At 32.8% G+C, this 72089-nt stretch overlaps 2 protein-coding genes, 1 long non-coding RNA gene, 1 other non-coding gene and 1 pseudogene across 6 annotated transcripts; 2 read left to right on the top strand and 3 right to left on the bottom strand.

Moving 5' to 3' along the window:
- Positions 1 to 2391: 2391 nt before the first annotated feature.
- On the bottom strand, positions 2392 to 2498 carry LOC146921951 (small nucleolar RNA R71). The gene has a single exon (XR_015013009.1). It is a non-coding gene; the product is annotated as a small nucleolar RNA R71 (small nucleolar RNA).
- Positions 2499 to 32150: 29652 nt separating this feature from the next.
- On the top strand, positions 32151 to 34667 carry LOC146921950 (uncharacterized). The gene is made up of 2 exons (XR_015010812.1): positions 32151 to 32509; positions 34364 to 34667. It is a non-coding gene; the product is annotated as an uncharacterized LOC146921950 (long non-coding RNA).
- Positions 34668 to 41499: 6832 nt separating this feature from the next.
- LOC146921948 (uncharacterized) lies at positions 41500 to 53056 on the bottom strand (annotated as a pseudogene). The gene is made up of 3 exons (XR_015011136.1): positions 52934 to 53056; positions 43384 to 46731; positions 41500 to 43257 (listed from the first exon to the last, which is right to left on the bottom strand). The product of XR_015011136.1 is annotated as an uncharacterized LOC146921948 (transcript).
- Positions 45092 to 45433, bottom strand: LOC146921949 (uncharacterized). Its single transcript, XM_085711416.1, has one exon. It carries the CDS (start codon positions 45431 to 45433, stop codon positions 45092 to 45094), a length of 342 nt encoding a protein of 113 aa, XP_085567542.1.
- A 10903-nt stretch (positions 53057 to 63959) lies between the features above and the next one.
- On the top strand, positions 63960 to 68209 carry ACR4 (ACT domain repeat 4). Of its 2 annotated transcripts, none has more exons than XM_085715152.1 (9): positions 63960 to 64212; positions 64510 to 64600; positions 65339 to 65429; positions 65525 to 65570; positions 65696 to 65810; positions 65913 to 65980; positions 66081 to 66671; positions 66814 to 66918; positions 67531 to 68209. In XM_085715152.1, exons 2-9 carry the CDS (start codon positions 64597 to 64599, stop codon positions 67864 to 67866), a joined length of 1356 nt encoding a protein of 451 aa, XP_085571278.1. In that variant the 5' UTR covers positions 63960 to 64212; positions 64510 to 64596; the 3' UTR covers positions 67867 to 68209. The 2 variants fall into 2 exon arrangements, with proteins under 2 accessions (XP_085571278.1, XP_085571279.1); XM_085715153.1 differs by having other exon boundaries at positions 64211 to 64253.
- Positions 68210 to 72089: the final 3880 nt, after the last annotated feature.

Genomic DNA, 72089 nt, shown 5'->3' with positions numbered 1-72089 from the left:
TATTCTGCTTTGGGTATGGCAGTGACAAGGGCTCCTCTGATAATATGATGCTTCTTGTAGAGTTTCCTCAGATCTGGAGTATGTTTCTTTCTATCCACAGCAGCTCCTTCTTCATCAAGGACTAAATCACCAACACCATCTTCCAGAATATCCCATAATTCTTCATCTAGGCTCATGATGTAACTGTAAAAGTTGGTCTTCCACCAAGAGAATTCTTCAGCATCTCCATTGAATTTTGGAATCTTCCCAACACTGGATTTCTTACTATCACTATAATCATGTGAGACATTTTTATAGATAGTATCACTAGAACCAGTAGGAGGAGGAGTAGACATGTTTTTCTCAGATCTTTGACTGTTACACGGTTAAGTGTTACACAACAGACCCAGGCTCTAGATACCAATTGAAGGTGAGAAAAACACAAGAAGGGGGGTTGAATTGTGTTTTGAAAAAATTCTTCGTTTCTCCAAAAAAAAAAAAAAACTGAACACACTGATCAGAAGCTAATTGAGACAGCTTCTGAAGTGATGGTCAGAATCTAAATGCAGCGGAATAAAACAGAGAGAGGGAAGAAGAACGACACAAAGCAATTATACTGGTTCCTTCCACAATCCGGAAGTAGTCCAGTCCCCCTTGCACTTCCAAGGAGATTTCACTAAGAGTAATATCTGATTACAATTGCTCAAGCACACAAGCAAGAGACTTCCTTTGCTCAAGCACACAAGCTAGAGACTTCCTTTGCTCAAGAACACAATCAAGAGACTTCCTTCTCAAGCACAACTGCAAGAGACTTCCTAACTAAACAAAATTACACAGAAAATTGTTTAAGGTTGAACACTTGATATACAATCAGAGGTGCTCACAATATAAATCAGATACAGACTCAAAGGACTTAAGAATTTCTAAGATATGACTTTGAGACACAGAAATTCTAAGTGAATGCAGAACAATTTCAGCAGAGGTTTGGCACTTGTAAAAATGTTGTGAGTCTTTCGTTCAGCGTTCTTGCATTGCCAAAACTCTAAGTCTTCACTCCTTTATATAGAGGTGTGAAAGAGACGTTGTGAAATTGCCAGCACACCAAAGAGTCGTTGTTGAAGCTTGATCTTTCACCAATGATATTTTGCCTGATTTGGTTGTTGTCCTATGAAGAACAAATTTGAAATCCGTTCCTTATCCAAAGGAACATCTATGCAGGAGAAGCCGTATTCTGAAGCTGTTTTCTTGTCTTGTAGCGTGGACACAAAACAGAGTAGTGGAGAAGGTGGTTGTACAGTTCGTACAATAGTACAATGTCAACGCTTTCATCCAAATTGCAAGCACATGCCTTCAAACACCTTTGAAATGACCGTTGCAAAGTTCCACTAATTTTCTGCTGTGTTTTCGAGTCCAATAGACAGCTTTTGCAGTGTAGATTCTTCAATCTTTGAATCTTCTGCAAATCCAGTTGATCTTCAGCTTCTGGTGAAATGACTTCTGATGAGGTAGCTTCTGATGATGCAGCTTCTGCAGCTTCTGATGTTGCAGCTTCTGATAATGTGGCTTCTGGACCTCTTGTCTTCAGGAGCACTATTTCTTCAGGAGCGCGTTTTACTCTCTTCAGGAGCAGCTTGACTTCAGGAGCGCTTTCCACTTTTCAGGAGCGTATTGCCTTCAGAATCGTCTAAGCTTCATTTCCATTTGCTCTTTATTTGCTCATTCAGAACCAATTAATGATGTAACTTTAACTATGGTCCTGTACACTTGAACAAATATTAGCTAGTCCAATTTACAATTTTTTAATACCTTGTTATCATCAAAACTCTTTGAGGTTCAATGTTAAACACATTTTGTTCCAACAAACCGTGCACTTGCGGTTTATCCCATCAAGTTTTTGGCGCCGTTGCCGGGGAGTTATTGCAATTTGATTAATTTTTTTTAACGATTAGACTGAAAAAAAAAATTTCTTTATTTTATTTTTTTTCTTTCTTTCTTTTTCTATTTCTTCTTCTGCCTTTAACTTCTTGGGAAGCATGAAATAATAATGATATGGTTGAGGAACGCACTCTCAAAAAGTATGTAATCCCATCTTCGAATGAGTCATACGATGCTATTGTGTACCCAACGGTTGAGGACAATTTTGAAATAGAACCTGCACTTATTCACTTAGTGCAGCAACATCAATTTTTCAGATCACCCGCTGAGGATCCGAATTTTCATATTTCAACTTTTTTAAGACTCAGTGGAACCTTGAATGCAAACCAAGAGGCCGTAAGGCTGCACCTCTTTCCTTTTTCCTTAGGGGATAGAGCTAGTGCTTGGTTTCATTCATTGGAAATTGGTTCTATCACTTCATGGCACCAATTGAAGCAAGCTTTTCTTGTCCGATTCTTTCCCTATTCTAAAACTGTTCAATTAAGGAATCGAATCACACAATTCACTCAAAAAGATGGAGAATCTATTTACGATGCTTGGGAGCGTTTCAAAAAAATGCTTAGACTTTGTCCCCGTCATGGTTTAGATAAGTGGCTTATTATTCACACTTTTTATAATGGTCTTTTGTATACCACAAAAATTTATGTTGATGCAGCTGCATGTGGAGCTTTGATGAATAAAACATACACAGGAGCATATGCTTTGATCGAGGACATGGCACAAAATCACTATCAGTGGACCTACGGAAGGGACATCACTAATGTTGCTCCTTCACCCTCTAAAAAAGAGGTAGGTATGTATGAAATTTCTTCCCTTGATCATCTAGGTAGTGTCGCTAGAAGTCTTGAGCAAATAAACTATAATCAAGGGTGTAGAAACAACCAAATTTTTTTCAAACCCCTCAAAATATTTTTGGACAATAAACAACACCACCCAGTTATGCAAACAACCAAAGAGTCCCTCAAAAATCCAGCTTGGAATTTTTTTTAGAAAATTATTTTATAAATCAATCCGAGCAGCTCCAAGAGCTTAAAAATCAAACTGAATTTTTGAAAGACTCTGGTGTCAAGCTTACATCTAAAGTGAACTCCATTTATACTCACCAAAAATTGCTAGAGACTCAAATCTCCCAAATAGCCCAACAAGCGGCTACTTCCTCTCAAACCTCCGAAGTCCTTCTAGGCCAAACCGAAACCAACCCCAATGACCATATAAGTACTATTACTCTTAGGGATGGTAAACAATTAGAGGACCTCATTGTGAAAGTTAAGAACAATGAAGGAGAGGTAGGGAGTGATGAGCCTCAAGGCGAGAAAGCCATAGGAGAGAATGAAAAGTCATTTGTTTCACCATCTCATGAGACTAAAATTCCCTTAACACAAGGTTGTGTTAAATCAAAGTTAGATGACCAGTTTAGGAATTCTATTGAAATACTTCCAACCAAATTGCCACCTAAACTTAAGAATCTAGAAAGTTTTTCCATACCTTGTGTCATAGGATCTTATACTATAGAAAAAGCCATGTGTGATTTGGGAGAGAATGTCAGTTTGATGTCATTGTCCCTTTCTGAAAGATTGGGTATAGGATACATAAACCACTTCCTAACCGTCAAGCTAATGACTCTAAACGAGCGCTTCGTGGGAGGCAACCCATGACTTTTATTGCTTTTATTTTGTTTGTTTTGTGTTATTTAAATTTGTTTTGTAGGTACTTGTCCAAGATGATGCAAATAAAAAAAAATTTAGAAAAAATAAAAAATTTGTGCCTAAAGACCGGAGAGTAGGCACGGTCGTGCCTAAGAAAAAAATTTAAAAAAAAAACTTTTAAAAAAAATAAATAAATTAGGGAAGGAGATTGTTGGCTCAGATGATGATGCAGGGAGGAAGAAATCAACACTCCGCAACCATGGCATCCATTTTAAAGATGACAAGCAAAGGAGTAGGTATCAATCTCTTATCTTTAAACTTATTTGTGCTGGTAGATACCCTGATGCTAATGCTATGGATAGACTAGGAAAGAGATAGGAATGATGAGGACTGATGAGTTGTTCATATTGAGGGTTATGCTTTATAACCACCCTGTTAACATTTGCTATATTTGCTTGATTATCTTGTTTCACTTGCTAAAAAGAAATCGGATGATAAAGATGACATAAGTGGTAGGTTGAATCATCACCTTCATTGCTAAGAAGTTTGGAGTGGGTGAGGAGAGTGGAGTAAGTAAAATTGAAGGAACTATTTATCTAAGCTTAGATACACTCACCTCTATGTTCTTTCTAAAACTTCATGGTTATACCCACAATTTTCAATTTGAGTGGAAGGTCAATAATGCTAATGGTTTGATTATTCTACCTAATCCGGACATAACTAATCCTAAAGTGGTCGAGAATTTGTTTTATGTTGGCACTAACCCACAGGTACATAATGATGGTGATGATAAAGAGGAGGTACGTGCACAACACCATAAACAAGAAGCCAGTGGAAGCTATAATGATGAACGGTGGGCATTGATGCAAACCAAGGTTCAAAGAATAAACACCGAGAAACAAAGACAAGGTGTTGAAAGGAACGATGTCCAACGGAGCAATCGAATAAATGAAGAAATTAATTAAATGCTCTGAAATATGATGCAACACCTTCACATCCAAAGTCCACCTTATGGACCTCAATAAAATTGTGAGCTTTCTTCTTCTTCTTCTTCTTCTTCTTCTTCTTCTTCTTCTTCTTCTTCTTCTTCTTCTTCTTCTTCTTCTTCTTCTTCTTCTTCTTCTTCTTCTTCTTCTTCTTCTTCTTCTTCTTCTTCTTCTTCTTCTTCTCCTTCTTCTTCTTCTTCTTCTCCTCCTCCTCCTCATCCTCCTCCTCCTCCTCTCCTCCTCCTCCTCCTGAATCATTGAGGACAATGCTTCTCCTAAGTGTGGGAGGAACCTAATAAAGTGTCTAGAGTCGTAGTGTTCCATACTCCCTTGAACTTTATTCTTTTGTCTTGTTTTTATTGCGAAAGTATGAGTAGGTATTTTAAGGAACACGTTCTAACTTTAATGGTAACTTGGACCCTTAAAAGTCTTCAGAGTAAAAGTAGTATAAGTTTGTGTGGGAAATAATGTGCTATATTGTTATAATGTGTTAAACTAAAATGGGGCGGGAGAATGGCACCAACATGTGGAGGATAGGACACCCTCTCTCTGACTTCCTAAATGTGGTGGTGACTCCCTAAATCGAACTTAAGTTCTAAATCCCTAAAAAGAGGAAATATATTCATCAAAGCATGGAGGAAAGGACACCCTCTCCATAAAGACTTCCTACGCGGAGATGATAAAAATTGCAGCACTACTTAGGGTGATCATGGAATCTAGGAGGAAAGGACACCCTCTCCATAAAGACTTCCTATGAGAAAATGGTAGCCCCTAAGCAATCTGCAGCCCCAAGTGCTTAAATTGTTAATTTAATTCTAACTAAATTCTCATTTCTCTTATATGAAATGAAGAAAGGACTTTTCTTGGTTACTTTAGTATTAAGGATAGAACCTGTTCCTCATAGTATCTGTCTTATACAGGAGCAAGAAAAGGGTTTGACTACACACACTCACTTGAGACTTGTTGTTGGGTTGAATAGGTTCACAAGGAATACTTGAAGTTGTAATTAGTGTACATTGAAATAAAGCCTTAGGGGAGACATAAGTTTTCGTTTGAATTGCCATATGTTAATCTTTTTGTTGCTGCCATGTCTATGCCTTTTGCTTGAGGACAAACAAAGATTCAAGTGTGGGGAGGGTTTGATGAGTCAATAATTAGTTAGTTTTAATATAATATTTAAGTCCTCTTTAATTATATTTGAGTTTATTTTATTTAAGTTTATTTCCTTTTTAGAACTCTTTTACTACAATTGCATATATTTATATTTCAGGAATGAATATTGGATGGATTGAGTCTTGGAGAAAAAGAAAGGAGTCTGGAGCTAATTTGGAGCAAAAATACGAAGATTCGGGAATAAAAATATAAATCCCCCAAGTCAGAAGCTTGGCACGGCCCGTGCCAACATGTGGCATGGTCGTGCCACCTCACAGAAAGTCCTTTTGATGCTTTTGCTCAGGACTTAAGCTACTCTGTTTTAGTTTTACCAAAAATCCCATGTAGTTGCTTAGATTTTAAGTTGAATGTAAACTATAAATAGAGTAGCTTTGCTTAGATTTTAAGTTGAATGTAAACTATAAATAGAGTAGCTTCCCATCACAAACATTCATCTTTTGTTCTTGGAATAAAAGTTCACATTTACTTTATTGTTATTTTATTTTATGTTCTTCTTCTTCTTCTTCTTCTTCTTCTTCTCTATGTCTACAATGAACGTTAGTGAGTAGACTTCTTTGTCTTGGGATTGTTGGATAAGTCTAATGACGTAATCCGAATCAAACCAAGCCTTAAACCTTAATTCTATGTAACCCTAATTTCTAATCTAAATTCACTGTTTTAACATGAATTAACCATTATCAAACTGTGGAAGCGAACGCGGAAGGTTTGATAATTGTTAATTCATCATCTCAAATATCAATTCATAAAGCGAACGCGGAGCTTTGATATTGGAACAAGTGAATTTAGACAAGGATTGCGAAACATGAGAATAGTCTAGCAAACCTTGAGACATATAAAGTTTCGAGCTTCAAGGATTCCAAAGGCAATCATCCATGAGAATAGGTGTGGTTGTTGGAGGAACACACTCACTGACTTCGAGAGAAGTTTTGATACACTAAAGAGAAACTTGTCTTTAGAAATTAGGACTAACGTAAAGTTATAAGTTTAAGGGTTTGTTTGTGAAGGGTTCGTTGTTATGATGAACCAATAATCTCAAGGCTCTTTTATTTTATTATTGTTATTTTCTTTTAATTAAACAAATATACCAACTTTCTACCTTTTAAACTTTTAATCTAATCATTGTTAAAAGTTAATTGGATTCATAACTCCCTGTCGGAACGATATCTTTTTATTACTACATCGGTAAACCGTGCATTTGCGGTTTATCCCATCAATGAGGTTTATCTAAGTTTTCAAAACCAGGAGGTTGACGAACTTACACCTCCTCATTTAGATAACCATTTAAAAAAACACTTTTACATCCATTTGAAAAATGTTTAAAACATTTATGAGATGCATATGCAAGTAAAATTCTTATGGCCTCCAATCTAGCAACTGGGGCATAAGTTTCATCATAATCAATCCTTTCTTGTTGATTATAACCTTGTGCAACTAATCTAGCTTTGTTTTGAATAACTTTTCCTTTTTCATCCAGTTTATTTCTGAAAACCCATCTAGTTCCAATGACTAATTGATCTTGAGGAGCTGGGACAAGTGTCCATACTTCATTTTTGTCGAATTGTGATAATTATTCTTCCATAGCTTCTATCCATGAGTTATCAACAATTGCTTCTTTTATGGATTTTTGTTCTATTTGAGAGATCATTGCCATATCACTATTTTCAAAAGATCTTCTTGTTCTTACTCCATCTGTAGTTTGTCCAATTATTTGATCTTATGTATGATAATCAACTGTTCTCCAAGATCTTGGAGGGCTTTGAGGAGGTTCTTCATTTGAAGATCTTTGATTTGAGCTTTCAAGATTTGGATTATTCTGAGCTTCATCTTCTTCTTCTTCAATGATTTTTCTTTGATTTTCAATTTATTCAAATTCATCAAATTTGATATGCATGCTTTCCTCAAGAATTATTGTTCTTAAGTTGTAGACTCTATAGACTTTTGATGTGAAAGAGTATCCCAAAAATATTTCCTTGTCTGATTTTGAGTCAAACTTTCCCATAATATCTTTATTGTTCAAGATGTAACAGTAACATCCAAAGATATGAAAATATGAAATGTTTGGCTTTCTTCCTTTCCAGAGTTCATACGGGGTTTTGTTTTAAAACGTTTCTTATTGAAACTCTGTTCAAGATATAGCAAGAGGTATTATGGCTTCTGCCCAAAAATATTTTTCAACATTTGATTCATTTAAAATAGTTCTTGCCATTTCTTGTAACATCCTATTTTTCTTTTCTACAACATCATTTTGTTGAGATGTTCTAGGACAAGAAAAACTATGAGAAATTCCATTTTCATTAAAGAAGTGTTCAAAAGAAAAGTTTTCGAATTCTCCCCCATGGTCACTTCTTACATAAATGATATTGGTTTCTTTCTCATTTTGGACTTGTTTGCAAAAGTTTTTAAAAGCTTCAAAATAATCATATTTATGTTTTAAAAATAAAACCCCAAGTGAATCTGGAGAAATCATCAACGATTACAAAGCCATATCTTTTTCCACCAAAACTTTCTATTGAGATAGGTCCAAATAAGTCTATGTGTAACAGTTCAAGGGGTTATTTTGTTGAAATAAAATCTTTTGGAGGAAAACTACTTTTGACTTGTTTTCCCTTGACACAAGCTTCACATATCTTATCCTTCTCCAAGTTGATCTTAGGAAGTCCTCTGACTAGATCAAGTTTTGATATTTTTGAAATAGTTTCCATACATATACGTCCAGCCCTTTTGTGGCAAATTCATTTGTCTTTTTCAAGAGATATAAAATAGGATTGAACAGGGAGTTCATCTAAGTATCAAACATAAACATTTTTATTTTTTGATCTGGTAAACAAGATTTTTCCTGAAGATTCTTGTCTTACTTCGCATGTGTGAGGTTTGAATGTTACTTCAAAACCACTATCGCACAATTGACTGATGCTAATCAAGTTGTGTTTCAAACCTTCTACATATTGAACATTTTCAATTTTTGCAGAATTTATCTTACCAATAACATCTTATCCTTTAATATGGGCTTGTTCATAGTTACCAAAAGTTACCAAGCCTCATTCTTTTTCAATGAAGGATAGAAAGCATTGTTTATCTCCAGTCATATTTCTTGAGCATCCACTGTCTAAGTACCAAGGCCTTTTCTTGGTTGTCATGAGACATTCTGATGTAGTAAATCCGCAAGTGCACGATTTACCAATGTAGTAATAAAAAGATATCGTTCCGACAGGGAGTTATGAATTCAATTAACTTTTTAGAAGAGAATTCAAAGTTAAAGTTGGGATTTTGTTTTAAGAAAATAAAAATAATAATAAAAGCGCCTTGAGATTATTGGTTCATCACGGTGACAAATCCTTCACAAACCAAACCCTAAACCTAGAACCTTATGTTGGACCTATTTTCTAAAGACAAACTCTCTAGCCTATCACATCTCCTTTCGGTCTCAGTGAGTGTGTTTCGTTAGCAACCGTGCCTATTTGCATGGTTGATTGCTATTGAAATCCTTGAAGCTCGAAACTTTATTGTCTCAAGGTTTGCTAGACTATTTTCATGTTTCGCAATCCTTGTCTAATTTCACTAGTAAAATAGCATAAGATCTTCATATTTTTGGCCTCAATAAGCTCTGAAGTTTTGATATTGGAACAAGTGAAATTAGACAAGGATTGCGAAACATGAGAATAGTCTAGCAAACCTTGAGACAAATAAAGTTTCGTTCTTCAAGGATTCCAAAGGCAATCAACCATGAGAATAGGAGTGGTTGCTAGAGGAACACACTCACTGAAACCTAAAAGAGATGTGATAGGCTTAAGAGAAACTTGTCTTTAGAAAGTAAATCCAATATAAAATTCTGGTTTAGGGTTTGTTTGTGAAGGGCTTGTTATTTAGATGAACCAATAATCCCAAAGCGCTCTTATTTTTATTATTTTCTTTTAATTAAAAATCCAAAATTTATAACTCAAAACTCTTTTCTAATCATTGTTGAAAGTTAATTGAATTCATAACTCTCTGTCGGAACGATACTCTTTTATTACTACTTCGGTAAACCGTGCACTTGCGGATTTATCTCATTAGTAATCATACACTCGTAAACATTCTCAACATTATAGTGGAAGTCTATAGAAGATGATTTTTCTTCTACACGGAGAGGGCATACTCGTAGACTTTGTTTGAGAGTTTGGAGGGGAGGGGGAAGAAGGGATTTGTAGGGTGAGAAATATATGAGGAAATGGAGAAATGTTTCACATTTTTAAAAAAAGTATTTTTTTAGTGACAAATTAATGCTTATGATTAATATTTTTTATTTTAAGAATATTCTTACGACATAGATAAAATTTAAAGAATTCATATTAACTCTCCAAAACCTCCCAAAACCCTTCTCCAACACAATTTTTTAATTCCCTCAAATGAGGAGAACTTTGTATTATGAATAAAAATGAACCCCCCAAAGCTCTCCCCTCTCAATGTCCTTTATTATTTCCACTTGCTCCTTCATTTTTTTCCCAAAGCTCTCCCCTCTCCTCCTCTCCAAACAAAGTCTTAGCAAAAACAAAAAGGAGGAACCTCTATAAATCTGGCATTCTTATTTCCCTTATTCTTTTAATTTCAGCAATTTACTTTGATATTTCATGTTTATTGATTTGATTTAGTAGCCATATCATTTAAAAGTAATTTAATTTTCCTTATGCATTGTAAAGTGTATTAACGTTTGAATGATTACCCCACAATTCATAGTTGATTATCTCAATCAAAATTGAATTGTTGTTTCCATATTGTATAACACTTATCATTAGTACTTTGTGCAAGAATTCGAATAATCATACATTTTTCAAAAGAGAATTTTAAAATCGTGCTTTCGTAAACCTTTAATTGGAAATGCTTCTATGTCTAGTAGGAATTCGTATGTTGAAAATCTAACTCCAAATTATTTTATTAGGAAATCAAAGCATCTTAAGAGGATTTTGGAAAACCATGAATGAAGATTCAAAAGGCCTCTAATGACATCAGGAAGCGGAGAAATTTTATTCCAAGTCCCAAGACAAGTTTCACGGAAGAAAACACTCAAAAAGATGAAGAAAAAGGATTATAAAGTTCATATGTTGTTGAATAATCCTACCATGGCTCAGTTAAATATCACAAGGAGATAGAAACTTGGAAGGCAAAGACAAAATCAATTATCTTTTTAAATGTTTCCCAAACAATTTTCACCATAATTATGACTCTCGAAACAAGAAAAGCAATATGGGACTATTTGAAGCAAGAACACATAGGGGATGATAGGACTCAAGGAACGCAAGTGTTGAACTTGATGAGGGTATTTGAGTTGTAGAAAATGAAAGATTCTGAGAAAATTAAAGATTACTCTAATAGATTGCTTTCCACTGCAAACAAGGTTAAGTTACTCTACACACAATTTGTTGATTCCATAATTGTTAAGTTATGGTTGCAGTGCACGAGAGATATGAAGCATTAATAACCACCTTGGAGAAAGCAAATGATTTGTTTCAGATCACCTTATCAACAATGTTATATGTCTTGCGGGCTCAAGAGAAATGAAGGCTCGTGATGCAAGGTCATGTGGTTGGAGGTGCTTTGTCAGCCAAGCATCATTGAGTTCAAAGTATTGCAAATAGCCAAAGCAAAGATAAGGGGGAAAATAAAAAATATCCAACTTGTGAGCACTATGGAAAATTGGGTCATATGTCATTCAAATGTTGGAGGAGATCAGATCCAAAATGTAGCAAGTGCAATCAACTTGGACATGCAGTCAATGCCTAAGTTGTTAAGCAAGATGAAGATTAGGTTTTTATAGCATCATGTTTTTCAACATGGAGTAGCTCAGAATATTCATTGATTGATAATTGTTGTACAAACCACATGAAATATGATAAAACTCTTTATAAGGATTTAAAGGATACTAAAGTTTCAAACGTCCAAATTGGGAATGTTGGTTGTATTTCTGCAAATGGAAAATAAACCATCCTAATTTCAACAACTCTAGGTATAAAGATAATCTCACGTGTTCTTTATGTAGATGATATTGTCCAAAACTTACTTAATGTGGGTTATTTGAAATAGTATTTAAAGTATCTTTTGAAAATTAACATTATTTTATCTTTGACACCGCTGGTCGAGAGATTTTAAAGGTTAAAATGAAGGGGGTAAAATCTTCTCATTTGATCCAACAGAGGATGAACAAACAACCTCTTTCACCCAAGTTAGCTTGACAGAACTTTGACATAAGTGACTCAGTCATTGCCATATTTAAAGAATGATGAACATGGAAAACAAAGACACAATGAGAGGTCTAACGATATTGTATGATCATTTGCCATATTGCAATGCATGTCAAATTGGTAAACAAAACAGAATGTCATTTCCCAAGATAACTTGAAGAACCTCTCAAAAGTTGCAACTCATTTACATTGTTGCAACATGACCTTAAGAAACACCATCATTACAAGAAAGTCTATACTTTATTCTTTTTAGAGATGATTTTACAAGAATGTGTTGGATGTTTTTCTTGAAATTCAAGCATGAAGTGGGTGGAGTATCTGTAAAGTTCAAGAAAATGGTGGAAACTCAAAATGACTAAAAGATTCAATTTCATAGGTTCGATAATGGTAAGGAGTATACATCAACACTTTTTTTTATTATTTGTGAATAAGCTAGAATTGATCAACTCACAACTCCATACAGTCCATAATAAAATGGAATTAGTGGAAGGAGAAATAGATATGTAATGGAAATGGCTAGATGTATATTGCATGAGAAGGAAATTGCTTAAACAATTTTGGGCAGAAGCAGCAAACACAACAATATTTCTTCAAAATTGACTTCCAACCAAGGCTTTGAAAGATAAAACTCCTTTTGAAGCTTGGTTTGGGTATAACCATTCAATATCATTTCTTACAGTACTTAGTTGCATTTGTTTTACATATATTCCACAGGTTAAGCGTGACAAACTTGACACGAAAGCAATTGTGGGCTATAGTTCAATTTCAAAAGTCAACAAAGTGTATCATCCTCAAAGTGGAAAGATGATCGTCTCTAGAGATGTGCATTTTACTAAGATCAACAATGGGAATAGAAGAATCCTAAAGAACAATATGATCTTTCAACAAAATTCAAAATGATCATCTTAGAAAGCAAATAATAGAGTTATGTGAGAATGAATTAGAAGATAATCCTCCCATTGGAGACACAAGACTGTTGTGCGACATCTATCAAAGCTGCAATGTAGCAATATGTGAACCTGCTTTCCGTGATGAACCATGATTATCAAGACATGTCCTTTCCAATGTTGTAATTTTGTTGACGACGCCATAATTATCTGAGGAAGATGAGTAATAACAACAATCTCTTTTTAATATTTTTTAACATTAACTCTTTTATTTGATGAAATTAATGTGGATCCTAATATTTAATTGAAATTCATGTCTAAAATGTGTGATCCATATTAATTTCATCCAATAAAAACTAAATATTAACGAGTGCGTTAAAAAGAGAGTGTTGATAATATTTATCTTGTGAAAAAACATAGGATGATTTACCATGTATTAAAGCAAGTTTACACAGCTTTGAAATGACATCGAGTTTAAAAGTAAATTTTAACAAGAGCATTCTTGTAGTTATCAACTTTATTTGAGGTTAGATTTTGTAGATTTAACATCAAACCAAAAAGCAGGAAAGCACCCATATTTTTTAAAATTCCATTATTCCAATTTATGTTTTTAACACTATTAGCTGAGGAAAACAAAGGTAGTTGAAATCCCCCAAAGAAAAGTGGGTGATTAGGACATCACTTTGTGTGGGTCAGATATCATAGGTGGCGCCCCCCTTATACATGGGAACCAATACCCTTTTCCTCACTGTGTTGGTCAAATAACAGGAGACAAACCTGCCGTGATTTTGATAAGGCACCTCATCAGTTTACCCGTAATGGGGGTGCTGCCTATACTATACCTACTGATGACACCACATTCATGATCCCCACATTGACTCCTGCATCTGCATGTTTCATTTCCAATTGGTCAAGTGGAATTCACTTAGATGAAACACCACCATATGCTTGCATTTATTACCCCCACAAGCTTCTCTGCACCCTGCACCAACAGTCATATGGTATATATGTAACTTTATGTCCTATTTGCGCAAGTGGTTTTTGTAAAAAAAAAAAAAGGAATCTTTAAATTGAGTGAAATATAATTGTGAAAAAATATAATAAATGTTGTATTGGTATTCTAAAATGTCAAGGGTCTTGTTAACGAGTGCTTCCAGGATACTCTTTAAGCATCCAAAATTTAGTAATTATTCTTTTAAAAATTCAACAGTTACAATTTTCAATGCATTGAATACACAACTTTTTATTAAAAACTTACCATTTAAAAGGCTTAAAAAGTGCTTCAGGGGCACTCGTTAACATTTCCCAAATGACAATTAGTTTGACAATAAAGAAAAATGTTGAAATGCCAATCAAAATAAGACGAGGAAATAAGATTTAATTTATCCTTTATTATATATATTTTTTTAGAGGAACATTTTAGAGGTGTTGGGTCAAAATGGTTGAATAATAGAATATTGAAAGGTTTTCTAGATGTGTTTGGTCGACGCGATTAAATGCATATTACATTATTAAGAAAATGTTAAAGAATGTCTCTCGAACATTAGTTAAAAAACTATTATAGAAATATTGTATTAGTAAGTGATGAAAATTGATATATGTTTAACTTTTTCAAACTATTTTTTTTGTAAAATGTTTCTATTTTTACTTTCTTCGAATTCTAAACTAGTTAATTTATATTCATTAAAATTAAAATATAAATTTATTGCCCCAATATTCTACCTTAAAAAATTCTTCAAAATCTTTCTCATACTGACCCTAACACAGCATTTTCTTTCCGAGAATCGGTCACACTTGCACTATCACGCCCTACGCCTCCCCTATAATTTATTACTAGCAAGGATCAAATTCAGACGTGTAGTTTTGTAAGCCATGACTAAGCTAATTAAATATCATTATTTCGAACAGCTTTTCCCCACATGCGGTCTCAACATACCTACATATAAACCAAGTTGATATTTCTTTACATTATCATCAATAATCATAATGAAGTTTCTAATTAACGTAAAAAAAGAAGTTTCTAATCAGGTCCTTTCAAAAAAAAACAAGTACTCCCTCCGTTTCAAAATGAGTGTCGTTTTAGGTGTTTACACACATATTAAGAAATGCAATGATTAAAATAAAGAGAATGGTTATTTTACCAAATTATCCTTATTAACTATTGGTTAGTTTTAAAAGTAATACTTTGGAAGTATTGTGCTGAGTATTAATTGGAGGGTACAATTGAAAAGAAAAAGTTATTGTTGCATTGGAAACTGAAAGCGACATTCATTTTGAAACAAATTTTTTTTGGCTAAAGCGACACTCATTTTAAAACGGAGGGAGTATATTACATATACAATTAGTCACAATCTTGACTATCAGCCCGACCTTGAGGGAGTGCAAGGTGCTCTACCAGGCCGAGCCTCCAAATGTTACATGCCTCAAACAAAAAATTATGTCTAATATTCACACCACATTTAAATAAAAAAATATATGTTACTTTTTTTTCTTTCTTTAGTACACGTTTGAGTTTTTTTTAGACTCTAGTTCTCCTTCTTGTACATTAATTTGATACTATCTGACCATCCTAATTTGTAAAATCATTTAATCAGTCAAATTGGAAAGTTATTTCATTGAAAGAATCACAACAATCATTTTTTTCCGCATAAACCATTCGTTTACGAATGAGTGACAAATCCAAACGACACTGTTAGGTAAATTTCATCTCTCTTTCACTTAATTTTCTTTTTCTTATTTCGTTTCATGTTTAGAAGTTCTTATTCTGATTTTTTTAATGAAGTTTAGCTACACAAAAAAATGGCGTTTTTATTTTACTAGGGGCCTATTTTAAAAAGAGAACCGAGCCTCCTATTTCATAGGGACGGCCCTGTTGACTATTTATGTACTTACAATTTTTTAGTAACAAAAAAAAAATTACTCATGAATTTAATTAATATGAGTTAAAAGTGTAAAACAATCTTTTTTTTGTTTTCAACTTTATGCATATATCTTGTCAAAAAAAACTTTATGCATATATCTTAAAGGTCATATAAATAATGATTTATCATTGATTAGAAGGATAGCCATTTTTTTTAAAAAAAAAAAGCACAATGTATCAAAATTAACAAAAAAAGCACAATGTATCAAAATTAATCTCATACGTATTTTGTCAGGTGATGATTAGTTGGTGCTTGATTAGGAAAGCAAAATGTTGTTTATACTTTATACAATCAATTTCCAATATATATTCTTTTTTGGTTGTTATTCCAATATATATTCTTTTGTGGTTGTTTAATGTTTTTTTTTTCTTCAAATAGCTAGTGATTAGAATTCCATTTTTAAACCATCTACAATGGAAACACTCATTTTTTGGTTCTTAAGTGGGTCTCATGTTTGCAGATCACTTATTTATAATTTTTTAATAGTAGTACCTAATAAGAACCCAATCCCTCCAACCCAGCATTTCACAAAAATTTCTTAAATGGGACTCACTAATCAACTATCAATAACTTTATATAATTACATTTTAATTTTTTAATATTAAAAGAGTGAGGGTCCCGCTTAAAAGTAGGGGTCTTGAGTAAGACTTCAGATCTTATACACCCCTTAAAAAGATTCTTCTCAATGAGGTATCTAATAGGTATGAGGTCTTAAATGGTTAAGACTCTCCTATTGGAGATTGTGTGAATAAATGGATTGTCTAGAATTCGAACCCCAACATATAATAATGTATTGTTCCCGTCAATTGAAATATGTTCATGAGGACGGTTGTTTAATGTTTATCTCTATTATATATATTTGCACTATTTTTTTTTTAAAGTACACGTGGCAACCTATTAGTGAAAGACTCATTTAATGTTACTTTTCATGTACACACAAGATATGATGGAGTTTATAATAGGAAAGAAACAAACAAAATTGGAATCCAAATTAGGTAACTGAAATTGTTGTGCAAAAAGTAAGAATTTGAAATTGTTGTTTAATGCACCAATGTTTTCTTTTATGTACACAATAAATATGAAAAAGTTTATAATAGAAACAACAATCATAATTTGATGAATTATCCTAAAATGTTATCTCTATTTTATAAGAGTATTTAATGCACATGATTTCAATCAAAAGTGATCAAAATTTTACGGAAAAAATTAATAGAATTTTACGGAAATAATGAATAAAGAGGATTATTGTTATTTCCTTAACAGAATTTTATAGGAGTATATAGTGCTTATTTCCTAATTTCCTAATAGTACATATCGCCTAACACCTCTGTCGCAAAAAAAAATTATTAAAATTAATTCATGTCATTCGTGTCATTTGTAAATATTCGTCCAATATTACAATGACATGTGTCAATGTCATTCTTTTAAACCAATCATGTTTCAACTATTTGATGTTATTTTTTATTTTCACATTGCTTCCACTAATATTTTATTTGTGCAATTAGCCTATTTATACCAATGTTTTCTTCTGTTAAATCATCTGTCTACTTCTCTTCCCTCTCAACCTAGAAAAAAAGGTATATTCAAATGGCTCCAAGATCAGATAACATATCTGAGATCAGACCGGTGAAGGAATCTTAGAGCATAGTTGTACGGATTGTCCGTGCTTTGTTTGTTCGTGATGTCAATCGTGATGCTCATCCGTTTTCTCTCGACATGGTTCTCATGGATGCATCTGTGAGCATATTACATTGCTTTTTTTTTTATTATTATTAATGTTTTGTTTTGTGTTGTGTTATTGATTATATATTGATTGTTTTATTCTTTGCGTTTTCAGGGAAACAAGATTCACGCCACTGTACGAAGAACTCTGATCTACAAATTTGAGAAGGACCTGCAAGAGGGAAAGGTTTACTCTATGAGTGGCTTTGGTGTGGCTGCGAATCTTGAATCTTGATTATTCAATGATTTTTCTCTCTATATATAGACACTTTGTTTTTCATTATTTTCATGTGTCTCTCCCCCCATAATTTTTTTTTTTTTTGTAAAAACAAGTATTTTATGTGTTTTGAAAGCATATAAGTTTAATCACTTGGTTGTAGATTATGAGGTTGATTTTCTTTTTTATTTGTATCTAATTGTTTATTGCTAATGCTACTTTCTCAGGGTTCCATTGGAGAGCATGTGTCTACGTTCTACAACTTCAAGATGTTCAGCATCAACAATATAATTTTTAGTCAAGGCAATGTTTTTTTAGTCAAGATGTTAGAGTTTAGATAGCTTAGGTTAATTTTTAATGAATTGTTATGTCGAAAAGCTAATCTCAATAAATTGATTTAGCCTTTATCTATATTTATTTTATGAATATTTGTCTTGCACAATGAGTATATTACACATGAAATCTTATTTGATGAATCTTAATTGATGCTTTTAAGCACATCTCCGGACATGTTAAACATCACCGTAAAAGTTGCATACAATTGGTTCACATCATCTAAGTTGGACAAACCATTTCTAATAAGAAGACATCTTAACATATCCTGTTTTACAATGACTGTTTTTCACTTCTCATAGTTTTTTCAATATAATGAATGTATCAAAATCTTCAATCAGTCATTGAGCAATAATCATGGTTTCTTTTTTATTTCTTTTGACCGGATAAAACACAATACTTTTAAGTGTCATTTTATCTTATTTATTTGACAATCAATATATGACTTTTTCTACTTTAATTTGTCAATGAGATAGTTAGTATTAAATAAATATATACCGTTTATTATAAATAGCTTCCATTTGCAAGCAATTTCATGCACCATTTCAATCAAAAATTGTATTTTTTAAATCTTTTGTATCAATGTCATGTCTTTTTTTTTTGTCTTTCTAAATTTCACGTATTTGATATTTTTAACAAGGCAAAATGAATTATATTAACACGAAAGTTTCAAGTATTTGTATAATTAATATAATTCTCAAATATTAGTTTTTTTTCATTTTATTAAGGATAATAATGTCAAAGAAATTTAAGAGTAATTAATGTCATTTAAATTAAAATGATTTTATAAAGGTTAAAATGTGTCATGTAATTATTTAGAATGAAAAGGCCTTGATCGATGGATCAGACGGATAAAGAAAAAAATGATAGTGCTAATTTTAACCCCTAATTAAAGGAAACAACTAAACCAAAAAAAATATGGAAACAAACAAATATTGAAATATATTATAACAAATAAATCAAAGACATTTAAAATTCCAATAGTTCATGTTTCTATCCGTATAAAAAAAAGGTGAATTATTTGAATCTTTTAACCTTTTCTATTAATGTTTTATATTCAATTCTTTTAAGAGAATATTTAATTTACAAAAAAGTTAAAATAAATTGTCATTAAATTTTGAAATTTTATATTTTTATAATTTAAAATAATTAAATTTTATGTGTCATTTCAATTGGGTTGATTCTATAAATATTAGACTTTGTCGTTTAATAGATAAAAAAAAAACGTTCTTTAAATAAGATCCTTAATTGTAACCCTTAATTAAACGAAATAAAAAATATTAAATTATATTGCAAAGAAAAAATGATCTGCTGTCGAAATTTAAATAATTGACGTTACTTAGAAAAAACCTATTGAATATTTTATTTTTTAATAAACTAAAAAAATAATATTTTAAGTTTTTTATTATTGTTTCACATCCATTTTTTAAAAAGGAATATTTCATGTACTTAAAAAAATTATCGCTAAATTTTCAAAAAAAAGTATCATTAAATTTCGAATACTTCAATTTGAATAATTTAATATTGTTCTTTTTTTTTGTGATTTTTTCAGTTATTAAGTATAATCATGATATAAAATAAATTAATAGTCATTAATATGAAAATTTAAATTAAAATGATTCTATTAAATGTCTCATTTATTGGGTCAGATGAAAATAAATGTTATTTAAATGATACCATATTATTGTTTCACATCCATTTTTTAAAAAGGAATATTTCATGTACTTAAAAAAATTATCGCTAAATTTTCAAAAAAAAAAATATCATTAAATTTCGAATACTTCAATTTGAATAATTTAATATTGTTCTTTTTTTTTGTGATTTTTTCAGTTATTAAGTATAATCATGATATAAAATAAATTAAGAGTCATTAATATGACCATTTAAATTAAAATGATTCTATTAAATGTCTCATTTATTGGGTCAGATGAAAATAAATGTTATTTAAATGATACCATTATTTTTTTTTTTGGTGGTGGCCGGGGTTCGAACCTCAGACCTTACATATTTTATGCATTGTCCATACCAACTAAGCTAAGCTCATGAGGACAAATGATACCATTTTATGATATCATGTTTTGAATCACTATTTTTGCTATTAATACTAATAATAGCATTCCTAATCAAGGTTGACTCGGCTAATAACGAGTTGACTCAACCTCAAGGGCTTGGATTCAATCCCCACTATTAGCGTGAGGATCTCTTTGATAGGGAGTAACTTTGTAAGTGCTCATTGAGTCATGAGACATATCTTGATCTTGATGTGTCCTCCAGAGCCTAACTCACCTAAATTTTTTATAATAAAAAACAATTTTTTTTTTAAAATTGTAAATTGTAGATTATGATAGCAGTCTTTGAAAAGCCTCAATTTATAGTAGTCTTTGAAAAGCCTCAATTTATTTTATGAAAAATTAAGGTGTGTCCTCCAGAGCCTAACTCACCTAAATTTTTTATAATAAAAAAACAATTTTTTTTTTAAATTGTAAATTGTAGATTATGATAGTAGTCTTTGAAAAGCCTCGATTTACAGTAGTCTTTGAAAAGCCTCAATTTATTTTATGAAAAATTAAGGATGTGTTTGTTTCAAGGCAAAAAATTACATTCCTTGAAACGACATTCCTACCCATTTGTTTGGTAAAAATTTAGATTTCCTGGAATATTTTAGAAATTAATTAATTAAAAAAATAAAAATGGAAATAAATGTTAATGGTAGTGAGAATTTATGGCAAGTTGAGTTTTATTACCATGGGAATTTTAGATTCCCATCCTTTAAGCATGAGAATAACAATAGAAGAAAACATGTAAATAACATTCCTCATAATATAATATTCATGGGAACAAATTTTCAAAACTTGAAACAAACATGGGAATGTTGCATATTTCTAATCTCATGTTCCTAGGAATCATATTACAAACTTTTTTTTGTACAAACAGAATTTAAAAGTCTCCTTGACATATTCTAAAGGAACTTTTTTTTGGAAAGAAATGATGATAACAAACAGAATTTAAAAGGAGAATTGAATGATATCCAAAATTAAATTTTAGCAACAACTCAGTGATTTTGTAAATTTCAATTTTACAAATTTTCAACAGTTTATTTTATACAATTTATTTAGGGGTCCCTCACAAAAGTAAAGAGAGATAGGGTGCTTCTATAGCCACCCTTCTTTACAAGCACCTTATTTATTTGCTCCACAATGGGGGTGCTTATTTATTATGGTGCTAAATAGGTGAAGCATTCACCATTGTGGATAGTCTAAGAGACAAAAGAGCACTCATAAATATATTTATGTTTACTTTTCTCAAAGGATACAAGCTAAGTTCGAAACTCAAAATCTCGAAATTCAAAATTTGTTCTTCTACTACTAGATTAAACTCTTAAGTTGGAAAATCGCATTGAACAAGAAAATGAATTTTAATTTCAAATTAATAATGACAAATGAAATGTCCCTTATACAAAAACCATCTCTCATCTTGATTTGTTACTAAAAGAGTTTGTTGGCTTAATTGTTCATGCTAATTGGGATTTCTTGGTCAAACATATTGTCCAAAAGTTGTTGGTAATTTTATGGACTTTTTGAAAGAGTTGAAAAAATGACACCACAAAATGAACCAAAACCTTAAGTCATCAGGTATATTGGTCATCTAACTTATATGTAACATCTACTTTAGCATCCAATATAGAACTTTAACTCACACTTGACACATTGACATCTCTCTTTTAAGTTTGAGACTCTTTGCGACTGGGATATAGAAACATAATAAAACAAAGTTAGACGAATGCACAACATGCTAAAAAGGTGGGTTGATGGTGGCGTTATACAAAGAGTTTTTATCCCTTTCTTTCATGATAAATAATGAATTAAGCAAATGAAAATCCAAAATAGAAGAAAACAGTTCATCATAACGTTAGGACTTTCGCGGGAGCGTAAAATGGGTCGGATAATCACATTAGACTAAGAGCAACTACTCAAGTGATATTAACATCACATGTTCATCCAAATCCTAAAGACATTGGATTTATGGGTCATCTCACTTATATGTTTGTCACTATATTCTCTTGCATCCAATCTGAAACTTTAACTCATATAAGACATGTTAACATCTCTCACTTTAAGTGTGAGACTCTCCACATCTGTGATTTGGTAACAAAGCCAAATAAAATTAGATGAAGACATATCATGGTAAAAATGGTGAGTTGGTGGTGATTTAATGGAGGGAGTTTTATGTTTTTTTCTTTCATGAGAAGCTATGAAAGAAATTAGAAAAGGAAAGAAAATAAAAAAATAATAATTTGAACATGAGAGAAATGATAAGGAAAAAAGGTGTGTGTGCTTTTATGGGAGCGTATAAGGAATAGAGTGAATTGTCAATAATTTTACTGGTTCGATTCAGGAGTTGGACATTTTTTAGTAAATATTTAACCAACACACACATATTTAACCAACATTCAGGAGTTAGTTCTAATAAGTATTTATTTTTGTCAAATTAACAACACACATATGCTTTTTCTTCCATTGTCAAATTTTACCAAAGAATAAAAGTGAAGGAGTTTGAAGTAGTTGAGGTTGAATAAAAATATAGCATGAAAGAGAATGACATCCAATAACTAAAGTTTAAGATAAATAAATAAACAATTGACAACTGAAAACTAGCAAAATAAATTATCAAAATGTTGGGATTTTCGGGTGAGTCTTCACCGGGTTGGATGATCGTATTACGTCAGTAACAACCATACAAGTGAGATTGACACCACATCTTTACATAAAACCTTAAGACATTATGTATTTCGGTCATCTCATTTATATGTTGTTCAAAATCTACTCTTCCATCCAATGTATAACGTTAACTCACATTTGACACAATAACATATCTTAATCAATAATGTAACTATTTGCGTCCATAATTATGTAATGTAGTCAAATAAGGTCAAAATTGGGTACAACATGTTCAAAAAGGTTGATTGATGGTGATTTCATGAAGGGATGTTTATATTCCTTTCATCCATGAGAATAGAGAAAGGAAACTTGATAGAAAAATAAAACAAATATGAAGAAGTAAAAAATTGAACATGGGAGAAACATTAAGGTGAAAAATATATAGTGTGTGTTTTGTTCATGAGTTTATAAAAAATAGATTAAATTATTAGTAATTATGTGGTTTTGTTGAAGGAGTTGAAGATTTTTGGGTAATTATTACAAAAAAAAATACTTAATTAAAAAAACGTTGTATCATTTTAAAATTTTTAATAAACATGTATTTTGTAAATTCATCATGACACATGTACATTTTCCATTGCCACACCCCATCATAGATCATATGCAAATGAGTTTGAAAAATAGAGTTTGAATACGAAAATAGAATGAAAGTGAATGACATCCAAAAACAAAGTTTTACGGTAAAAATGGTTAATTAAGTAAATGTTTCCCATAAATATTAAGATTTTTTTTCAGTCCCTTGATTTTTTTTTGTATATCCGAATTTTTTGTTAAACATGAAGATCTTGGATTTTTTTCAAGAGCGAGGGATACTTTCTCCCACACTGGACGTAGTTGAGCACATAAACAAATTCTTTCTTTCATTGGTTTCAGGAGACGAAAAGGAATATATCAGTTATGATTCGGATTGCAAATCGGAAGAGAATAATGAGGTACAAAGCGTCAAGTTGTCGATTGGATGCTTTCAATTAGAGATGGAATAGGATCCGCCAACGAGAGTGGAGAAATTAACGTACTCATTCCTGATGAGTTGCTGATAAAAGATTCCTCTGATCTGTTGCGTTCTCTGGTTGATTTTGTATATTCGGATTTTTTGCAAAACATGAAGATCTCAGATTTTTTTCCAAGAACGGGGGATACTTGCTCATACACTGGACACATTTGAACACGTAAAAAAATTCCTCCTATCATTGGTTCCAAGAGACGAAAAGGAATATATCAGTTTTGATTTGGTTTGCAAATCAGACGAGAATAGTGAGGTACAAAGCGAATGGTTTACCACCGAATTCTTAAACAATATCAAGTTTTCCTATATTCCAAACCACAAGTTGAGATTTAAAGTTGGATGTCCAGTTATGTTGATGAGGAACATTGACCAAGCAACTGGATTGTGCAATGGGACTAGGTTGATCGTAGACAATCTTTGGAAGAACTTTATCGGTGCAACTGTTATTATCGAAAAAATGCTGGTGAAAAAGTAAATATTCGAAGAATGAACTTAGTTCCAAGTGATCCTAAACTGCATTTCAAATTTACTACGAGACAGATCCCGTTGGCTTTGTGTTTTGCAATGACAATAAATAAAAGTCAGGGTCAGTCGTTGTCTCATGTTGGAATCTATCTTTCCGAACCGGTTTTTACTCATGGACAGTTGTACGTTGCTGTGTTGAGAGTCACTTCCAAAAAGGGACTGAAAATGCTTATACTGGATGAAGAAAATCGCGTGTGTACTGAGACCAATAATGTTGTGTACCGTGATGTTTTTCGGAACGTTTAACCGGTCGTTCCTGATGACGCAGGTGGGTATGAGTTTGTTTTTCTCTTTTAAACTTCGTTATATATATATATTATTTGGATATGAATTGGTTGTTGCTACTTGCAACCATTCTAATAGTTGCGTAAGTAAAGAGTAATGGATTGGTCATGTAGATAAACTACAATTCTGCGACTAACAATTGAGATCACACTTCTTATTTTATTGTATAAAATCCAATGACATTTATTGTTGTGCAAAGAACATGCTGAGTGATCGATTTGTTATAGGGACTAATATGTTATATGGAGTAATATTTTTGATCCTTTTTTGATAATATTTTTGGTCTCATGTACCTTCAGGTGTTGGTTTTGTGCTTCAGGTGACGTGATATCATTTAGATGTACAGAGGCTCATGTTAATGGAATTTCTATGGCATTGAAATATCATTGACCAATTGCAATAGGTGCAATACCTTCTCTTCAGCAACGTAATTAACACCGCCTGATACATTAACGTGTTTATCTACTGAGACTTCAGTTTTTCTATTATCTGATAGAGCAACTCCAATATACTCATACTCAGTTTAATTTTATTTATAATGTTAGTATCCTTCTGATCTTTCTCATTTTTCCTAATGTAAGTCGTACTCTTTCAGTGACCATATTATCAACTATATGTTCTGCTTCATTTTTTTATACAATCAGCTATATATCCGTCTTTTTTTTTCTTTGTTCTTTGGAGTGCCTATGTTTATGTGCATGCCCAAGAGAATTTTGTAGTCCCTTTTTCAAGCCTTTTTTGTTGTGTTTTTGTTGATGGGTTATTTTATAATATGCTTAGTTAAAAAAATGTGATAGATAGTTGGTGTCTTTGTCGTTGTTTGTTATACTTATTTGTTACACGATTGAATAATTACAAATTCATGTTGGATGTTAAGATGAATCAAGTGTATGCACGATATTAACTTTGTATATATAAGGGTATCCGCTATAGAAATCATGGAATTTGAAAGAAACTATATATAAGGGCATCTGGTAGAAACTGTATATGCAGTGGTAGGCCTCGAGACTCCAACACCCCCAGTTATATGCAGAACAGCAAAAAAAAAAAAACAATACTCATGATGTTTCCGTGATTACTTTTAATCATTCGTGTAAAATATTCAAGCATTAAATACTAATATTTCGATGTTACATATCCAAATAACTATATACACGTTGATATTTGTATATAATATGCAATCGAAAATACGATAACGATGCGTTTTATTGATATATTGTGTATTGAATAATGAATTTGTCATTTAATTAGGTTTTATATATAAAAAAAAAAATAGTCGTAATTCTAGCCCGTGCTTGGCACGGGTTTCCAAGCTAGTAATTATATATTTGAGACATAAATGTATTCATAACGAAAGTGGATCAAAATTAACAAAGTAGTGCAAGTTAACAAATATTTTATAGTGAAAGTTACAAAAATAAGGGAAATACTTGTGTGACATTAATGTCACGGTGACATTAAATCTGGGTCACACATTGGATGACATTAGATGTGTTGTGTGGTCCAGATGCAATGGCAATGACAATGTGTGGTCCAGATGCAATGGCACGGTGACATTAATGTCACCAAAGTGCCACCCCAAAAATAACTCTCAAATTATTAGTTTTTTAGGGAAATAATAAAGATAAATTATTTTTTTTTTCAAATGAAAAGTAACCATCAAGTTTGAATCTAATATAATAAACTGAATCAAGTAACATCAACTAGTCACCCCTTATTTCAGAATCTAGAGGTGCAATAAAGTACAAGAAGTATGGCAGATAAAGGTTATGATGAAAGAAGGAAAGAACAAAGAAGGGTGAGGCTGAAGCTACAGAACACATATGGAGTCACGTGGTGAGGGACATTCGACCGGCATGAAAGCGTAAGACACGCATGTGTGTGTTAACGAATCATAATATCACTTACTCACCAAGCAGCCCTATCAGCCTTTGCTTTGCAATACCATTTGCTTCAATAAACCATTCTTGAGGTTATAATATTCTCTAATTATACTAGTATAGTACTATTACACACTAACTAATAGTTGCAATAAAACTAAGATCCATTTTTTGGTTAGTAAGGACATGTAGTAGTCAGAGAAGAACAAATGTATTTTAAAATTACAAATATGATGATTATATCTTATGCAAAAGTTAAATTGGGCGAGCGGTTAAAAGGATTGTAAATAACTTTAGGTCTTCAGACAGTTATGACCAATTTAAATATTTTGATTGAATTTTTGGTTGCAGAGCTAACGTCTCCCTCTCTAATGATATTAGAGTTTTTTTTTTTTGTTACAAAGCTAATCATAATATTAGAGTATTGATCAGTTGTTGTTCTCAGGTCTCTTTTAGAAATTCATCAAACTATAAACAGGTTATAGTTAGAGCTGTAAAAAATGGGCCGTTAGCCCGTATTTTGGGCCGCATCTAAAAAGTTAGCCTAAAAATGTACTCTGACTTTTTGGCCCAATCCCATTTGACCATACAAAAGTGGGGCCAGATTGGGTGGGCCCACCGGACTTCGAGCCGATCCATTATCGATATTTCATCTGATTTTTATTAAAAAACAATATATTTTTTTTAAAAAATTATCAACTAATTTAAAATTTATTAATAAAAAAATATTTAAATAAATAAACTTAATAAATATGAAAGAATTTAGCTTAAAATTTATAAATTATTAATTTAATTTAATTGAATGAATAATCTTGAGTTTAATTATTATTCAATGTTAATGTAAAAATTATTTACTGTTTTATGTCCATCCAATCATATTTTAGCAAAAAAATAGTGGTGAGTAACTAATACATAAAAAGAGTGAATAACTTTTAAAAAAATCAAACATAAACGGGTCGGGCCGGGCCATGGCCCACACGGGTCGGGCCGAGATCTATAATTTACGGCGCAATTATAAATGGGCTGGCCCATTTATATAGTCAGGCCTCTCGGGCCGGACGGGGCCATTTGACAGATGTAGTTGTAGTATCAAGATCCTTAAATGAACAGAGTAACATATATAAGATCATGAGAAAAAAAAATGTCTCCTTCAGGTGCTACCTATGATTATGGTACTGGTAACAATAACAATGTTGTATCTTATGATTACAACAACACAAACTCCACCGTCGATAAGAACAATTGCACAACCAAACCTCCATATTTTAGCGGAGATAAAGCAAAATTTTCTTGGTGAAAAAGCAAAATGTACAGTCATATCATTGATGTTGATGATGAGTTGTGGGACATCATTGAAGATGGGTTGAGTTTTCAAATGGACTTTAAGGGTATAGTTCTTTGAAAATGATTCAGCTCATCTTGCATTAGCCACAATCCATTCATCATTTGATAGTGTTTCATCAACAGAAGTTGGTTTAATCATTGAGAGCACTCCCAACATAAAATGTTCATCTCTGAATGCATGTCATGTCTTTAAAGGATTGTTAATTTTTCCAATGATCAAGTCTTCTAGATGTGATGGTTTATACTTCAATGGATTCTTGGAAAATGTTGCATGTTCTGAACCATAATGAGCTTTTTCAGAATCTTCTTCATCTGCCTGAGTTTCAAAAGTAACAATAGCTTCTGAATAGTCGGAGGCATCAACAGGTTCTGATGCATCACAAGCTTCTTCTGGTACTGAAGATGTTTCAGGTTCTTTAGTGATTTGAAACTCTGCAAAACTTTCAACTAGCTCTGACACTATTGTCAAGTTTTTTGTCATCAAATTCGATGTGTATTAATTCTTCAACTGTATTAGTTTCAAAATTATACACTTTGTATGCCTTTGAGCGTTCAAAGTATACTAAAAAGATACACTTATGAGCTTTGACATCAAATTCTTTAGATAAACTTTGTTATTCAAGATGTAAGATGTACATCCAAATTGGTGAAAGTAAGATATGCTTGGTCTTATTCCTTTGAAGAGTTCATATGGTGTTTTGTTAAAGATAGGTCTAATATAGATTATATTTTGAACATAGCATGGTGTGTTTATAGCTTCTACCCATAAATACTTTGCCATACCAGTTTCATGAATCATGGTGCATGCCATTTCATGTAAAGATCTATTCTTTCTCTCTACAACTTCATTTTATTGTGAAATTCTAAGAGAAGAGAATTCATGGAGAATTTCATGTTTTTCACAATTTTTTTTTAAAATTGCTCATTTTCAAATTCAGCACCATGATCACTTCTGACTTTCAAAAATTTTACTTCTTTCTCCATTTTGTATTTCTTTCTCATTTTGGGGTTAGCTTTGAAGGAGTTTTCCTTTTCATAGCTTTAAGATTCAAGTTATGCTGCTTTGAATCTTTCAAGACTTGAGGTTTGAAAGTTTTTGGTCTTGAATTCTTCAGAGTCTTAAGCCTTGAATTGTTCAGAACCTTAGTCTTTTGAGCCTTTGGTTTTGATTGTTCAGAACCTTAGGTTTTGAAGCATTCTAGTTTTGGTGGAAATAATAGCTTCTACCAGAAAATCTGGTGTTTCAGCTCATCATCTTCCCTAATGTCAGTGTAACACCCTCAAACCCCGCATGCAATATGTAATAATAAATCAACAGATAAATACAAGGTTCAAGGTGCTACGCCTTCAATAATTCCAATTCATGCATAATTCATTTTCATAATCATAGAATGTCATAAAACAGTCACATCGGATTCATAACATAAAACAACAAAAACTCATTGTTTCAACATCTTAAAATACATCGTCATAAAACATCAGAGGTTTCTCAAAAAAATCCAACATATGAAATAAATAAAATTCCTAAGAAAATCCTAGTCAGAGCCTACAACTAGACTTCAAGAGCAAAAGCATAAAAATGAGGAAGCCTCAAGCTATCCTTGGATACTCACGCCGATCACGCGTTGTCAATCATGCACGTCTACACCACCACATAGATGGCATAGGCGAAAACCCGCAAAAGGGTGAGAAATACTCAACAAAGGAGATCATGAACATAAGAATAATTTCAAGGCAACAACAACATACATATGATACAATTCAATAATCAAATATCATATTCTCATGTATATCCTTTTAGCTAAACAAGCATATCAAGTCTCAATCATGCACACAAGATATTACAAGTTTATGCACCATCATTTAATCACCTTTCTTATCATAAGCACACAATATTCACATGTATTTTCATCTAGTTATTTTAAATAGATACAAGTAAATTCAAATCAACACCTCAAGAGTATAAACAAGAAAGTCATCATCATCGTCAACTTGAATGCACCTCATTCAAACATATTCAACATTTAAGAGTTCACAAAGAACAAACAACATTCACACCATAGACACCAATCAGATCACCAATTACATAGATTCACATAGGTTCATATATTGTTCACACTTCATCACTGATGAGTCAATAATTAGTGTTTTTAATATAATATTTGAGTCCGTTTTATTTATATTTGAGTCTGTTTTATTTAATATTATTTCCTTTTTAGAACTATTTTACTTCAATTGCAAGTTATATAATTTCAGGAACAAATATTCTAAAGATTCAGTCTTGGAGCAAAAGAAAGAGGATTTGGAGCTGATTTGTGCCAAAAATATGAAGATCTTATACAAAAATATCTTGTGCAAAGAATTTGAAGATCCTTCACCAAAATATAAAGCTGGCGCACCCCATATTGTCTTTTTGCTGCTTTTGCTTCTTCGACAAGCTGCCTATTTTAGTATTTCTGACCTAGAGCCCATGGTTTCTTGTGCAACACTTTAGTGATTTAATTCCTGGGGCTCAAGTCAATGTTAGACTATAAATAGAGCAGCCATCTAGTTTGTAAAACCATCTTTTATCTTGAAAATAATAAATGACAATTGTTTTCTTTAATAAAAGATCAACCTTTATTTTATGCTCTTTTTCTTCTTCTTCTTCTCTATGTCTACAATGAACGTGAGTGAGTAGACTCTTCTTGTCTTGGGATTGTTGGATAAGTCTAATGACATAATCCTAATCAAACCAAGCCTTAAACCCTAATTTTATGTAACCCTAATTTCTAATCTAAATTCACCGTTTTCATAATGAATTAACAAATACCAAACTCATGAAGCGAAAGTGGAGGGTTAGTAATTGTTAATTCATCATCACAAATATTAAGCGATGGATCGAAAGATGAAGTTTTAATATTGGAACAAGTGAATTTAGACAAGGATTGTGAAACATGAAAAGAGTCTAGCAAACCTTGAAACAATAAAGTTTCGAGCTTCAATGATTTCAATAGCAATCAACCATGAAAATAGTCATGGTTGCTAGAGAAACACACTCACAGAGACCGAAAGGAGATTTGATAGGCTAAAGAGAAACTTGTCTTTAGAAATTAGGTCTAATATAAAGTTATAGTTTAGGGTTTGTTTTGTGAAGGATTTGTCATCTAGATGAACCAATAATCCCAAGGCGCTTTTATTTTTATTATTTTCTCTTAATTAAAAATCCAAACTTTATAACTCAAAACTCTTTTCTAATCATTGTTGAAAGTTAATTGAATTCATAACTCCATGTCGGAACGATGCTCTTATTACTACTTCGGTAAACCGTGCACTTGCGGATTTATCTCTTCAATCACCTCAATAGTATAAACAAGAAAGTCATTTCATAACAACATACAAATTCATCAAACATACGACTCTCAAGTAGAAACATATGCATACAAAGTTCTAGACACGACTCTACATGCATGCGGTACCATTTTTGGATGTCGAAGTTCAATTATTGATTGATCCCATCATCACTCATCGTCACTTAACATCTTCACTTGGACTTAACCATGTATCCATGAACATATGACTCAACAATGCATATATTCATAAATGTATCTTGTAATTCAAATTATTTAATGGTATTTTAATTGAAGTATACATGGTTAAGTCCAAGTGAAGATGTTAAGTGACGACGAGTGATGATGGAATCAATCAATAATAGAACTCCGACATCCAAAAATGGTACCGCATGCATGTAGAGTCGTGTCTAGAATATTGTATGCATATGTTTCTACTTGAGAGTCGTATTCATCGTCACTTTATATATATATATATATATATATATATATATATATATATATATATATGTATGTATGTATATTCATCATCACTATTCAACATCATCATTTTTCATCATCACTTTATATATATATATATATATATATATATATATATATATATATATATGTATGTATGTATGTATGTATGTATGTATGTATGTATGTATGTATGTATGTATATATATTCATCATCACACTATTCAACATCATCATCATTTCATCATCAATATCGCATCATCATCAATATAACATCATCATCAATATAACATCAACAACAATTTCATCATCAATATAACATCATCAAACATACTACATTTAATCATGTTATTATATAGTTCACATCATCATGTCAAAAGATATAATTGTAACAGCCCGATTTTTCGCTAGATGTATTTTATTTATTTATTTATGTGTGTTATATGTGCTCTTATGTGATTATTGCCTCTGTGTGTATTTTTGGTTGGGAATCGTAGAATTTGGTATTAGAGGGGTATTTTAGTCATTTTGGGCTTAGGGGCATTTTGGTCATTTTGAGAGTAGGGGTAATTTTGTAATTTGCTGAAGGTTATTTTTAGTGTTTAGTGAGAGTTATTATTTTACCAAGTTACTAGAGGGTGTAGTAATTATTTTATTTACCGTTAAGTAACCGTTAGTGTTATATTTTATCGTTAAGTGAGTAGTAACATTTTTGAGGTTAAAATAGAAATGGGTTAGGCCCATTAAAGTTAGTGAGATAAGCCCAATTAGGGGAGCCTTTATAAACTAATGTTAGTAGAGAAATAGGGTTCTTTCACCAACAACTTTCATTTGAGAAGAGAAGAGTTAGAGGCTAAAGGGAAGAACAAGAACAAGGGTTAGAGGCAAGAGGGGATTCATCATCTAGGAGTTAAATTGAAGCTTGGGTTAGAGATTCTTGGTGCTAGAGGTAAGAGGGTTAGGTTTCAACCATAATTCCTAACTTTTCATTTCTACCCATTTTGTGAAATTGATGAATTGAACCTAATTAATTGTAAATTCGTGTTCATGTTTTGATGCAATGTTTGGGTATGTAAATTGAATGTTAATTGAGTTGTTGATGATGAAATTACATGCTTAAATTGTGGTTATATGTGTACTTTGCATTTTTGTCCAAAAATGATGAAATGAGATGTTGTTGTGATGAATTATTGATGAATTCATGATGGTTAGTTGCTGTTGTTGTTGAGAGATGTTGTTGTTGATGATTAAAACCTTGGGTAATCATAATTGTGGAGTTTGCTATGTCTTTGTGTTGTTTTTGAAGTTTTGATGAAAAATGGGTCAAATGATGATTTTTTGTTACTAGAATGTTTTGGGGCAAATTTTATATGGATTTGAGTGTCTTTTCATGTTTGGAAATGTTTAAATAAACTTTGGGATCAAATTTGGGCATTGGGGAGTCAAAATTGGGGTTTTGGGGTGAAAATGGCTCTTTTTCCCGAAACTACTGTCATAACTCGCAACCGTACTCGCAATGGCGAGTTGGATGCGAGCAATAGGGGCTCCCTGGAGCCAACTCGCAATGGCGAGTGAAGTTACTCGCAGTTGCGAGTTGCACAGGGCAGAACCCCCTGTTTCGCATTCTTGCACCTTTTTCCCTCGTTTCTGTCGTGAACTGGTTTTTGGTACAAACATGAAAATTATAGATAATATTTTTAGCTTTCCAAAGGCGTTGGTTTGACTTGAGTATGATTTTTGGTTTTCAAGTTATGGGGAAAATACTCTTGAAAAGTTTTGTCAAAAAATCCCGCATAACTAGTTCTAAGTCGACCCAATCCTCGTGGAATGTTTTTAATCTTTGAAACTTGATTTTTATGAGTTCAACTAAGGTAGTTAAACTGTGATGTAGTGAACCTACTTGTTTTTCTTTGAAAATGGGAATTTTTGTGAAAAGTGATCAAGTGAGACGAACTTCGGAATTTTTGATAATTCTCCATATGTCGCCGATGAAATGTTTATGTAACCTTTAATGCACGTATAAGTGACTTGTGAGGGTACATGGCATAGGCAATTGAGCTTGTAGAATTGGTTTTGGTTCATAACCTCTAGTTATTTTATGTTGTGACTTTGGGAGACGAACTTTATTGAATATGACTTTAAGAGCTAATTGTCTTGTGAATCCTTTATGGATAGTTGTTATAACTTATGTGAAGATGATTAATGGTGTATATATGTGACAACTACATGTTAATTGGAATATGGATGTTGTTGGTGATTGTATATATGTTATGTGGTGGTGAATTGTTGTTGATTGCATATATACTAAGTTTTGGTGATGTTGAGGTGATTTGTATGTGTGAACATATGCATTTGGAGTTGAGTCATATGTTCATGCATTCATGACTGATGGTGGTGGATTTTATATCCAATTGAGGTGATTACGATGTTTTTGTTGCATCGGAGGTGACGACCTTGAGGTGATTTGGTACCACATGCATCTAGATGAGTCTAGAGTCATTGCATACTTTGTTGGTGAATTGAAATGCATTTGAGTTGTGAATGATGATTGAATTTGTTAATTGTTGATTAACATGGTTGATTTTGTGATGTGTGAATGATACACTTGTGGATATGAACTTGAGATGATGATATTGAATGATGGGAATGTTAAGAATACTTGTGAGTACGTGTATAGTTTGTTATTCATTGTTCTTAAATGTATCTTTCATTCTCAAAGTTTCTTGTCAATTCTAATTGGATTATGATGATGTAATGCTAACCCTCAGTGGTTTACCACCTACCTTTCCGTATGGACGGGTAGATGGAGTGCAGGATGCTTAGACTTGTGTTGATGTTGCCGAGGAGCGGAGTTCCTCTTTTTATGTGCAGTGTCTAGATTAGGGCTCTGATCTAGGGTAGTTCTTGCACGTTGGATTTCTATTTGATTGTGTAGTTTTGGTGTTGAGACATTATTATGTTGAGATTTGAGATATTATTGTATCTGAGATTAGAGGATGTTATTTTTGTATCTTTATTCTGAGATTTGTTGTTGTTATGGATTATATATGTGTTCCGCTGCTATGTGATGTAACATGATCTTTATGCATGTATGTTTTAATTTGGAAGACGTAGCATCTATTTCTAGAATATATTTGTATATTCGCGCGTTTTACCGCTTAATAGAAGTAGGGTGTTACAATAATCATATCAACATGTGTTCTCATTATCTAATAAAAAAATTCACCACCATCAAACATTTATCACATCAAGGAAACAACATCTCTTCATTTAACAAAAATAGCATTTTAGACGATTAATCATTTACACCAATTTAATCAATGTATCATGCATATATCAATCACTAATTCAACTATTATTAATCAACTATCATTATCATATAGTCATTTACAAGTTAACATAGCATGATTCATTATTCTACTAAGTCTTGTAAGTTCAGATTGTAACCTAAGAGGGGGGTGAATTAGGTTTCTAGGAATATTGGTCAATTTTTTTTGAGATTAGCGTTCGTGATAATTTTTCCGGTAAATAATGATGAAGGTATAAATGCGGAAAAATAAAAGAGTAAGGGAAGAAGAAAAGACACAAGAGAATTTATAGTGGTTCCCCTCTAAATCTTAGGGTCAGTCCACTCCCTTCACACCCCGCGAAGGAATTCACTATGTTAGAATCTTTGTTACAAGCAATCTCACCCCAAGACCCCCTAACAATCTTTCTAACATAAACCCAAGAAAGAAACCCTCTCTCTTGATTACAACACAAACACCAAACACTTTTCGTGGACTTTGAATCTTCCCGAATCAAAGAACCTTTTACAACAATCACAAGATAGCACCCCACTATCTTTAACAATAATTCTCACCAACAATGGCAAGAAACTTTACAACAAAGTAATTGAAGAATAACAAATGTATGACTGTATATCTTTATCAATATCACTCTAACAAATGGACTTAGTGCTCAGAAAACTTTTTAATAAATGTTAAAGTGTATGCAAAGTTTTCCAAACAATTTGAATGAAAGTTTAAAAGCAAGTGATATTGAAAATGTCAATTGAGATAATGAAAGTTGTTGTGTGTAAATTGCTTTGATTCTCAATTGAATTTATAGAGGCTAAAAAGATGTTTATGAAGCAATACTATTTGTTGAAAAATGGTTACCAATGAATAGACATATCTTTAAAATTGTACCTATTCATAAAAGTAGTATGAAATGCATTTTAAAATAAACTAGTCGTTTTGCAAAATAATTGAGGAATAACCTGTTGGAAGATTTAAACCAAGAACTAGCCGTTCCACCAAGTTGATTTAATTAGGTAAATAATTTTGATCAACGGAAAAAAGTATATAAAGAAAGTTATCCAAATAGCCGTTGATACAAGGTGAAAAGGCCCATGTCTGAATATTTTCAACTATATGAAAAACAATTAACTTGATTCACGTAAGCCATATTTTTAATGGTAAAAGTAATCATGCAATTTTCATAATAAACTATGAATTTTCCTCTAAAAAAAAAAAGATTTCATGCAAAATCACATTTATATGAAAATCATTGTGAGTGTGTGATTTATTTTCAAAAGATTTGTAGGCATTGCTTCACATGAGAACTTAGAAAAAATGTTTGTAATTATTTTCTGAGCATTCTAAGTTATTCCATAAAATTAAGAATGATAAATCAAAGATAAGGACCATACTTACAAAAATATAACTATGAAGCCTAAGTCCCATTGTCTTCATTCTTCAACTTGAGCCTCCATGGTTTTTCTTCTTTTGTGATATGTGTTTGTTATCATCAAAACCCAGCCAAGTCTAAGAAGGAAATCTTCTTCACAATCTCCCCCTTTTTGATGATGACAAACCATACCTTTTTGACAATGTTTGCTCAACGAAAACTCTCCCTATCTTGTATATCTCCCCCTTTGTTTTGCAATTGGATACCTGAAACAGTTTAAGCACAAAACACAAACATACACTTTCTCCCCCTTTTGACATCATCAAAAAGAAGAAAAAGGGTAAAATCTAAAGGGTCGAAATATAGGGAAATAATAAATTTTATGTAAAATTAACTTATCTTCTTCACAATGAGTATTCAATCCCTCACATTATTTTGCACATATGATATGAAATCAATAATTGTACAATTAATAATTTCTTATTAATAATGATATAAATGACAATTGAAAGAAAGAATTGTTGTGTGCAGTTATATATGTAAATACATGAAGGTGCATGCATTACCTTTTGTTTTATAAACAACAAGTTCAGACCGAAAAACGTATATCCAAGCATGTTCCACATATAGATTATATTTTGCAGAGGAATGATCATGCTATTTTGAAATCATATTAGGTGGAATTATGAAAATTATTGTTCTTAAACATGTGTTCTCACACCACACATAGTTTCATGAGTAAATCACATGATCACGTCATCATAAAAATTCATATTTTACACCATCAAGAATAGGTAAAAACATCCAATTAAACATCATTTGATTCGTGCTTCTCAAAATGCACACATCTGGCTGGATTCTTAAGCATATATGAATATAATACCTCAAGTTAAATTCAACTTAAACATAAATTTGCTTTCCAAATATAATACATGAATTTATAAAACCATGCAAATCATATACCCATTGAAAAATAACTGTGTACCTTTTTCACCGTAGTCATGAATAAATAAGAACATGATAAAGAGTTCCCATAAATTCCAAAGCATCATCAAAGTATCAATCTTTCTCAAACCATCTTAATCCTATCATATCATATGGTCTTGTATCTTGAAAAACCCAATCTAAATATGACAATTTTAGCATATGGTCTTCAAGTACCTACAAAACAATTAATAATACTTTCTAGGTACCCATTTTTCTTTGGGTCCTTGTGGGTTAGTACCTTTCTTTATCCAAATATACTCACCATAAGGAACTCCAACATTTCTTATGTAGCAAGTATTTGGAGTATGACCTTTTATGTTACAATAAAAACATGTGAAATTATGAACATAATTTGAACCAAAATTATTTCCTTTAGAGAAATTATTCTTAACATTTGAATTATTTTTCTTAAAGGAATTGTTAGAATAATTTTTTCCTTTAGAATTAATTCTTTGATTCACATTCTTGGAAGAATTAACAACATGCACTTTCTTTGTTTCTATATTGTTAGAAATTGTGCTTGCTTTAACAAAGACCTTTTTATTTGTGCTTGGTTTATTAAAATTTGAAAAACCAAGTCCGGTTTTGTTATTTGAATATCTTTGTATACTAAGCACTTCTTCCAAACTATTTTGACCTTTTTCAAAATTTTTGATCACTTGATTTAATTCAACAATTTTTGTTTCATTTTCTTTACATTTATTACATGAAGAACTTTTAACCTTTTCTAATTCTACTTGTGCATCAAAAGCTTTTCTTTCAAGAGATACAATTTGTTTCTTTTGCTTTGCACAAGTTTTAGAGAGATTAATGCATTCTTCATACAATTCATTAAATGCATTTTGTAATTCTTCATAAGAATATTTATAATTTAATTCAGAATCACTAACCTCATTTTCTTCATCATCAGAATGATGAGACGCCATTAGTGTCAAGTTTGCACATTCTTCATTTTCTTCATGTGTTGTTTCCAAAGTGTCCCATATTTCTTTGGCCGTTTTGCATTTAGAAATTCTGAAAAACTCATCCATCCCAAGAGAGGATTGAAGAATGTTCTTCGCCTTTTTATCAAATAACACTTTCTTGCGGTCATCATCATCCCATGATGTTTGTGGTTTGAAACTAGTCACACCATTCACAATTGTGGTGGGAACATAAGGACCATTCTTGACAACATCCCAAATTTCTTCACCTTGGGCTTCTAGATACGTTGTCATCCTAATTTTCCAGAAATCATAATGATCTCCGGTGAAACATGGTGGCCGGTTGACATCGGAACCTTCTCCTAAAAATAGTTTTGCGGAATCCATATTCCTGGATCAAAAGGAGCAAGTTACCTTAACTCTTGCTCTGATACCAATTGTAAGTTCAGATTGTAACCTAAGAGGGGGGTGAATTAGGTTTCTAGGAATATTGGTCAATTTTTTTTGAGATTAGCGTTCGTGATAATTTTTCCGGTAAATAATGATGAAGGTATAAATGCGGAAAAATAAAAGAGTAAGGGAAGAAGAAAAGACACAAGAGAATTTATAGTGGTTCCCCTCTAAATCTTAGGGTCAGTCCACTCCCTTCACACCCCGCGAAGGAATTCACTATGTTAGAATCTTTGTTACAAGCAATCTCACCCCAAGACCCCCTAACAATCTTTCTAACATAAACCCAAGAAAGAAACCCTCTCTCTTGATTACAACACAAACACCAAACACTTTTCGTGGACTTTGAATCTTCCCGAATCAAAGAACCTTTTACAACAATCACAAGATAGCACCCCACTATCTTTAACAATAATTCTCACCAACAATGGCAAGAAACTTTACAACAAAGTAATTGAAGAATAACAAATGTATGACTGTATATCTTTATCAATATCACTCTAACAAATGGACTTAGTGCTCAGAAAACTTTTTAATAAATGTTAAAGTGTATGCAAAGTTTTCCAAACAATTTGAATGAAAGTTTAAAAGCAAGTGATATTGAAAATGTCAATTGAGATAATGAAAGTTGTTGTGTGTAAATTGCTTTGATTCTCAATTGAATTTATAGAGGCTAAAAAGATGTTTATGAAGCAATACTATTTGTTGAAAAATGGTTACCAATGAATAGACATATCTTTAAAATTGTACCTATTCATAAAAGTAGTATGAAATGCATTTTAAAATAAACTAGTCGTTTTGCAAAATAATTGAGGAATAACCTGTTGGAAGATTTAAACCAAGAACTAGCCGTTCCACCAAGTTGATTTAATTAGGTAAATAATTTTGATCAACGGAAAAAAGTATATAAAGAAAGTTATCCAAATAGCCGTTGATACAAGGTGAAAAGGCCCATGTCTGAATATTTTCAACTATATGAAAAACAATTAACTTGATTCACGTAAGCCATATTTTTAATGGTAAAAGTAATCATGCAATTTTCATAATAAACTATGAATTTTCCTCTAAAAAAAAAAAAGATTTCATGCAAAATCACATTTATATGAAAATCATTGTGAGTGTGTGATTTATTTTCAAAAGATTTTTAGGCATTGCTTCACATGAGAACTTAGAAAAAATGTTTGTAATTATTTTCTGAGCATTCTAAGTTATTCCATAAAATTAAGAATGATAAATCAAAGATAAGGACCATACTTACAAAAATATAACTATGAAGCCTAAGTCCCATTGTCTTCATTCTTCAACTTGAGCCTCCATGGTTTTTCTTCTTTTGTGATATGTGTTTGTTATCATCAAAACCCAGCCAAGTCTAAGAAGGAAATCTTCTTCACAAGTCTGTCTATTTTTCAAAGTTCGTATATTTTCTAAAGTTCGGATAAGCTAAGTTTCATGTTCCCATACATCTTCATCATTCCTACATCATATTCACTTCATTAAACACTCTTACTTCACTTCCCATAAAACATCTCATCCATTCAATTTATCATCAATATTTCATATTTAAGAGAGCACATCATTTTACTTTGATTTAATCATGGAAAAAACATCTTTTGTCACAAAAACAAGTTCCTACCCATATATAGAGTTTAGAGACAATTGGAAGGTTTTAAAAAGGTATTTTTAAGGTTTCCGATCAGGCAAAATCGTAGCCCGATTTTCTTAAATTGTAGCCCGATTTTTGCCGAACCAAAAACACCAAAATCTGGTCAAAGTCGTAGCACGATTTTGGGCTGATAGACAACATCGAATTTTTAGTTTTAAAACGTGTTTTTTGCCAAATAATCACTTTTAAGCCACTTAAGTCAATTACAACACACCCAAATTAATCCAAAATACCCATGATCATGACACTTATAATAAACACATTCACCACTTCAAATCATCAATTACACATCCAAAATCATGATTTTTCAACCATTTCCTCAAAAACTCAAAAACACCACATAATCACTTTTAAACTATGAACTTATCACTTAAAACTTCATATAAACAGAACCCACCCATACCCAATGATAAGACAAGTATTTAGAACATGGTTTGAGCAATAATCATCAACAACTTCATGTTTTTCACATAATTAAGCTAAAATCTCAAAAGCACTTATTCCATATAACCAAACATGAGTTTTAGCACAATAACAACACAATTTCACAACTTTTACCCAAAATTAACATAATTATTGGAGCACAGAAATTAACTTCATCATCATTAATTCATGAAAACACAATAAACACAACAACCAATATTCTACCCATTATGAACAATCATTCATAGAGATGAACAGGGCCGTTCCTACGAATATGGAGTCTCGGTTCTAGAAGTGAAATGAGGCTCGTAATAAAATAAACATTTATTTTTTTTTTAAAGAACAATGTTCTATTTAAATTTTTTGAAAGATAAATACAAGGTGTCATATATATGTGGTACACCCAAAGGTAAAAATCACTACCGTATACATGAGGAACATCAATTCTAATAGGCTTAAAACAAAACAACAAAAAAAGAAAGTGGAAACCTGAACAGAACCACCAAAAGCCATGCGTCCACAAAGCTGGCAGCAAAACGTGTCTTCATTCACACCAAAACGAAATTATCATTCCTATTTAAATTGAAAATGAAATCCGTAAACATAAGAAATTATCATCATTGTAACTAACACAAAAAATATCCATATTCTAATAAATAATAAATACAAGTTCAGAAGAATACCTTTGTGAACCTTCTAGTCACTAAAACGAGTCTTCCTACTCGCATTTATCGAAGCAAATTGATCGATCAACTCTTCGTATTGTATATTTCGCAACATAGCACTCTCAATTGCTATCATTGCTAAGCCATTAAGTCTTTCTTATAGCATGGTAGACCTCAAATAAGACTTCAACAACTTCAACTTTGAAAAACTTCTTTCTGCGGAGGCAACTGTCACGGGAATTGTCAATAAAATTCTATATGCAACAATTGTATTAGAAAAATAACTAGCGCCTTTCAAAAATCTTAAAATCTGAATAGGTTGCATTTCTTCTTCAGGCAAGATATCCCTTAGTGACCTTAACTCCAGATATAGTTCTCTCCCATCAATATCAGAATTTTCATTATGTTTCAATGCCTGCTCAAAATTACTACAACAAGACTCCAAAGTCGCATTATCCAATGATTTAAACTTGTCAGAAGTCAACAAAAAACCAAAAATAGCTTCATATTGTTGGAATTGTTCAAATCTCTTATTAAGAGATACAACAGCTTGATCAACAAGGCAAAGAAAGTAATTGACCCTAAAAGATTCTTCTTCAGATTGCTCAACCGACGGGGTATTGAAATCCACATCAAACTGCCTTTTTCTTCGAATTATACGCCTTTGAGGAAATACTGGGTCAATATTCAATTCAATGGCAACTTCTGTAGCATCATCCAAGGCCTTCTTAAAACCAGTTTCTCTATATTTCTTAAAAAAAGAAATCAACTCTTTTATTTTTGACATAGCAACGTCAATAAGCATATCATCTGACTGCAAGAGCTTGCTAACCAAATTAATTGCTGATAATATGTCAAACCATATAATTATAGATACTATACACTCAAAATCACCAAGTTCATGTGTTGCTAAAGATTTAGCTTCACTTCTTATTTTAGAATCAAGATCTTTTTCTGACACTTCAAGTAAAGCTTCAATAAAATCTGACATTGCTGCTCTTATAGCTTTGACACTTTCTATGTGACTCTCCCAACAAGTGGATGATAATGATTTTGGAGTCAACCCTTTTAAATTATCTTTCAAAATTTTCCATCTCTTAGTAGAGTTGGCAAAAATAGTATAAATGTGTTGAACAACTCCAAATCAATCTTTAGCTTTACCACATGAGTTAGCCATATCACACAATGTCAAGTTAAGACTATGGCAACTACAAGGAGTATAAAAGGCTCTTGGATTTATATCTAAAAACCTCTTTTGTACACCTTGATGTTTTCCTTTCATATTTGACCCATTATCATAACCTTGTCCTCGCACGTCAAGGATGTCAAGATCAAGATTTTTCAATTCATCTTGTAAAACATCAAAAAGCCCTTGCCCAGTTGTATCATTCACATTCAAAAATCCTAAAAACGACTCCTCAATGCTAACAGAATTTGAAGAAACATCCACATATCGTATTATCAGAGACATTTGTTCTTGGTGACTAATATCAGGAGTACAATCAAGTATCATTGAGAAATACTTTGCTTGCTTGATTTTTTCAATGATTTGATTTTTAATTCTAGAAGCAAGCAAAAGTATTAACTCATTTTGGATTTTAGGCCCAAGATATTTATCCTGAAGATTATCATCTGTAATACGTCTAACATGTTCTTGGACACATGGATCAAATTCATTTAACATATCAATTAAGCCCAAAATGTTCCCATTGTTATCTTCATCCAAATTATGTTTCACTATTGCAATAATTCTTTTTTAAAACACCTTTCCAATGATCCCTTTCTTGCTCAATCAATCTTTGAGTTGTTTTATCAATAGTTTGAAAACTATTCATCCTTTGACGCAACTCATACCAAGTAGTCATGCTCTTAATGTGATCCAAGCTTGTCTCATGCTCTTTAAGTCTAACGCCAACATGTGCCCAATCACTTAAACCCTCGTTTGCTAATTGACTTCTACCAATCCCTCTTTTGAAAACTTTACAACAAAAACAAAATAATCTATCAAGCTCTTTTGAATAAACAAGCCAATCTCTATCACACTTCTCTCCATTTGATAAAGTTCTAGTATACAAATTAGCCGTAAAGCGTCTACCATATTTATCTCTAGGACCCGTCACAATTTTTAAATATCTTTTAGGGCCTTTTGTAGCTACCAACTCAATCATTTTAGACTCGAGAGAATCCCAATTTCTTGGATCAAATATATCTACACTATTGTGAATGTCATTAACATCATCAACATTTTGATTATCATCTTAATTATCATTCAGATTTTCAACCTCAACATCCATACCAACATTGTCATCAATAGGAATAGCATCAACATTATCAACAGGAATAACATCAATGGGAATAGCATCAACATTATCATCAACAGGAATAACATTATCATCGATAGGAATAGAACTATCATCAATAGGAATTTGTGTTTCTTTTACAATAAATTTATCAAGAGCTCCAGTTTGGGATTGAATTAACTCAGCTTCTTTTTTCTTTTTCCTACGCTTCTCAGCGCCAGACTCAGACTTTCTAGTCTTAGGTGGAAAATTAGGAGGCAATTTAGGAGGCATAGAGGAAGATTGGAAAAGTATAAAACCTGAAATTCTTGACTGTTCTTGAGCAATTCCGCAATGTCGAAGATGAACCATAGTAGTCATACAATGTTGAGGTTGAACCATAAAATAAAATTAAGACATAATTAGTAATTAGCAACATTATCAATTATACATGTATGTTTTTTTATGCACAATCCCTGCAAAAAATAAAAATGGCGCAAAGAAAACAACAACAAACAAAACAACAATAACATCAACAGCAAACAAAACAAATCCAGGAGCAAACAAAAAAACAGCAGGAAGAGGACAGCTTGCTGTCATGACAGAGAATAACCAAAAACTTATAAAAGCAGAAACAGAACAATGTCAATGTTGTTTTGTTTTGGAAAGGGGAAAAAGTTAATCAGCCAAACAACAGTTCAACAGTTCATAAAATTAAACCCTAAATCATAAAATTAATCGGTTGAGAGATGATGGGGTATGGTCATAAAATTAAACCCTAAACAACAGTTCAACAGTTCATAAAAACCCTAAATCAACGAAAGAGAGATTATTTACCTAAGTCAGAGTAACAGTCGGTTGATCATGATGATGGGGTATGGTCAGAAATTGAATCGGTTGAGAGATGCAGTTTGAGTAATGAGCAGTTGAGTCGCGTTTGAAACCAAGGAAGAAGAAGAAAAAAACGATATATTGAGTCGCGTTTGAGTAATGAGCGTGCGTTGGTATGTTATGTATCAGAGAAAAAAAAATTTAGTGAGGGAGGGGTACTGGGCTATAAAAAAAAAAATATGAGGCCCATACCCTAGGGAGGCCCGGTTCTATAGAACTGCCTGCACCCCCTAGGGTCCGGCCCTGGAGATGAATAATTCTCAGACCCATACCTTAGAATTCAAACCTTAAGCTTTCATAGCTCTAAATATCCCCCTCTACTTTGATTCCCTTAAGCTTCCCTTCTTTTCTCCCCTTTAGTTCTTCTTTCTTCTCTTCCTTTCTCTATTGTCTCTCAAGCCTCTAATTGCAAACTTGACAATTGATTTTACAAACTAGGGTTATGACTACTCTTAGTCTTATATACTCCCACCATTTCGGCTTAGTTCACTTAACACCTATTGGGCTCAATCATTATTCATGCTAGTAAAATAACACTACTCACTGTAATTCTCTTAATTCTTCCTTTTTACCATTTATCTACATTCTAGTAATTCTCTTAAAGTTGTTAGAAAAAGGATATCTTTGCTGCCTAGTAACAGCTCCCATAAACTTCACTTTCTCCTCTGATAACCCCAGACTCGCAGGGAGACATGCTCCTGTTTCAAGTAAAGCATCATGTCTCTCAAGTTTCATCACATCTTTCTTTTTAGCAACATTCCTATCACCACCTTGAGATCTATACTCGTTCAAGAACATGCTCTCAATAGGCTCTCGTATCTCGACGGTTGTTTTGTTTTTCATTGAATCACATGCAGAAGTATCTAGAAGCATTCTAGTTTGGGTCTTAAGACTATTAGTAAAGATAAGAGTTACCTCCATTTAAGAGAATCTGAGTTTTGTTGAAAATGGAAATCTCCTGCCTTTTCGCCATGTATTTGGAAGTAGGGAAAAAGCGGTAGAGAAACACCCTTTTGAGCTGGTCTCAAGCGGCTATGCTTCTAATAAGAAGTGCATTCAACCAATCATTGGAATTAGGGATGGGAATAGGCTAGGCCGAGCTAGGCTTAGCAAGGCCTAAGCCTGGCCTGTCATATTTTTTTAAAGCCTGGCCTGCGGCCTGTCATAGGCCTACTTTTTAGGCCCGAGCCTGGTCTTCTGAAAGCCTGATACGACCTGCTATCCTGTTTAAAAGCCTATATCTTATAAACATATTTAAATAAGTAATGTGATCTAAGTTTAAATGGATTAGCGAACTAGTAGTTCAATTAGATTAAATTCTCTTTTGATAATCAACACGAGGTTTTAGGGAATTCAACTATATATTGTATCATATTTCGATTCTAGTTTATAATAACACATTTATATATGCAAAAAATTAATGTATACTAATAAAGGTTAAATTGTCCTCATGAGCTTAGCTCAGTTGGTAAGGACAATGCATAAAATATGCAAGGTCTGGGGTTCGAACCCCGGCCACCACCAAAAAAAGAAAAAAAGGTTGAATTATTGAAAAAGTTTACAAATTTATATTTTAATTCAAAGTACAAAATATAATATAATAATAAATAATATTATTTATATTACTTAAATAGGTCGGCCTAATAGGTTATGAGGCTTTTTGAGAGGCCTGTGGCCTGGCCTTTTAAGCTAAATAGGCTTAAAAAAAAGCCTAGGCCTTCTCTATTTAAGAAAAAAGCCTGGCCTGGCCTGTTGTAGGCTAGGTTGTAGGCCCCTATAGGCTGGCATGGCCTATTCCCATCCCTAATTGGAATGTACCTTAAGAGAGTATCAAAACAACCTAAGTTGTTTGTTTGACTCTGAGACTTCATCTGGATTGATAGTGCTGCAAGCTTCTAAGAAGTCATACAGATGAATATTACAGTCTTCATCATCCTTACTTGAGTATTGGTTCACTTACGGAGCAGTGAGAACTAAGTTTTTGATGTCAAATAAGACATGGTTAGCTAGTTGAAACCCCTGATCCACCTCATCAAGGTTGTTAAGTCTTCCATAGTCTCCTAGTGTCATCTGTTCCATGATTTTCTCTTCTTCGTCGCATGAGAAATCACTTAAACTTGGTAGTGGAACGTTTGCTGCTTCTTTTGCTTCCTGGATACGTTTCCGGATTTCTCTCTTAGTTTTGTCTAAGTCGGAGTCAAATAGCAAAGTGCCTGAACCTGCACCACACATATAATAACTCGCAAGGATTTTTTTTGAACAAGAGCTTGCGGTAGAGAATTAAATTAAAAAGCACAAAAGGAAATTACATATAAATTTTCGATTTTTTATGTAGATAAGGAATAAAAATATAACTAATAAAATTAAGATTTAAATCAAACCTAGATTTTAGCCTAGAATAAAACAGAAAAATATTTTTGTTATTTTTAAATAAGATATGGAAATAAAATATAACTTAACTAAAAATATGGAGCAAAAATAAAAAAAGAAAAAGGAAACAAATTTAACCTAAGAAATAGGGAAAATAAATTTTAACCTAATCTAAAAAGATTTACTTCCTAAAAAGATAATTAAACTAAACAAACTCCCAATTATTACTAAAAAAATGCTACCCTATTAAACTAAAAGATAAAAACTGAAAATTTAAAAACAATACAAAAAAAACTTACCTAGACTTACCTAGACCTAATCATAATTTTTAAAATAAGTTTCACTAATTACCTTTTTGACATATCAACAATCCCCGGCAACGGCGTCAAAAACTTGATGGACGAAATTGACAAGTGCACCAAATCGTAACAAGTAATAAAGTAGTAAGTTTATCGTTCCCCACAGGGATTGTCGTTCAACTTAGTAATTAATAAAACTTCTTTCAACAGATGAAAGTTAAATAAAAGTGAATAAAATTGCAGGGTTGAATTGCCCTGTCTAATGCAAGATTAAGTTTGTGATTCAGATTATTAACGGAGATTAGGGAATCCTTGAATCCCTCTTCGTCTTTGTTGGAATTATCTTTTTAAGAAACAAATAGATTATGTGGTGCCTACTTATGCTTTAATGAATCCAACGGTAAAACTCATACAAAGTTTCTCACAACAACTATTGCCGGACTAACCTAGGTTTAGATTATGTACGACATTTTCCAAAGAAAAGAGTAATGACGGGAGGAATTGAAACCTTAACTTCCTAACCTCTATAAGAAGTGGTAATTAAAAAAGCCAATGGAATTGATATAATTTTGGGTTGTCGGGGCCTACTTCTATCCTACATATCATTCTTCAAGATTACACTTGTATTTAACAACTTGAAAAAAGCATTAAAGAACATGCTTATTCTAATATAAATCGAGCACAATAAAAGCATAAACTGAATGAAAAACTTTACTAATAATATCCAACAAATAAGAAAGAGTTCATCTTGAAACCCTAATCAAGAGGTTTAGTTGCTCATGACAACAAACATCATAACAAAACAATAGAAAAACATATCATATAGAGAACAAGAGAAGGAAAAATACTGCCTTAAAGCTCTAATGTTTGACCCTTGCCTTGAACTATCAGTGTTCTGAATGAATTATTATGTGTTCAAGGGTCTCAATTTATAGCATATGGTTACTTAGGGTTCAAGAGAAGAAAACTGAGTTTTTTGCATCGATCCAACTTGGAAAACAAGTAAAAACCCAATTATGGCCATGTTTGGGCGCCTGGAGCTACACACAGAGGTGCCTGAGGCAATAACCAATGATGTCCCAAGCGCAGGGGCGCATGGGGTAGGCGCATGGGCGCCTGAGGCAACCCCTCATGTGCGTTTTCGTGCCGCTTTTGATTGTTCTTCCGTCTGAAAACTCCCAGGAACTTGTAATGTATTTTCTTCACTTTGTATTGTCTTCAACAACCTTCTAAGAACCATTGGTCTTCAATTTCATATCCTTTATCCTTCGCGTGATGTCTTGATTTGTCAATTTACATGATTTATCACTACAAAATGCTCAAAACACCCATAGAGTTCCATGATCTATGATAAAAGTGAATTACAACGAATCGAGTAAAAACAATACAATATTTTCCTCAAATCATTAACAACTTCTCTATCTCTCAGCTTATTTGCCTTCAAATATGTTGGGCTTTTATTTTGTGCTGGCCGCATTTTATTAAAACAAGATGTTCTAGCAAGATGCTAGACCAGATATCCTAGGCATGTTAGTACGACACCTTAGCTTGAGGTGAAGTATTATGTTTTGCAATCTTGAAAGATTTAGTTTATGTGTGATATCACTAAAAATTTGATTAAAGATATGATTCACGTAGCTTGTGGTCCAAGAGGTGTGTGTTTGTAGAAGATGCCTTTGTCGGTTTGTGCTTTATTATGTTATTTGTATTTAATGTCCCAGAAATTTTAGGTAAAATTATATATGCTTCTAGAATATTGTAGCTGAAGACACTTATGGATTAGATGTATTGTTTAGTCTGATTGATCATCAAGGCCATGCATTCTTTGGCTATATAAAGGAAGACTCAAACCTAAAGAAGACTGCTGAAGCCGGAATTGAGAAAAGTGTCATTCAAGGTTTTGGTCTGTACTTAGTTATTTGTGAGCCACTCTTGTATCAACCTGATGTATTGAGTTGGACTATTAGTTGAGTTGTATTTGTGAACCTCTCTAAAGCTTTTAAGCAAATAGTAGGTTTTGTTTATTGGAGTGTGTATCCTTCTTGATTGTAATCATTGTAATCACGGGTTGTGTGATTGAGAGAAAGTGAGATGGGATCTCATATCTAGGAGAGTCTTAGATAGAAATATCATGGGTAGTGATTAGGTGAGAAGGTTGTGAACCAGAGGTTGATCACATAAGACTTCGAACTAATACTATTATAGTGGAATTCCTTCATAGCTTGGATGTCCCCAGATGTAGGTGATGTTGCACTGAACAAGGTTAACAAATATCATGTGTTATTTCCTTCATGCACTTTACTTTCAAGTTGTTTATTGTGTTAAGTATTTGTTGTTAAGTGTCATGGACATTGTATTCGACATTTCTGGTGTCCTGGAATCTTATAGAACATATGTCCTCGTGCCATAATTATAAAATGCAATGAAAATTACTAAAAACATAGCCAAAAATGTCATATGATACTTTGTCATCACTTTTTCAAAAAAAAAATTATTTACTCTTCTGATAATTGCTAATGAGGTATTGAACAACAAAGACTAACTCTTTACGAGTAAGTTCAGAAAATACCTCATCATCATATTTTTGCATCAAAAGATGCTGATGCCATCATAACCAAATTTTATTCCTCTTCATCAAAGTCATCATCAAGAACTTCTCATGTTTACATGAGAATTTTCTTGACTTTGTTCTTGAAGTTTTCCTTCTTAGGTTTGTGATGACATGTCATCTTACGTTATTTTTAGCATGTTTTTCAGTCAATTTTAGTAGGTTTTACCATAAAAGCATAGGATTATTAGATCAATTGCCTATGATTTCGGGATATTTGTAATATTTTCTATATTTGAGTCTGTAATTATATTCTTCCCGAAACATAGCAATTTTAGGGTGTTCTTGAAATAATTCACGAAGAAATCAAGCAAATCAGGCAAAGTAAGACATCCAAAGATTTATGTGGACCTTGGGAAGATGAAGAATGAAGATTCAAGAGGCCTCAGAAGACTTAACAAAGGGAGGAATTCTGTTCCCAAGTTCCAAAACATCTTAAAATGAAAAAAACACCTCAATAGGCGAAGAAAACAGGAAAACATGAGAAAACGCACTGAAGCGCCCGACACACCACAAGGGGCGCTAGGCGCCCCATAATAAATGTACTAAAGCGTCTGGTGCATGCCAGGTGGTGTCAGGCGCCTCAGCGTGTGTAATGCCCTACTTCTATTAAAGTGATAAAACACGTGAATATTACAAATATTCAAGAAATAGATGTCACGTCTTCAATAAATCTCAAATAGCATGCAAAAAAAAAATTCTCAAAATGTCGCAGCAGATAAATAGCATACATCTCCAAGTAAACATGTCATAAGCAACATAAATACTTCACCAAAAAAAATCTTCAGTCTCAACATATGAGTAAAAATCTCGACAACATATAAAATAGTCAACACAAAAAGAAAAGAAAGACCGACACCCTAAATCAGCAACTCACGAAGCAACGATAAGCTAATCCTACTCGTCGTTTACACCATATTTAAATATAGTGAGGTGGTCAACCGAACGAGCACTGGGGGGTTAGTTACACATTATCATAATTAAGCATAATAGAGTAAAAAGGTAATCATCAATCTAAAACTTCAAATGAATAGGTAAAATGGTAATTCAACATCAATATAATCCATCAATATATATATAGGTTCATATTATCGCAAACCACAAAATTACGCAATTCACAAGTATACAACTCATCAAGTATGCAGATCACCAATCACAACAATCACCAAGCACAGAAGCAATTATGACTCATGTCAAATCATGCAATGCGCCTAGACACAACTTCTATATGCATGTGGTACCAATCGTCACCAAGGTCGTCACCTCATGATGCAACAAATACATCATAGTCGTCGGTAATAATCATCGTCAATAATTGAATACAAAGTATTCATCGTCGTCAATATGGATATGAATATCCGACTCAACAAATAATGCATGAACATATGACTCAACAACAATGCATATGTTCACACAAATCGTCGTCAATATTATACATGCAATCGCCATAATCAACATCAACATTTAGCATGTATAAGTTCAACACCTCAACAACCAACAACATATATATCATGTTATAATTCATCGATATAAACACCGTCATCAAATTCAACATCATTAGCATAGTCATCAAAAGTTAACACTTTCAAATAAAGTCAACACCTTGACCAAAAAGTCAACAGTAAGGAATTCAACACAATAAACATCAACTCACCCTCATTTCATTCTACTTTAATCATAAACATGATTACAAGACATTCCTTAAGTTACCATACCATTAGGACATAATTCGGCAAATCTGTCTATTGTTCACAACTTTAAAAGCTTAAGTTACCATACCATTAGGACATAATTCGGCAAATCCGTCTATTGTTCACAACTTTAAAAGCAATTCTAGAAATTCAACCAAAACTAAGTAAACATGTTCAATTGCCTCGACAAAGCATATACACTACTCACATATGTTCATAGTAGCTTAGGCATATGAGTATCCTAGGCCAATTCCAAGAAATCACGCCAAGTTTGTCTCATTTCAGAAAAACAATCATTTTGATATTTTCAAAACAAGACATCTTATTTCAAGTATGTAAACCTACAATTCAATCCTAGTCGATCATATAATCATGAACATTTGCCACATACAAACTATAAAGTCTTAGTTCAAAGTTTCACGAAAGTTCATTTGTAAAAATCCTAAGTTCCGTCTATTCCCCTTATTACCAAAAACAAAGTTTCATGCTATTATGGCTATGCACCAAACCTACATGCTTCATCTAAATCCATTAGAATTGTAGACCAATCATGTAATCACCTTCGTTCACAAAAAGTCCAATTTTCGATTATTTCCAAATACCGATTTCGTCTCAATTCAAGTTTCTTACCATTTAAGAAATCCAAAGTGAGAGCAAGCAAAACATGTTCCAGCAAGTATATTATTGAAAAACAGCAAAAGAACACACTTAAACAAGTGCATAGGACCCCTACACGTCAACCCCCAAGCACCCGAACGCTGAACAACACATGGTGGTGTCCCTGTATGGGCGCCTGGCGCCAGGAGTTTAGCGCCTAGCGCTAGCTCCCAGGAAGTGGGCGTCTAGCGCCATACCTCAGGCGCAGCGTCGTGAAAATGCGTTTTCGTTGTGTTTTCGGCCACGAGTTTTCGCCAATTTTCCCCCAAAAGTGCTTATTTAGATTTCCCACTCACCCAAAGCGATTAAAGACTTAAGGCTCAAACACATCGAAGAAGCTCTTTTCTCGACACTTAAAATAACTTATGTAACAATTGAAATGATTTTTCTTAATACACCAAAACTTTAACAACAACAATTCATCTCTTTCAAAATCAACTCAATCTACAACAACTCAACTTATCAACACCCAATCCATGAATTGACATTATCAACAACACCCAACAACATCCATAACATATAATCATGAGTTCATTCACAATCCAACAACAACAACATATTTCACCAATTTGAGCAAAAACAACAAAGTATACATATCAAAACATCTTAAGCATGTAAATTAAACAACAACAACTCAATTAACATCAATTTCACACATCTAAACTTAGCATCAAAGATAGAACACGAAAATCATCATTAAAATTCTCAAAAGTCACTTTTCACAATTAAACACTTATGAAATTAAGTGGAAAAACAGATCATGGCTTAAATTATGAATGTACACTATCCCCCTTACCTCAATTGAGCACAATCCTAGCTTGGGATTCACTTTTGCTCCTCAAATCTCTACCCTCTTCTTCCCTCTCCAAGCTCTTCTTCTCCCAAAACCCTTTTTTTCCATTCTCTAGCCATTTCTCTCTCTACATCTCTCAATGTTTGTGAAAATGAGTGTAAAGACCTAATTTCTCTTAAGACTAGAGTTTATATAGGCTCTACATAAATGGGCTCAGCCCTGAATTGTCTTAATGGGCTTAAGGTTTTCTCTAACTAATTCACAAAATTTTCTACCCACTTAACGGATAAAAAAATAACGGATAGTTACCGACTCTTAATTAATTGCCCCAACTAACTAGTAACTTAGTAAGAATATTTATTGCAACCCAAACCACTAAAAATAACTCTCGTAACCAAAAGACTAATTTACCCTTGCTCACCAAAAGATCAAATTACCCTTGAGTCCGAAATGACTAAAATACCGTCCTTAAGCCAAACTATACTAATCCCGAATAAAATACACACAGAGACAATTAATCACATACAAGCACATGTAAACACACATAATAAACAAATAAAATAATTCTAGCAAAAACTGGGCTGTGACAGCATGGCAGGCACATGCGCCAGGTGCATGGTATCAGGCGCTAGGCGCCCTGTTTCTTGTAAAAATAGTCACTTTTCATGAATTTTTCGCCCTTGGAAGCCCATGTTTTAAGCCTAAGTTGGGTGGAAATTTTCCCTATAAATATCGTCTTCCTCATTCACAATTTCTCGTTCACAACTGGAGCAGTTCAAGAGGAAGACGATTCTAGGAGCCGGAGGAGATCTATCTTCTCCTATCTTTTCTAGGGTATGTTTTTATCTTTTTGTATTTTGTCTTAGTTATCATGTGTAACTAGATAATTATAGGCTAGGGTTCTAAGATGAACCAATATTTTTTTATTGGATAATTATTTAATATTAATGTCGTTTATTTTATTTTATTTTCTGTTCGGTATTAAGTTTTATTAGGATTAGTTTATTATGGCGAAGTGCAACCCTAGATTAGGTACTTAGGTTGTCACATGACCTAACATTGCTATTACTATCTGGATGCTTATATCTTGATATTTATATCCTTATACTAATAATTAATTGTCTAGGAAGTAAGTGATTAATAACTAGACGAAATATAGCGAAAGCGAGTTGGCCGTAGTAGTAAGTACTTAGGAGGTGACATTACTAATATTGAGTAAAATCTGCTAAACATAGGATGTAACTAGTTAATAATTAGGGAAACAAGGACCAAGGGGAGTGAACCTAGTAAGACTATTATCCTTGACCTCTAGGTAAGGTAGACGCTGATAGGGATGCCCGTTTATAGAACTACTTAGGGGAGAATGATATTATGCTATGAGTGTCCTAAGATTCATAGATGGGAAGAACTTCGGGAACATTGGCCTTCATTGCCTTTGGAAACCTAGTTTAAGCCAATTTAAGGATCACCGTGCGATCAGCAGATGTAGTTAGCCATATGAGGGATAAACCTAGATCAACTGAGATAGTATAGACCCCGCACGTAAGGATCAACGTGCGATCAGCAAGTGCATCTTGACAGTCGACTAGGTTAGAACGTCTCAACAGCCTCATCACTTGTATAGCCTACTTAAGATAACTAAACGCGACATGACTGTTATTCAATATCCAACAAAATTAATAGGGGGGATGCAAAGAGTCCTAACCGCTGCTTACTTTTCTGCAACCAAACCAGGTAACTTGCTCTGTTGCAAATAGATAAAAATTGCAATCTATAACCATTAACTCTTTTATTTTATATCATCAACTTAAAATAATTAATTTGAGTTGTTTGGAAGAAACGGCAGTCCCTGTGGATACAATACTCTACTTATCAATTTATTATTCGGCAAACGATTTGGTACACTTGTCTAATACGACCATCAACTTGTCATTATGAAGATCATGACAATCAACAATGAAGTGATCAGGTTTCTTTCAGTTGAAGCAAACCTTTGTTTCATCTTTCTTTTCTTTGTAGCTTGATCATCAAGATCCACTACTTCTCACATGAAACCTTTTTTTCTACTAGTTCAGATATTGAAGCCTCTTGGTCAGAAAAGTCATTTCTTCAACATTGGAACCATCTTCAAAATCTCCCTTTAGAGCTTCTTATTCAGATTCTACAGCTTGAAGTGCTTTAGCAGCTTTACCTTTAGACTTCAGACATATGTACTTGGACTTCTTAGTTGGTGCATCACCTATAAGCTCCATCTCATAACTCTTAAGAGAGTTTATCAAGTTCTCTAAGCTAATCTATTTTAAGTCCTAAGCTTCACAAATAACAATAACCTTAGGTCTCCACTTATCAGGAAGACTTCTCATAATCTTCTTGTCATGATTAGGTATAGTATAACTCTTATTTAGAACATGAAGCCCAAATACAAGAGTCTGAAAACCTTAAGAACGTAGTTTCAATATATTCACCTTCCTTCATTCTGAATAGTTCATACTGTTGAACTAGAAGATTAACCTTAGCTTCTTTTACTCATAGGTTAAGAAAAGTTATATAAAAATGTTATTAGCATTAGATATATTAATAGTTTTAGTGAATTGTGAATGAGGAAGAGCTCCAACCAAAATACCACTACTTGAGCTTCAATAAAAACGAGAGGCAAGATCTAGGCCGACGAAGGCACTAAGTTCAACCTTATCTAATAGACTCCCAAGGACGCTAAGAGAAGGAGGCACAAGACGATTGTAGAAAAGTTTGAGCCTCCCAAGCAGATCTTCTCCAATGGCCACGACCTCTATTTAATACGATGTCTCACCTGAGGGGCCTCTCTTCCTCAAAAGTTGAGAACGGGAAGGAATCACATTCCACTGAGAAATCGGGACCCGAGAGTCCTCGTCGTTACTAGCAAGGTCTACCAATTCAGAAGAGGTCATCCCCACTTAAACCTCCAGGCGAGTGATATGTCGCCTTTTCTTCGAATTTGAATATGAGGCTAGGGCATGTCACCTGCGGCAAGAAGCAAAATATCAAAATAACACGCAAGAAAGATTACGAGACAGAGAGAGATGGTAATAAGAGAAACTTACCCAAAAGGGAGATGGATTTGGTCATAGATTCGCACATCAGAAAATTGAGATATATCGATTCCCAGGTTCAGTTTTGAAGCCTCCTCTATACGTTTTTTTAACACTATGAAAGGGTGGAACATATCAATAAAGTCCTTCAAATTGTGATATAAAACCTATAAGGAGAGCCTGAGAGCCAAAGTGGGAACAAGCAACTTCTCACTCCCATGGACGAACGGGTCCGTCAACCAATAAAAATAAAACGTTAAGGTGCACATGCTCTCCCCGCCATTCCCTACCGTATGGACACAAATGTTGGGGTAGGCCAGCGGTCGAGGCATCATAGCCACAAACTAAAACTTGAATTTTTTGATGGACTCCTTGTAGGGCTCAAAGAACTTAGCAGGGTGTTGGTAGAAGGAAATGAGCCCCATATAACTGAAACCTTTGGTGGCATCCGATTGAAACTGAAATATAGAGAAAAAATTCTTCACCTCGAGACTGACCTGGTAACACTCACATATACGATTGAAAGCCTCTATATAACCCTAAAACTATGGATGGATTTGAGAAGGAACATCGTTGACCCAAGGTAGAACCTTAACATGAAAGGCCGACAAAGGGAGTTTAACCTCGATGACCCGCAATACATTGTTATACATCGGGAGAGAATGTTCCCAACAAACCACAAATGCAATCCTCAAAGGCCAGAGGCTCAACGACCCAATCATCGGGTGAGTCCAATAAGAACGAAGGCTTGAAATCCCACACCTTGTTTGGATAGCTGAAGGTTGAAGGCATGCCCGAATAGACTTATTTCAACAAGGGGAAAGATTCGAGATGTCCTACAAGAATGATAAGGTCGCTGGTTGGGTAAATCATCTTCTTTCCCACAACACGCAATCTAGTGAAAGGAATACTAAAGAGAGGTAGAACAAAACAAACTTAATCCATAACCAGATTTAAAATAAAAATTCTCATAACAAGATTGTGATTTTTATCCCTCTTACCGCCACACACTTTTGAGCCACCATAACGACCCAACGATAGCATGTCGATAAAACATGCACGTAAAACAACAAAGAATGAGAAGCTAACCAATAAGAGAGAAAGGGGAAACACTCACCTGATATAGAAGGAGAAGAGGTCGTGATTCAATTGAGTCACCAGATGGTTGGAAAGAAACAAGGTAGTATAAAGATCCATAAGCGGGAGAGAGACAGAGAGATAGAATAGTAAGAAATAATGGAAAGGATCCTCCCCACAAATAGGCATCAAACCTATCCAAGTTTTGAAGGGATTCAAAGGTCGAAAACGAAGGGTGTTATCCAACAGATACGATCTCTTTAGTAAGCGAGGTGATATAACGACACACATTATCACCTAGGAAACATCATTACGCTTTTATGGGATAAATAGGTCTATAATCATCTATGCCTCAAATATAACCCCCTCAACAAAGGGAAACAACTATCGACTAGAACATAACCTCAAAGCTTCCAAGATAAACTTAAGGAGTTTACAATAAAGAGTCATCCAAGTACGCCCACGAGGTTCGAACACTCAAAAACCAATTGGTCGTAAGCTCTGGTAGCGAGATTACCAAAAACCTCGTAGGCCTGTTCAAATCTTGGTGAGGCCCTTCAAAGTCCAAGATGACAAGGTCTGACAAAATCCTTGCCTATATAGACGGGTCCTTGGAGAAACTTCTATCAAGCGACAGTCTGGCCCCCTCAGCCTATATCTTAGAGGGTAACTGTTTTGAACTATCCCAAGGCCCAATCCGTATAAGCTCGGGTCCAACCCGAGTCCACTAATCAGGCAACACCATACGATGGACACACCATATAACCTACTGGATCATGGTATGGGTTGAGAGTTACTCACGTTTGTATAGGGCCATGAGTTTCTCGTTTCCCTGAGGGTTACTCATGTTCGTACCACCAGGTACAACTGCAGAAGCAAGGGTTACAGTTAAGCCTAGTTGATCACTATATATACCCATGCTTAGCATTGGGTCAGGTATGCAACTTCTTACCCATTCTATATTCACATAATCTCTTGAATCCCTCACTGACTTGGGCGTCGGAGCGCATACAGGTACACCACCCCCTCTCCGGTGGAGATGGACCTGAAACGGAAGACTAAACATAGATAGGCTCAAGGAAGACAAACGAAGCTCAGATCTCCATCAAGTCAACAAATCTTAACTAATAAACCATCTTTTTAGGTCCAACCGGATCAATTATGTATTCAATCAGACAGTAGTTCTGATGGATCAAGAAAATGATGATTTTCTCTTCATTTGATTTGACTGTTCTGTGCTTGGGGTATTTGGAAAGAAATTAATTATCACATTTTTCAGTAAAAAAGGGCCATCTCTGAACAATTATTTGATAAAGTGAACCTTCTACCTTTTTGGTGGTCTAAAGCTAAATACGAAAAAAATTATCTTTTGATTTTCATCTTTTGTGGGTTCATCTTAAGCGTTTTAGTTTTATTATTATATAGCTAATGACTTTGTTTTCTTCCAGGCAGGGACATAACTGACTACATAGGATTAGGGGCACTCGCCACCCCAAAAGCAAAAGATTCTGATATGATATTGAAACTTATATATCCGCCTCCTAAAGAGCTATGCACTTCTTTTAATTATGCAAATTTACAGTGTTAAAATTTCTTAACATGTTACTCATTTCAATGCAACTTTCACTACTATAAAGCAATTTTAGCTGCATAACAAACTTTAGGGGTTATTACATTTACACACTCCTATGCCATATATCCAGGACATTTTAACTCGCTCTTTCCAATAAGTCAGGTTCATCTAAATATTTCACTTTTTTGACTAAGAGGAAAAAAAAATTGTAAAACACCATAAAATTCACCTTAGAGAAATTAATTACCTTTTTCTTTTCAAAGAACAAAAAAAAGGCATCATTATTACTGTTCCATTTATAATAATATTTCTATGACTCAAACTAATTGTTACTTTAAAATACTAATGAAACATTAAGTATTTTTCTCATTAATATAGTATTATTTATTATATCTCGTACCAACAACACTAATAACCTCTAAAGACAACTACAAAAATAATAGTGATATAATTGTAATAATCCGCAAACTTCCTTATCTAAATAATTCATACTGATACCATTGTTAATCCTAACTAAGGTAATTAGAGAAGAAATTAGAGAATGAACTAAGAAAATTAGTAAGTCCAACCACTTTTAGACCCAAACTTAGAAAAAGACACAAGGAGAATTACCATGTTTAGGGAAGGCAAAAGAGTAAATGAAACAATCACCTATATATAAGAAAAACCCCAAACAAAGTCAGAGTTTTAACTTCATTTCCTCACCTCTCTCTCTTACTCCCTCATGTTGCTCACCCTCTCTTCCATACCAAACCCTCATTCTAACCAATTCCTCCATTCTGAAATCAAAACTCACAAGCAATCATGTAATCTGAAGGTTTAGTTTAATCTCATGGAGAAAATCTAGATGAGTGAAACTGAAATTAGGAATGAAGATGTGGAGCAAAGGAAATTAGGGTTTCAAGAAAGAGAAGAAATTGAAGCAAAAGCAAGTAGAATTAGAGAGGAGAAACAAGCTTTGGAAGCAATTATCATCATCAATTAGAGGTGGGTTTCCCCTTTTCCTCATCCCTCCTGCATAATCTAAATTTACTATTTTTGGGTTATGGGGTTAGGAATTAGCTGAAGAAAGTAAAGGGTCCATTATGCATGTTAGATTTTAAGAGTAAGGTTGTTGCATTAATTAGTTTGTGTACTTTTGCTAAATTGATAGTGAATGATAAAATGAATTAAAGGTTCATAGTTTTAACTACTTAATTGGGCTTTGCGGTGAAGTGTGTAACACCCAAGGCTGATGAGGGTGTGGAGTGGTCGCCGGTGCACAAGGCACGACAATGAGCGGCTCCCGTCAGCTTCTAGACGACCGAATCACATCGGAATGAGAGGGATCCTGAGGCCATGCAGGTATGTGACTGCATGGTTAAAGGAAGACTTTATAAGAATTGTTTGGTACTATCTATATCAACAAGATGCATCTTCTTTTCGGTAGCTCATTCCATAAGAACTCCACAGTTAAGCGTGCTTGACTTGGAGCAATTTTGGGATGGGTGACCTACTGGGAAGTTTCCCGGTGAGCGTGCGAGTGAGGAAAAAACACGCTGAAAAGACTCGTGTTGGTTTGTGGGGTTAGTCGGCAATCCTAAAAGCAGTTTGGGATGTTACAAATGGTATCAGAACAGACCTCTCTCAGTACGGTGTGGTTCGGGGACGAACCAAGCGAAAGCTGGTGGGCATGTAAGACCCAAGGCTGATGAGGGAGGGGAGTGGTCGCCGGAGCACAAAGCACGACAATGTGCGGCTCCCGACAGCTTCTAGACGACCGAATCACATCGGAATGAGAGGGATCCTGAGGCCGTGCAGGTATGGGACTGCATTGGTGGGCATGTAAGACCCAAGGCTGATGAGGGAGGGGAGTGGTCGCCGGAGCACAAAGCACGACAATGTGCGGCTCCCTGCGGCTCCCGACAGCTTCTAGACGACCGAATCACATCGGAATGAGAGGGATCCTGAGGCCGTGCAGGTATGGGACTGCATGGTTAAAGGAAGACTTTATAAGAATTGTTTGGTACTATCTATATCATCATGATGCATCTTCTTTTCGGTAGCTCATTCCATAAGAACTCCACAGTTAAGCGTGCTTGACTTGGAGCAATTTTGGGATGGGTTTCCTACTGGGAAGTTTCCCGGTGAGCGTGCGAGTGAAGACAAAACACGCTGATAAGACTCGTGTTGGTTTGTGGGGTTAGTCGGCAATCCTAAAAGCAGTTTGGGATGTTACAAAGTGATTATTGTTGCATATGAAAATGAAACTTTGAGGATTAACTAGAATTTCCTTGCAGTTTGGGATGTTACAAAGTGATTATTGTTGCATATGAAAATGAAACTTTGAGGATTAACTAGAATTTCCTGCATAAAATAGATTTAGTGCGTGATTTTTATGAATTTATTGATTTTGAATTTTTAGACGGGTCCAATTGCATAACGTCAATTTAAAAATTGGCTACTCCTAGTAAAATATTCAAAAATGTTTGATTTCATATGACGGATTTACTTGATGGTTTTATGAACTTCAGTTATGGATTTGTTTTTGCAGATCAGTTTTAGTGTACGATTTTTAGACAATTTATTACTTTGAATTTGGATATGGGACCAAATGCATTGTTGTTGTATGTGTATTGGTTATCATTAGAAAAATTTACAAAAAATTATAACTTCAATTTATATGTCTTTTATGGCTTTGATTAACACATGGTTTAGTAGAAAATTCTGTTTTTATAATCTATGTATACTTTCATGTTCTATGTTTTTCTAAGAAGTCTTAAATGATGAAAGTTACATGAAAAGATGATGGTTGATCAAAAGGTGAATTCGATGTTAAATTGGACATTCCTTAATATGTTAATGTCTCATAATTGTTTAGATGACTGATAAATTGAGTGGGGATATTAGGATTCGCCCTAGCTAGGTGGATTCTCCGTCTACGACGGGACGCGTAAGAAGTGGTAAACCAGACACTGTTTATCAGAGTTAATCTATCTCCGTCTTACCTAACGATTGCTAGAATAATTTTGATTATCGAGGTTTTCCCACGTTCGGTAACCTAGAGGATTGCTTATATTATTTATAAATATAATGTTAAGAGAAAATGATTGAATAAATATGTTTATAGTAAAGAAATAGTTGAAGTCTGTCAAACGATTATATTTGAATTCATGACTATGTTTACATCTCATGACAAATCTTGTTCAATAACAAGATTGTATTTTATCTCACGTCTGGAAGCTCACTAAGATAATTCATATCTCACCCCATGTTGATTTCCATTTTCAGGTATAAACGGTTTTAAAGTATCACTAAAGACCGAATTACAGTCAGAGTCTAGTTTCAGGGTGTTTCCACATTATTGTATTTTGTTCACAATTGTTAATTATGTAAATTTGTAAATGTATCTTGTAATTCAAATTATTTAATGTTATTTTAATTGAAGTTTCAAGTTAAAATTTTAAAGTCAAATCTCATTTGAGATGAAAATGTTTTAAACTCTTAGGATGGTATAATAATAAATGTAACTTATTTTATCATTGAAAGCAACACAAGTGGTTATTTTCGTAAGAACCGTACACAACTCAAATAAAATATATATATATTTTTTAATATATATATTTTTTTGGTCAGGTAGCTTAGTGACTAGAATTCACCTTATAAGATGAGTAAGTGGGGTATTCAGGATTCGAACCCTGTCCCCTGCATATAATAATGCATTTGTGCTACCAACTGAGCTATGCTCACTGGACAACGCAAATAAAATATTTATAATGAAATAGAGACTGTTAAAAAAAATGCTGATACATTTTATAAAAAAATTAACTAAAATTAGTTATTTCAAAGACAACTTACCAACTGAGCTACACTTACGGGACTTCTAAAAAAAACTCTTATTGCCACTTTAATTGATAACAATTTACAATTTTTCACTTTTTTTATTATTGGGCCTTGTGGTACTTGTTTAAAAACTAGAAAGAAAAAAAAAAAAGACATTTTCATGGAAAGCAACATTTTTTTTTGCTTTCTTTATAAAAAAATAATTTTTCACTATTATCAATACAAAAATTTTATATTAGTTTTCTTAACAAGTGAACTATGGACACTTTTCAACACTTTCCTTTATTTTCAATATATCAAATTTATGGTAAATGGTTTTTGAGATTAATAATTCTAAAATGATTGGAAATTAATTTTTGTGCACTAACTATAATTTTTATAGGTCAGTTCCAAAGATATAATATCTACGTGGCTTGATTTGGATTTAGATACATGTGTACAAATACAAATAATTTCAGATTTAAATTGCAATAATCATGTGCAAAATCCCTAAAAAAAATAAAATCATGGTGCAATAATAATAAAAAAGTGATCTGGTAAATCCTGATTCATAATTTCATAAAAATAAAAAAAGAAAGTAATTTCTGATCAATAAAAAGGTGATATGGTAAATCCCGGATATCAGTCGAGCTTCCCATCATTCATTGATTCATTCCTTAAACTTTGGAGTTTTACTGTTGGAGGACGTTAGAGCATACTAACTACCACTAGTACCTATATTTTCGCACTCATCAATGGCATGCCATATCACAACATAAACAATTAAGGGAATGAAAATTTTTGTTTCTTTTTTTTATAAATGGACGAAATGATAACTCAAACAAATAGATGAATCGAAGTTCGAATCTTAATCACAACATCCAATATAACAACTTCAATATTTTTTTAATTTAGAATTTGTGTTTGATATTTTTATATTTTTTTTTTCGTGTTAACCCGTCAATTTTTCATAGAAAATAACTTTGGTAATCTAGAGTTTGGTTGTGATGTAAATATAGTACGACCAAGAATTGTTCTACCAATAATCGAATTCAGGTGTAAATAATTTGTCCTTTGACAAAGCTCATTGTATGAATAACATTAGTTTCGTTTTTGTTATCGAAGAGAATTGTGTTAAATATGTTTTTATTCCATATAAATATTCAAACTTTTCATTTCAACAACCCACTTGGGTTGACATGTTGGTATTGACTTGTGACCTGAAATTGTGTTCATACTCTCTGATGTCGATTTAAATGAGTTAATCTAACTTCCTAAAAAAACTTTTTATTTTAACCTTTTAAAATTATCCTTCAACTTTTTGGTTCCATTAAAGTTTTGCATCAACTCTTTTGATCTATCCTTTAAATCAAAGTCATCTCAATCATTTAAAATATTTTAGTATTTTTTTTTTTTTTGGAATAATATTTTAGTTATTACTAGCATTTACACTCTCTATATTCTTCTGCACGTGGTTCATTTAACACTTCACGCGCTCATCAACAACACTACCACCATCATTTCGTCCTTCTTTTTATTCCACATCGTAACCGTGTGTGCATTTACCATTTTACTAACGTGCGCCGTTAGTTACTATTTTCATTATTACTACTTACTTTACTTCTATAACATTCTGTTATTTTCATCTTCTTCTAACAGAAACAAAAAATTACTCCCAAAAAAACAAAAATAAAAATAGGAAAAAAAAAAAAAGAAAGAAAGATAGTGACATAAAATAAGAAAGAGGGTCTGAAATTTTTTAGGTACTTTTTTTAAGTTGCAGGTTTTGGAGCATCGTGTCGGGGTGCTTCTCATTATTTTTTATTTTTTCTCTGTTTAATAATTTTTTTAATTATAGAATTAATTATTATTTATTGTTATTAATAGTATTTTATTTTAGTAGTGAGAGAAGATCAAAAGTGTCTATATGAGATCCCAGTGGGTTGTTTTTATTTTTTTAATTTTATTTTATTTTTATTATAAGAAATTGAAACGTATTTTTTTGTGTATATATATCCACTGTTTCTTTGTAACAACAACAACAACGTTGTTTTTCACAGAGAAACTCTTCATTTGTGTGAGAAAGAACCGAACCAATCTAGGAAAATTTACCCTACCATTTCATCAATCCTTAATCAAGAACTATAATGGGTAAGTTCTGTTTTTTTAATTTTTTTTGTTTTCTTTGCTTTCTCGTGCTTTGTTCTTAGATTTCTGTTTCATGGTTTTGAACATTCTTAAATTTTTTGATGTTTTCTATGGTTTTTGTCTTTTGGGTTTCACCCTTTTGTGTGAATGATTCTCCTTTTGTTTTTGTTCTTGTTTTTTGTTTCTTTGGTTTGGAAATTTAGATACAAGGTTTATGTTTCGTTAATGCCTCAATTAGTTAACACAAATTGTTAATCGTGAATTTTCTTGTTTGATTTTTTTTTTTTTTTTTTGTGTTAATCATGAATTGTGTTTTCTCTCTCACTTTCTTTCTGGCTTTTGGGTGTGTTTAGTTAGCAAAATATGGTTTAATTAACAGCTAAGCATGTTTAAAAAAGCTTATTCTTTTATGGGTTTTTGGCTTTCTTCAATAAGTGGTTATTCTTGTGTTTATTCATCTTCTTTACAATTGGTCACTCTTTTTTTACACATCTCACTTTGTCCCAAGCCAAAATATTCCTCTTTTTCTCTCTCTTTCTGCTGTGTTCTTTTTACTACAACTTGGCTACAACTTGCTAAACAAGGTTACCTTAACCCATCATTATCCTATTATATGTATATATTTAATGTTTCTTCTTACTAGTATTATTGAGTTTTTACTAGCTTTTGATTTTCATTGGTTATGTTTTTTATGTTCTATGTTTTGATTGGTTTGTTTGTTTTTGTTTTTCTCTTTCATAGCTTTTATTTCTGAAGTCAACATGAGCTATTCTCAGTCTCATTACATGGATGATGAATATGAGAAACTCTTTAGAAGAATGAATCCTCCAAGGTACTAATTTTTTTTCCATTTTAACATTTAGCAAAAATAGATACAAAATTTCAATGATTCCTCATTATTTTCTACTTGCTGATTTGTTTTTTCAGGGTTGTAATTGATAATGGAGCCTCTCCAAATGCCACTGTTATAAGGGTATGTTTATTTTTCTCTTCTGCTCCTTTTTTTGAGTATGCTGTGATTTATGTTTTTATGGTTAATGAAAAGCTTTTTTTGTTGTTGAAATTTTGGAGTAATGAAAGTTAATTTGTATTTTGTAGGTTGATAGTGCTAACAAACAAGGAATACTTCTTGAAGTTGTTCAAATCCTCACTGATCTAAATCTCATCATAACTAAGGCTTACATTTCTTCTGATGGTGGATGGTTCATGGATGGTAGTAATTTTTTCCACTTTTTCGCTAAGTATGTATATTGATAATTGATAATCTTAACTTTTTGAGGGGAAAAGTTTGATTTTTTATGTTCTGGTATTTCAGTTTTTAATGTAACTGACCAAGATGGAAACAAGGTAACAGATGAAGTCATTTTGGATTACATTAGAAAGGTGAGTGTCTCATTTGGTTATTTTTGTGAACTTTTGTGTTCTTTTTTATTGTACAAAACCACTAACTATGTACATTGTTTGATGCTATTTATCGATTTAGTCTCTTGGTCCTGAATCCTGCTTTCCAACTACTATGAGATCTGTTGGTGTTAAACAAACACTGGACCACACAGCAATAGAGCTTATGGGAAGTGATAGGCCAGGATTGCTTTCAGAAGTGAGTGCTGTTCTCACAAACCTCAAATGCAACATAGTGAATGCGGAGGTTTGGACTCACAATATGCGCGCAGCAGCAGTGATGCATGTGACCGACGAGGAAACAGGTTCTGCTATAACTGACTCGCAGAGGCTTTCACTAATCAAGGAGCTTCTGTGTAATGTGCTTGGTGGTGGAAACAGGAAAAGAGGTGCTAAGACTGTTGTTACTGATGATTCGACGCATACTGATAGAAGGCTTCATCAGATGATGTTTGATGATAGGGATTATGAACGTGTTGACGATGACGATTTTGATGAGAAACAAAGACCAAATGTTGATGTTGTGAACTGGTCTGATAAGGATTATTCTGTTGTTACTATTGAATGTAGGGATAGGCCAAAGCTTGTTTTCGACACTGTTTGTACTTTGACAGATATGCAATATGTGGTTTTTCATGCTAATATTGATGCCGAGGGGCCACAAGCATATCAGGTATATATCATTTCACCACTTTAATCTTTACAAATAAACATGGAAACAGACTTGTGAGATTCCTTTGGTTGCTTGGTCTGTACTTTGCTGGGTTTATAAGGTGATTTCATTGGTTAATAGTATATTTGATTGTATATTGTAGGAATATTACATCAAGCATATAGATGGGTCCCCTGTAAAATCAGATGCAGAAAGACAGAGAGTGATACATTGTCTTGAAGCTGCTATTGAGAGAAGAGTTTCTGAGGTGAGGGACTTGATGTTAGTACTTAGTGATATTTGGATTGGCAGTAAATTTGTCAGAATCACGGTATGATGCCGTGATTTTAACAAAAGCTACACTTTAGAACTTCGAAAATAAAATAATCATGATAATATCGTGATTTTGCTAGTCTCATTTTCAAAGCATCCACTTAATTTAGTGATTTATGTTTTCCTGCAGGGACCCTCTTCATTGTTTATCTTGTATATTGTTAAACATTATCACCTACTTTTCCATGTTAGATAATCTATTCTTAATTTTCACTCAAACTTTATGTTGACCACGACCCTTTATTTTAAATAACATGTGAAAAATCTTGCTAGTTGTGATAATGGTCCAAGGTTAGTTGAATAGCAGTTGATAGACTTTGACCACAATCTTGTTAGTTTACTTTGAACTTAACCACAATTTGTTGGCTTGACAAAACCTAAACAATATTTTAGTAAATAGTAACAATCTTCTGAATCTTAACTATTGTCTTTACATGTTTATTTTATACAAGTGGCAATTAGGTATTCTTGGTTTATCTGTCTACTGCTAATATAATTTTTATTTATATGACTACTAATTTGTCTTTTGTTTTGTTAATTTGTTAAGGGCTTGAAGCTAGAACTCTGCACCACCGACAGAGTCGGCCTATTATCGAACGTAACACGTATCTTTAGAGAGAATAGCCTCACAGTTACAAGGGCAGAAGTAACAACAAAAGGAGGAAAAGCTGTTAACACTTTCTATGTTCGTGGAGCTTCTGGTTGTATTGTTGATTCTAAGACAATTGAATCCATTAGGCAAACAATTGGTAACACAATACTCAAAGTAAAGGGTAGTCCTGAATCTGTACCTCAAGATTCTCCTACAAGATCATCAATCTTTAGTGGTCTTTTCAAGTCTAGATCTTTTGTTAACTTTGGTTTGGTTAAGTCTTACTCTTGAATCTTTAAGAAGCTATTGTATTGTACAGTTGAAAGATTTGGAGATGCAAAAAGGGTTAGTAGAGGAAGTGTGACTTTAGTTTCAGGGAGTAGGAACACTAGTAGTATATCTCAGAAGCTTGACCCTTTAGGAAGTGTTTGGTTGTAAATTCTTAAGTAACCTCTTATGCTTGCTTTAACCTTTTAGTTTTTCACTAATCACCTTGGATCCAATCGTTAGTTGGAGAAATGAAGGCAAATTGAGAACCTTGATTGTGTAAACTTTGAAAGTTTTAAGTGTCATCATTTGTATATATACTCATTTGGTTTTTAGTAAGATTGTATATATTTTTTTATCTTGTCTATTACTCTTCTTCTGTAATCCTGCTTACTAATTCTTGCATATGAAGATGTGTCTGCTATAAGATTAGCTTCATTAATAATTTAAAGAAAATGCACAGCTTAGAGCATTGTTTAAGGAACTAAAAGAGGTAGGTAAATTGTCCACAAGTCATAATTTTGTCCATAAGTTATACTCAATTAGAAAAAATGCAGAAATTGCTAGGTTCGGACACAGTGACTAGAGTTCGAACCTTGATTCCTCTCCTTATGTGTGAATTTTTAATAACTATTGTATCTTTAAGATGAAGTTGTATTTTCAAAATGAAGTTTTTTTTTTTGCAGATAGACAAAATGGTTTCACACACAAGTGGAAGATATTCGAACCCTGATCATGACGTTGAACCTAACAATTTTGGCATTCTTGCCTGTTAAATTAGGATTTATGGACCGATGAAATTTCTTTTATTGCTCCTTAATCAATATGCCATCAGGACAATCATTAGCAGACTTGTTATTTTGACAAACAAATTTGAAGTAATTATATGGTTAAAAAAGTTTAAATATGTGATTAATTATGTTGAATAGACGGTTAATGATATAATGAATAGGTGTTGCAACTCGTTAACCATAAAAACAACTCAATCACTTTTTTTTTTTTCCTTCAAGGGTTCAACTATATATATTTTCCCTAAAAAAAACTATACATATTTATCCATTTAAATAAGGGGTAATAGTCACTTTGGTCCCTGAAATTGTAATGAGTAGTCAAAATAGTCCTTCAATGTATCAAAACTTCAAAGTAGTCCCTGATTGTGCATTTTGTTAGTCAAAATAGTCCTTAATGTTAAAATATATCATTAATATTGTCAGATTAGTCCTCCAATATAATTACTTATTGTCATATTAGTCCTTATAAGTACATATTTATTGTCATTTTAGTCCCTATATGAAAAGAGTTATTGTGAACAATGAGAGGTTATTTTAGTGTCAAAGACTATTTTGACTAACAGAATGCACAATCAGGGACTATTTTGAGATTTTGATACAATGAAGACTAAAATGACTAATCATTACATATTGAGGGACTAAAGTGACTATTACCCCTTTAAATAATGTTAAAATATTCTATGTTCAAATATACATGAAATTCATTCATTATAATCTGTGTTAAAATATATACTTGAAAGTCATGGTTGATACATTAAATTGTAATTCATTATATTTTGTGAATGATTAATGAGTTTTACATTTTGTTAACTGTGTTAACTACATATATTTGAATTGAGGTAACTATCTAATTTATTGTCTAATTTAATATCAAATTTGTGTAAAAAATAATTTCTCTCAACAAAATGTGGGGCTTTCCAATTTTTCATCTTTGCTTATCTTCTCTGCTTGTCTTCTACTGAAATAGAATAAGTTAAGGTTCTATTTGACAAAAACAATAAGCTAACTTATAAACAGGGATGACGAAAATACATGTATCTGCGGGATATCCGTGAATAAAATCCGCCACGGGCATAAGAGAGGTGGCTTAATGGATACAAATGCAAGTTTAATAGCATTTGTGTTTGCGGATATCCGCACATGTTAATAAATTACAAAAATAACTTAAATATGCTTAGTTAAATATAAAAGTTAGCCGTGTAAAGAAAACTCTAGAACTTTGTATATATTTATAAATGTGAGGTTATTAAAGTAAGGAGCTTTGTTATTTCAGGAGTTGGAAATATTTTTTTTATGCTTTTATTGAATGTGATGAAAATTGTTTTTGTTAGTGATGAAATGTACAAACATTACTATGTTTTTGTAAAAAGGTGGAAATGAATATGATGACCTTTTGTTGTTAAATTGAATGAAAATTATATATATTATTATGTTTTAGTATATTTTTTGTGTCTTCAAATGAATTTGAAGGAATTTTTTATAATTAAAAAAAATATTACAAAAATCCATTTTATTAAAAAAAATTATCCATATTTTTTTTTATTATCCATAGATATTTGTAAATACTCACGGTTACCTCAAAATATGTGGATTACCTGCTTAACAATACCCGATGAATATGAGCTAGGTACAATTACCATATTTATCTAAGATGGGCACAAATAACCATGCTGACAGATACACTCCTACAGGTGGCGTTTAGCCTGGGTAAGGGAACTAGTTTCCCATGATGGGAAAATGCACTTTTTACTGCCACATGGCAGTTTGTCCCGGTTGAGTTATTTCACTTTTTTTATTTGTTTTAAAATGTGAACAAATTTTAATTTAATTAATTGATTAAGTTTGCAACATTGTATTTAATAAATACATCTCCACTTCCTCTGAGAAGTGATCGGTGCCTACCCATTTTCTCAATTTATTACATTCCAAAAATGTAGTAGTAATTTTGTTTAAAGGTCAATCTCCAAACTCCAAACTGCCATTGATGAACATTCTTTGAGCTGGGTTTTTTAGTTTCTCTTCAGATCTAGAACTATACCAGTAAAGTGAGGGCATGACCTTTGTCTATCATTTACATATGGTGGTAACTTTTTCACCTAAAAATTAAACCTCTGGCATAAAAGTTTCCATCATAAAATCCAATAATGTTTCAATAACTGAGAAATTCGTTAACCGTAGGTGTGGAATTCATCTGAACTCTGTTGTTTAATCCCTCTGTTCTCCATAAACTGATTCTTCATAAACTTCTCCATAAAAAAAAAGGCTGTGGTCCTATTGTTGTGGTGATTTTTCAGATCTATACATTTCTTCTTGTTGTGATTTTTTAGATCTGAACTTTGAGTAAGAAAAATTGGTGAAGATGATGAAGATCTTTGAAGAAGAGATGAAGAAAACGTGTAATGTTACGTTGTCAATTTAATATCTCAACAATCTGGGTTTTTCTTGGGATAAATGTTAATCTAATTAATGAGATTCAATTATTTTTTTGAGAATCCAACACTTTTATAGCAAGATAGAAAAAAAAAAAAACACAGGAGTAAAGAGGAAGACGATGAATCATGAATCAATGTTTTTGTGTGAATTGATAATGAAATAAAAAGTGTTATTTAATTAGTAGTTAAGGTGATTAAATTGTTTACCAAAAAAGTAATTGACTAGGGAATGATTTTTGTTTTCAAAAGAAACACTGTTACAAAAAGTGAACATTCGGTTGCCAATAGTCAATCTCATCCGTTGATTATTTTTATTATTATATCAATGGCTCAAATTCAACTTTCCCATGATGGGAAAATACTTTCTTTTCCCATGCTAAATGCCACCACACTTACATTCCTACTTATAAACTTATGATTAAAGAAGACATGTTAGATAACCATCATTTTCTCAAGAATTTATAGCTTATTTGTACTCACTTATAATGTTTTTTGATAAGTTAATTCAAAGAGCTTATATGATATAGATTATCATTTATTATTTCAATTTTACATATATTAATTAAATGAAAAAATTAAATATTGATTAAACATATGTTTCTTATGTCGTTTCATATTAATATGATAATTCAACCGCTAATTTTATCAAACACTACAAATTTATTTAGACTAACTTATAAGCTATCAACTTTGAGTTTTTTTTTACTAATTATTTTTCTTCTCTTTCTTTTTTCTCTATTCCTCTCTTGCTTAAATCTTTTGATCCGTTCAAACACTTATTCAGCTTCTTTTTATATAAAAAAAAAAAAACACTTAAGGAAGTTTCTTTTGTTGTAAAAAAATTATTATAGCCACATGTTGAGAAATTGAGAATTGAAAACAAGAAAGCCACAAGACTTTGATTGAAAAAAATTCATATAGAAACATTTTGATCAAAAGATGAGTAATGGGTAGGCCCGGCAAGTTTGGGCAGTTGCTTGGCCTCCGGCCGATATTTTTTTGCAATTTCTTATGTAATTCCTTC

The sequence above is a fragment of the Medicago sativa genome, chromosome 5 (genome assembly GCF_051527215.1).
Source record: "Medicago sativa cultivar Bolivia chromosome 5, Bolivia_mono, whole genome shotgun sequence".
Classification (NCBI taxonomy): domain Eukaryota; kingdom Viridiplantae; phylum Streptophyta; class Magnoliopsida; order Fabales; family Fabaceae; genus Medicago; species Medicago sativa.
The sequence above is the reverse complement of the archived record's forward strand: the minus strand, read 5'-3'. Positions and strand labels throughout refer to the sequence as shown.

What these genes read in the sequence shown, in the direction of transcription:
- LOC146921949 (XM_085711416.1), bottom strand. Translation starts at nt 45,433, where the DNA reads ATGGAGGTAACTCTTATCTTTACTAATAGTCTTAAGACCCAAACTAGA.
- ACR4 (XM_085715152.1), top strand. An exon ending in TTTTGGATTACATTAGAAAG is followed by an intron (nt 65,981 to 66,080) that starts GTGAGTGTCTCA and finishes TTATCGATTTAG; the next exon opens with TCTCTTGGTCCTGAATCCTG. An exon ending in AGGGGCCACAAGCATATCAG is followed by an intron (nt 66,672 to 66,813) that starts GTATATATCATT and finishes TGTATATTGTAG; the next exon opens with GAATATTACATCAAGCATAT.